This window comes from Vicia villosa, linkage group LG1 (assembly GCF_029867415.1).
Source record: "Vicia villosa cultivar HV-30 ecotype Madison, WI linkage group LG1, Vvil1.0, whole genome shotgun sequence".
NCBI classification, from domain to species: Eukaryota; Viridiplantae; Streptophyta; class Magnoliopsida; order Fabales; family Fabaceae; genus Vicia; species Vicia villosa.
Window position 1 is genome coordinate 1,217,112 of NC_081180.1, and position 66,787 is coordinate 1,283,898.

The 66,787-nt window shown below is 34.4% G+C and overlaps 4 protein-coding genes across 6 annotated transcripts in view; 1 reads left to right on the plus strand and 3 right to left on the minus strand.

Annotated features, from left to right (window-relative positions):
- The window catches only part of LOC131626126 (uncharacterized), a 7,509-nt gene extending 6,544 nt beyond the window's left edge, over nt 1-965 (minus strand). Inside the window, exons 1-4 of one of the 3 annotated variants that reach the window (XM_058896961.1) lie at nt 641-965; nt 471-548; nt 253-359; nt 10-176 (exon numbers count right to left, since the gene is read on the minus strand). In XM_058896961.1, coding sequence (XP_058752944.1) covers nt 10-176; nt 253-359; nt 471-548; nt 641-811 — 523 coding nt within the window. In that variant the 5' untranslated portion in view covers nt 812-965. The remainder of the gene's footprint in view (nt 1-9; nt 177-252; nt 360-470; nt 549-640) is intronic. The other 2 variants (XM_058896952.1, XM_058896968.1) reach the window with 2 other exon arrangements.
- A 36,588-nt stretch (nt 966-37,553) lies between these two features.
- Nucleotides 37,554-38,851, plus strand: LOC131599335 (uncharacterized). Its single transcript, XM_058871737.1, has 3 exons — nt 37,554-38,112; nt 38,213-38,371; nt 38,478-38,851. Exons 1-3 carry the CDS (start codon nt 37,813-37,815, stop codon nt 38,742-38,744), a joined length of 726 nt encoding a protein of 241 aa, XP_058727720.1. The 5' UTR covers nt 37,554-37,812; the 3' UTR covers nt 38,745-38,851.
- A 7,974-nt stretch (nt 38,852-46,825) lies between these two features.
- LOC131645227 (uncharacterized) lies at nt 46,826-47,314 on the minus strand. Its single transcript, XM_058915903.1, has 2 exons — nt 47,234-47,314; nt 46,826-47,118 (listed from the first exon to the last, which is right to left on the minus strand). Exons 1-2 carry the CDS (start codon nt 47,292-47,294, stop codon nt 46,826-46,828), a joined length of 354 nt encoding a protein of 117 aa, XP_058771886.1. The 5' UTR covers nt 47,295-47,314.
- Nucleotides 47,315-54,166: 6,852 nt separating this feature from the next.
- On the minus strand, nt 54,167-56,284 carry LOC131599349 (putative F-box protein At1g32420). The gene is made up of 2 exons (XM_058871742.1): nt 56,153-56,284; nt 54,167-55,609 (listed from the first exon to the last, which is right to left on the minus strand). The coding sequence occupies exon 2, from the start codon at nt 55,604-55,606 to the stop codon at nt 54,383-54,385; it is 1,224 nt and encodes a 407-aa protein (XP_058727725.1). The 5' UTR covers nt 55,607-55,609; nt 56,153-56,284; the 3' UTR covers nt 54,167-54,382.
- Nucleotides 56,285-66,787: the final 10,503 nt, after the last annotated feature.

Here is a 66,787-nt window from a genome sequence, read left to right on the forward strand (position 1 = left end):
AACAGACACCTGTAAGCATACTAAAGCTTATAAGCTCATCAATCAGCAATTGGCGAGCAATCTCAAGTTGCCCATTCATAAAATATTTCTTGAGCTTCATCCAATATCCACAGACATTATAGCCATCAACAAGCATCACAGGAGCAACATCATTTATTATAACCAGCTGGTTTGAACTGCAGTGCACCATAGCAATTTAGCAACAAAAAAAAAAGTTGTCAAAGATAGAGGCTTGTTTGTTAGGGTCACTACTCAGAAGCTCTTGAATCGTAGTCGTTGCGAATATGCGGCTTTTCAGCCTTCTTTTTACGGTAACTGGTGGAAGGTCTTGGAGGGCTAGTTTTTCGTTTTTGGTACTCCTGAATAATAGATAGAAATTGAGTAAATTGAATGGTTACATATGCAAAAAAAAAAAAAAAAAAAAAAAAAAAAAAAAAAACTGAAGAAATTGTAATGAGGTAGATAGATACCTTCAATGTTTTGAGAATTCGAAGGTTTTGCTTGGCGTTAGAAGTGATTCTGGGAGGAGTTCGTTGAGAATCGGAACCCTAATTAATGAGTAGTGAAGAAAGTGTATGAGAAACCCTAAAATTGATTGAAAATTGCAAATTATAAACAAGAATTAAGGGGAATGATGAACCTTAGCGTCATTATTCTGATGCTTCTTTTTGCTTTTGGAGGTTACTATGAAATTGAAACTGTGCTTGTGTCTGTGAACGGAGGAAGAGGATGAAGAAGAAGCATTGAAATTGGAATCACGGAGTTGAAAGGAATGGGGTGAAATTGTTGATGGGAGTAGTTTCAATTTCATGGCAGCACTAATAATAAGAATAAGTAGAATATAAGTGTTGTTACTTGTTCATATTTTTTCATTGATGATAATTTATTCTCCCTTTCTTCTCATGGTTTGGTTAAAGAGCTACTTCCTTCCATATGTGAATGAATAAATGTCTCTCTTCCTCATCCTACCAAACTAAATTTTAATAAAAAAAAAATTTTTTTTTTTGTGGTTCTGGCATTGGGAAGGGTTCATGTTATAAAGGCCTCAGAAGTTTGATGGGCTTATCAATTTTGAAGGGAACTTCTTGACAATTTTTTTATAGATTCTGGTGAAGAATTCCAGCTGAAAACCCCAAAATATCTCTAATTTCAGAGATGCATCCGAAGTCTTTTTTTTTAGATTTTTCAAGAATTCGGAGATGCATTTTCGAAAATAATCATTTTCACATTTTCAGGTGTTTTCGGAGATGCATCTGAAATATGCAGGAAGTTATTTTTTTGTTTACTAAACAATGGTTGGTCCCGTATTTAAAATTAAACGACAATGCTTAAGTAAACAGTGTTTGATATCAACTAAATATAACACGCATTTTGGAATAAAATACTAATATTATATATACAAAAAAATAATATACGTAAATGTCAAGATAATATAACCCGAATAACAAAAAATCAGAAATAGAAAATAAATAGGCAACTGCTACTGAGTATACCTAACCTCAACTCCCTGGGACCTCCTCTGCCTCGTATATGCCACTGCACCGACCGCGTCACCGACCATCCTCTCCACGATGGCAACTGCCTCTGGACTGTCGTGCTCAATGATACCTCATTCCAATGCATGATCATCCTTAGCCTGTTGGTTCTTTAAGATCTCCTCGTGTGCTGGCCTAGGAGCGTCGGGTGTCATCAGAGGATGTGACACGCAATATAACCATGTCACGTACCCCTCTACACAGTGACACTCCTGGGTGGCCGTCATACGCCAATACTCCTCCGGGACCAAATGATGCGCCCAATCCTCAAATATAGCAGTGAGCTCCACTCGGGTAACTGTGTCGGGAGCAGTCTCAAACGGTGACCTCGGTATCATCTACATACGTCCAAACTGCCTCATGCACCGTTCCGGCAAATATCTTACCATTGTGTTGGCCCCGCATGCCAACCATCTAGAGTATAACGCGATGCGGTCAAATGGGACGACAGCACGGTAGTCGGTGAACGACGTTCAACGTATATCATCGTGAGCAGTACGGTCGAGGTACCCGCGATATGTGCCCATTGCGGTATTCCCCCCTTTGGAGAATGTATTGGGCGGCGCTGGACAAAGCGTCAGTGTACGCAGGATCAATGGCGAAGCCGTGGATGCGGGGGAATTACAAGATGATCCATCCATGAAACACAAATACGATAATATGTTAAAAATAAATATGAACCATAAATAAATGTGAAATAATTAAAAAGAAACGTAACGTCAGGAGTGTGCAAGATCCAGTCAACTTCCAAGTCCTCCAATTGGAGGCTTCATTCAGCTTCTGGTATAGGTATACCCTAGTTCCATTGGTCAATGGTAGTCAGGTCCATAAAGTAGCGGAGATATGTCATGTCAACGTAGGTTGCATTTTTGTCCATGAAGAGTATAGTGCCTACCAAGAACATGAACCAACACTGCAGAGCGCAGGCACGATGATACTTTGTAAAAAGCCTGTCATCCTCTTGCTCGGACTCTGTCACCGCCACCAAGTGGCTCTCATATAGGTCTCTCAATCTGGAGAATCGGACATGTACCCCACTCGTTGTCCGGCACTCATAATCAGCATGTTTTGGTCCATATCCAGAAAGTCGACCATCTACTCAATCTCCTCGACCCTCTGTATCCGAAAATGGTGCACCAGCCTCCCTCTAATCGACAGGTGGAGCAGACAGTGAACATCGTGCAAGGTGATCGTCAACTCCCCAACAGGAAAGTGGAAAGAAGATGTCTCCTTGTGCCAGCGCTCTACGAAAGCCCCTGCATGTCGTGGCTAATAGTGGAATATTCGGCCATGCACAACCCGCCAAGCCCGCAACCAGTTACAGTATCATTAAACCACTGAGCCTCTGGTTTAAACAGATCAAAAATCTTCCGCGTGCAGTTCACGGATTTTATCGTCGTCCTTTCTTGTTACAACAATAACAAAAACAAAAAAGATTGTTAGTTAGACCGTTAGGAGAAAGTGGAATAAAAACCTAAATAAAATTCGGTTAAATAAAATACGGCTAAATAAAAACCTAAATAAAAAAATACCTCTCCCTCCCAGATACGTCGAGCGACGTGGTTGTGGTAGTAAATCAGAATGGAAGTGTCTGTGGACCCTCCTCCTCCCCGCTAGGACGGTTAGCATCAGGTATCTCCTCCTCCTCGTGTCTCACCTCCTCCTCGATCTCCTCCTTCTCCTCCTCACGTGTCACCTCATGAGAGGAAGACGCATAAGTCATCTGACTCCTAGATCTAGATGAGGAACCAGCAGGCGCCTCATCTGTTTGGACGGGTACTCAGCCCCGTCCCTTTGCCGATGCCAACTGTGAGGCCCGCTCACGTCGAGCCGATACGGTTTGGGTCTCTCTACCCTGTCTAAGTCGTGCGGGGTTTCCTGACATTTTCCTGAAAAATTGAAACCGGTCAGAAGGCGAAACAATCAAGAAAACAAAAAACAATTATGAGTTTATTTCGGAAGTGCATTTCCGAAACTAGTCAGGGAGGTGTTTTTGGAAGTGCACTTTCGAAACTACTTGCGAACTCCATTTTTGCAGGAAACCCACATATTGCCCTAAATGCATCAAAATCAAATTTTTCCTATCTAAACAACCTCAGTGACTTATAATAACTAAACGCTATAACATTTTACTAATTTCTAACAATCCTACTATGCATTTCAATCTTAGAGTTGAAGGATGTAAGACTTACAAATTGGAAGCTTTGAAAATTGGCTTTTGAAGTAGTCTTTGAAGGTTGTAGAGCAAGTTTAGAGAATCAACTTTGTGTAGTAGTAGGAAGAAATTGAGAGATTTTTGAAAGTTTTAAGTTTTTGGGTAAAATGAAAAAGGGGGAAGGTTGTTTTGTTTAAACTGCAAAACGCATGTATTTTCCGAAATGCATCTCCGAAATCACCTTTTCGGAAATGCATCTGCGAAAACACCTTATTTTTTAATAAAAAATGATTTCGGAGATGCATCTCCGAAATCACCCTTTTTTATGACTTCGGAGATGCACTTTCGAAATATAGGGGCATTTTTTAAATTTCGATGTGGTATGTATGAAGGTTGGGGGTGGATAAAGAAATTGTCAACTTCTTTGAGAATTTCTTAATGTATTTTGTGTGTTTTTATTGCACTTGGGGAAATTTCAAAAATATTCTTGCCACTGGTAACCCAAGGCATTTCGTGTCTCAGTAAGAATGGAACGTGTTAGGGCAATCACATCACTGTCACCTCTCTCAAATAGCTCTGACTTTATTCCTTCATATATAATTCGCATGATATTCTGACAGATCAACAACACATCAACGATATGGTCATCTCTAGCTTGCTCGTTCTATAGGATCTCCTCACGAGCAGGCCTAGGTGGACGTCCAAGTGTGTCTGGTGTCATGACAAGGTGTGACACATAATAGAACCAAGTCATGTTACCCTTGGGATAATGACATTGACTTAGGGCCGACATACTCTGATACTCCTCTAGTACTGGATTGCTCTCGTAATACACCAATATGTCATCAAGATGTTTGTGGACTATGCTGATAGGAGCAGCCGCAAAGGGGTCTCGAAATGATCTACACAAATTCAAACTGTCGCATGCATCGCTCCGACAGATACTTGTACATCAAATTACTCCCACATGCCAATTATCCGAATTAAAATGAAATGGGGTCAAAGGGAATAGTCTCCCGGTTGTCATACTTTAATTTTGTCTTTTGCTTTTTTCATATTATCTAACAATAAGCAATTTGAAATTCATCTGATACTATAATAAATGATCCCTAGGTTATGGTTCTATTTGTCAATTATCCATTTTTGTTTTTTATCACAAGCATGCATCCTCTCATATTTTTGCATACAATAAAGTTAAAGCCCAAGGAGATTTTGATTTGAGCCAGAAGACCAAGTTTAATTTTGTCTATGCATTTTCATTAATCTTTTACATATATGTTCATTTCATACCAAAATCCAATAAAAGGATGAACAAAGGTTTGTTTACCTTCATTAATCATTCATGTCATGCATCTGGTACAAGATGGATTCATTTTTATGTCACTTTGATTTTGAGCATCATTAACCATATATCATTGCTTTTGTTGTAATACAAACATTATTTAAGGTGAAGGTCACTTTCTATTTGGTTTGTAGCTCTTATTTTTGCTCATAATTTTATAATCAAATTACATTACCATTTGAAAATGGAGTGAGTAAAGCTTATATTAGAATTTGGAATAACACAAGTTTAAAGCATGTTGCCACCTTTGTTTAGTTGCCAACTTTTAATTCAATTTCAATTTAATCTTCATAAACCTTTAGTTATATCATGGTATCATTTCCTTTAAATAAAACTAACATATCCCAAAAGATAAAGCAAACAACTTTCTTTATTTTTGAGATTAATTAAGTTAATTTTCATTTAAGTTTTTTATTGCATTTAAATTGTTGATTGGCATTTTGCTACCGACTGTCATACTCTAATTTTGTCCAAATCTTTTACCATTAAATGGTTTTTTGTTCCATTCTATTTCGAATAAGCAAGATAGACAATTTAGTAAAGATTTGAATGTAAGGAGGTACAAGTGCAAGAGGTCATGAGTTAACATACAAGTCACATTGTTTAGAAAAGATTTAATTCAAATTGTTAAAAGTGGCAAAAATAAGTCTTAATCAAATTATTTCTGATTTAATTCTTTAATTCTTGATTATAATTAATTTGTTTACTTTTTCTATACAACTAACACTCTCATTCACCCTTACACAAGTACAAACAAACAATTTCTATCAATTTTATAAAAAATATTTGTCTCAACCAACAACTATTAACTGTCATACCCCAAATTTGTCCTACCGCTAATTTCTAACTGGCTTAGACTTTGTATTCATGTACATATCATCCATTAGGTCATCTAACTCATCAAGCATCATTAATCAATAACTTTGCATTGGATCAAGGGCCTTGAAAATTAAGGCTTCTACTTCTATACAGCTTGATTCATCTGATTAATCTTTGGGCATTATGACTTAGGGCTTGTTTCCCTGGTCGTTGGAATCAAGACTACTTAATCAGGGCTTTGAGTTTGTACGTACTTCATCAAGTCTTTTGTTACAATGGTCATACAGTAGTTCAATACTCTGATTCTCTCGGGTAGATTGCTTCTATTATGAGTGTTGGCTTGACATTGAAGGTCAGAGAATAAGTAGATTGAGGTTCTTAATGTGTTTGCTTGGAAAAGGGATATTATTGTACAATTGAGTCTCTTGACTTAGGCCTTGAAGGTCTTTATCTCAAGCACGAGTATGAGCATAATTAGAAAATTAATCTGGTTTAAGGCATGATCAGTTTCAAAATTGTTTGTTGTTTGTCATACAAATTAACATAGTTGGGGGATGGATTCGAGACATTGGTCCAAATGATTCCGTTATTTGTAATTTGTTCAAGGTGTGTCGAAGTACAAAAAAGCATACACCGTTCAAGGCACGATTTGAAGATATGGTTAAATAGTCATTCATCATTCAGAGACATCTCACTACAAAGACTTATTCAAAGCCATGTTCCAAAATCACTTCAATCCAAAATTATTCAATACCGAAAAATCATACAAAAAAGAGTACACCATTCAATACCCTCTTACAAAGTTCTTTCACACTACTTTCAATCATGTCCAAAAAACCCAAATTCTATTAAGGAACCATTACACTACACATTCCATTGAAAATTACAAAATTACAATAATCTAAACTTTCCATTCACAAAATAAATCATGTGAAAACTTTCATAAGCCGGTTCAATAAAATCCTGAAAAATGACCACATCATCATTCTTACAAAAAGAGAGAAAAACCACATGGAGAACTACTAATGCCTAAGTCTAAGCTGATGTCTCTTTTCTTCTTGATCCTTGGCCATGTTCCAATCTTCGTCATGCTTTCCAGAACCTGCTGTAGGAACTTCACATCTCAGAAACTACTCAATCCTTACGGAACTCGATCTTCAATCACCACTTCCAGCCTACTTCAAACTGGCAGCATTTAAATCAACCATTCCACAGCCATAACATCCATCCAAACACTTGAAAACCTGCATAATCAAGACAAACGCAGCAGTTCACGATCCAAAATTAGTTCAGAGCTGCGTAACTAATAAACAAAACCAAAGCAAGTCAGCCCCGCATACCTAGAACAACCCAGTTGCATTCAGTCCAGTCCATACAATACATACACAATCAGCAGTGATATTATCAGATTCCAAATGGATTCACAAATTTCAGCAAGTGCAAAATCAGGTTCATTCAAAGAAAAAACACATTAACCTCACCCTGCACTTTCGAATCCAAGCCAGCTCAATTCAAGTAAAACCTTATGCCCTGACTATTCTTTTTCACACCATTTAGTTATCCTCACTTAAGTTCTAATCATTTTTCTGTCAACTAACTTTTTCTAACTCCCTAAACCAAACTATAAAACAAAAACAGAATTTTCACCCTAACTAACTGACATTCAATCATAACTAACTCCAACTTCTTTCAAACTTCCCCTTAACCAACCCCAACTGTCAATAACCAACTCATAACAGAAAAGCCATCATGTTAACTACCAAAAAATCAGTTACAAATTATAACAGAATCACTAACTTCAACCTATAACTAACCAACCTAACTGAATATAACTAATTCTCCTAATCACCCATAACCGTCAAAACAGCTTTGTAACTAACACTCTCATATTCAAATCCCCACCATCCAATCACTAACTGAATCCCTCAAATCTAACGGCCCTCAATCCTCACTCTCTAACTGAATCTCAGAACCTCAATCTATATAAACAGAACATCACCTCCAATCTCAGGTTACACACGCCATTTTCCTCCACTCTCTCACCATTATCACACTCTTCATCACTCTCTCACTCATCTTTCACCTCCTTCAATCTCCACCATCTTCATCAATTCATCTTCAACCTTCTCCATCCTCATCTTCAATTCACGTCACCTTCAATCTCCCACCATCCCTGCAACACTCGGTTCAACTCTTTGCACACAATCCTCAATCATCATCCTCACAATCGCTCAATTCTCATTCCAAAATTCGTTCAACACGCAACAACAATAACACAGAATTTCAGAAAAAAAATCAAAGAAGAAGAAGAAGAGGGAAGCGGTCATATAAAAAGAAAAGAAGATAGAGAAGTGTCGAACACAGAAATTCAGAGATTCATACAAGAAAACTCACCTCTAATCGAATTCTCAGAGCCTTCATCTCCAATCGATCTTCTTCACAACATCAATCCAAAAACTCTCAGCTCTTCATCATCATCGATATTCATCATCTCTGCTCCAAACAAGTTCGTGAAACTCTGTCACCGCATCTTCATCGCTTCGACCTTCTTCATCTTCACAACCTCATGAACTTCATTCATCAATATTCACCATTCATTTTGTTCATCTTCCTCAACTAACTTCGAGAACGAGAGAGGCGATGAGATCGAAGGAGATGTGCGAATGGAGATAGTGAAACTTGAATCACGGTGTGAGTTTGAGGTCGAGACGGAAGATTGTATTGAAGATCTGAGAATCAAATGAGAAATTGAGGCAATAAGAATCTGAGTGAGAGGGAAAATGATGAGAGAACGCAGACGCAGGGAATCGGTGGGGATATGGCTCTACTCGCGGCAACGGAGAGAATAGTTTCACCCGAGAAGGACATCGCCGTCGCGGCCATGAGACTTAAGTTAAGATAAGTTCAAACGGTACACAATACTAACCCTAATCCCAATATAATTCTCCCTTTTTTATTTATTTTATATTTAATTGTTTTTTGAATAATAATAAAATCTGGATCAAATAACAAATTGAATCAGTAATGTCATGGGCCAAACGAAATACTGATCACACCCCCTCTCTAAGGGCCCATGCGTTTTTCAGAATGAACAACAATAACAAAACAAGCTTTTGGGCCTTCACCGAGCTGCTAGCTCTGCACTCCCTTCAGGCCCACACACCTCCTTTTTTCTGTAACAAAAAACAATCCCTTGGGTCAACAACCAGTGGGCCTACGCCCTTGCTCTTTACACCACTGTTTTCAATTAATACCCCCCTGTTTACATTTTTATTTTAGACTTTATTAGCTTCTTTTGCCAATTTTCTTTAGATGATAAACACCAATTTTCTTCCTTTTAATTTTAGACTTTTAATACAATTTTTTTTATACATAAAAATGTTCATAAAAATATTAGTTTTAGGCCAATTGTTTTAGTCTTTTACTTGATTGGTAATTCATTTTCTTCCATAAAAATCAATAAAAAATAATAGTACTTTTAATTCACTTTTGTGCTATATTTTGACTTGTTCTTTTTCATGCTACTTTCAATATTCTACTTAGTGCTTTAATATTCATGTTTCTTTTACTTCTAACCTTAGGTAGAAACCATGATAATATTAGGTAGAAATTCCCATTCATATTAGGCTAGTTTATTTAGGCTAGTTTCCTTTTTCTTTTACAACCTAAAACATCTAATAAAAATACTTGAATAAATTCCCCATAAAAAATACAAAGAAAATACCATAAAACATTAATAATCAAAGTGAAAATCTTAAAAAGGGAATGGAAGCTTGACCATCCCTTGCTTTAGGGAATGTTCGAGTGCTTGGATCTCCCTTGCTTTAGGGAACCATTCGAGCGTAAGTTCCCAACTTCTAAAAAACACAAACCAAAGAGTAACTCGAGTTTCCCTTGCTTTAGGGATTTCCTCGAAACACTCAAACTCTCTCTCTCTCTCCTTTCTTAAGGGCATTGTTATCTCCGCTCTATTGCATCCTAGGTCGATCCCTTATGCAAGAGCGCGAGCGTTAACTCCGCCCAACTAAAAAACACAAAAAACAAATCGAAAATCGTGAGCCGAACTACGGCGCTCTGATTCCTGAAAAGGATACGTAGGCATCAAGTCGCGGGGCTTGAACGAGCACATTTGTAAATATTCCTTCTTTTCCCCGTATTTCTTTTGCATTCATTCGCATATAGACATAGACATAGTACACACCCTTTAGATAGAAACAAACATAGGTGGATATCATCGAGTACGATGGGCGCGAGGGGTGCTAATACCTTCCCCTTGCGTAACCGACTTCCGTACCTTGATTCTCTGGTCGCAAGACCCTGTTCCTTCCTTTGCTAGGTTTTCTGATATTCCTTTCCCTTATGGGATAAATATATTGGTGGCGACTCTGTTCATTTTTTCGCGAGCGTGCGACAGCTGGCGACTCTGCTGGGGATGTTGTTAGACCTATTGCGGGTCCATTCCTAAGCAAGTCGATCCTAGCCTTTGTTTGTTTCTTTTATTGGGTGTCTATTTGTTTTTTATGTCTATATCTTGTATATATGTTTGCATGTTTATTTTCTGCCTGCATATCATGTTTACTTCTGTTTGCACATCATGCATATGGATTATATTTTGTGTTCCCTGGGGTCTTCTGTTCTGTTTTGCAGGTGGGGGGTTTGTGTGAGGTAAAAGGCCCACTACCCAGGCCAGTGACACATAGGATTAGCGTGGATGCTCATGTTGACTCCCGTGGCCCTTGCTACGATCGAGTTCAACAGGGGGTGCCACAACTGGGCGAGGTTCTTTCATGGAACACTGTGTCTGGCACCCTTGCTGCCTCAAACACTTTGTACCCCATGGGAACTGTAGACCCTAGTGACCATTAGGGACCACCTGTCCGTGTCTAGAATTCATACCCGTGAGAATGGGGTGGGACAGGAAACCTTGACTCCTACATACCATTGCTTCTTCAGAGTTGAGGTCGGACCTTTATTTGGTCTGTTCTCATGGTACTTGATATTCTGGTATTCTAAAAAGGCGTCGAACCTTTGATCCTATGACATCTGACCTACATCAATTATTCGGAGGATTGTGCAGTGGTTTCCAAGATTATTTGGACCTTGATCCCATGTTTTTGCATTGCATGACATCATTGCTTTATCCACTTCATTTGTGGGGGATCCTAAAGTCTATTTCCAAAAAAAAAGGAAAAAGAAAAAAAGAAATAGAAAATCAGAAAAAAGAAGAGAAAAATAGAAAAGAAAAAAAGAAAAGATACTATATGAAAAAAAGCTTTGATAAAAGAAGAACAAAAGTGTATGAAAAGACTTTAGGATCTCTCATAAATGAAACATGCATTCATACTATCATGCATCTCATGGTTCCCTCAGAAGCTTATGGGGCCCTTTCTACTCAAGTTCTGACTTTAGCAACAATGTTGACTTCTCACCGCTATGTGCTCGAAGGTCAACTATGGAACAACTCCGTGAGGTTTTTGACTGAGATGAGACCAGAAATGGGGAGTAACATGAATCAATGTATAGAGTCTCTTCAAGTTTTTCTCTTAGACACGAAGAGTTGAGACAAGTTCCTCAGAGGCCAAATGCAAATGTTAATCTCACCTCTAGAGAAGGTCTTATGTATCAGAATGTTTGAAGTAATGTTGAGATTCCTATTCTTGGTAAAGAGAATTCACATCATTGAAGTATGCAAGTTTCCAATTATTGAAATTGACAAAAGGTTCCACCTCTTGGAGAAAAGATTGAAAGCCATAAAAAGTCGTGACTCCACAAATTCAGATGTTGTTGGCTTGTGCCTAATGCCTGATATCAAGAAACGCAAGGATCATCCACTCTCACTCCTAATGATGGATATTGAAGCTAAAAAGGTAATCATCTCCTATACATGTGTGGAAATTGCTTGGGGCTCCCGATCGAGGGATAAGCAAGATCTGGTCTATCTTGAGCATTGCGCCATTTGCTTTGTTCGAATCCCTTAAAAGCATTACAAATTCCTGGGTGACTTTGTCAGAATCTCTTTCCATGTGGTAATTAAAAGTGTTCTACATAATGCTTCTCATTCTCAAGGTTCTGCTTCATATCTGAGTTGTCTCTTCTCAGAATTTCCTTCTCAGTGGCCTCCGCTTGTTAACAGAGACGAGAAGAATATGAGAGACAAATGGATGTGATTCTATTGCCTTGTGCCTGTTTGCTTCCCTGTTTGTTGGAATTCCAATTGGTTAAGATTCTAGTATTGGGTCTTCTTCACCACAAGTAGCTCTCTTGAGTTTGATGATCATACAAGATTCTTTCCATTTATGATGGTGATTACTACTCTAGCAACTATGCTTGGGGCTCCCGCACGAGGGATAAGCAAGACGTACTCTTATCTTGAGCATTGCATCACTCGCATTGCTCGAATCCCTAAAGCAAGGCAAAAGTTTACGACTCATGGGTGACTTCGTTGGAGTTCTCTTTTGGAGTAATCTGAAGTGTTTGGAAGGAACTGCAGAAAGTATTCGAGATCAACAAGTCCAGACGGAGTCAAGTCTCCTCAACAATGGCAGCCATTAAGTTCTTCATTGCATTCTCATTCGTAACATTTCATTGTTTGTTTAAGCACTGATTGCATGTAAAAACTTGTTAATTTCTGAATAAAAATCATAATGCATTGTTTATGTTTGTCTTGAAGTAATCCATTCGTTATCACTCATAAAATGTTTTTGGCATTACGATACCAACTTTACCAATCCCTTGCTCAGGCAAAAATCTGAGGGAGAATGATGAAAAATAAAAATGCAAAATCTCTAATCGTGTGTTTTTAAATAAAACCCAACTAAGGATGTACATGCATTGTTTAAAATCCCCAAACACCGGAGATATAAGGGAGATAGACCCTCGTCAACCCCTTTGAGCCTTGAAGGAGGAGTTTCTTTTCTAATCATAAAAAACCCTTATTTTAACCTTGGGTTAGGGTAGTGTTCATTTAACTTGATCGAGTGTTCAAAACTCACCAAAAGGGTATGCATCTAAGGATACAACAATGGTTATCCTCTAAAAGGTTGAGGAATGACAAAACCGCAATGATTATCCTCATTCCATCAAGAGATCAAGAGATGACGATACCACAATGGTAATCCTTCATCAAATCAAATGAGCAAGGCAGTCGCAATCACCTCCAACAAATCAAAGATAATGCGAGGTCACACGACTTGTTCAAAAAAAAAAAGGGCAAATAATGAAAATAACAAAAAATAAAATATGAAAAGAAAATGGCAAAAGAAAAAAGATGACGAAATTGCCAAGCAAGAACAAAGTCGTGTGATCATGAATCAGAAGAATAAAAGATGAGCGACCGCCATGTCCAAAGAACCTCATTGATTCCTCAACCATTTCAAAACTCCTTGAGGGATGAACACTCGTGTCGAGTTAACTGAACATAGGAATGGAGAACATCACGAAGGGGGTGGGTACAAATAATTTTAAGCCTAAAAATCCTTTGTTTTCTAAAAACCGTGAACCCGGCCAAATTACAACCCTTAAAAGTCCTAATTGAAGTAGGGTTTTGGTAAATCTCTCTTAAGTTCAACCAATCTGGGGCAGTTACGTCGAGATTTGGTAAATCTCTCCAAGGATCCTTTAGGGCAAATTCCTCCATAAGTCACGAAGCTTGGGGCACAATCTTCTGAGTTTTATTGTCTCTCCATGACCATAGGAGTTTATTTCTCCTAGAAATTTGGTCTCTACCCAAGCACAGGAGTTTATTTCTCCTGAGAGTTGTTCCATTTCTCCAACCTGGTGCCCTTATTCGGATCATCCCCAACATGGTGAATCGAGGGAATCTCCTCAAGCTGAAAATCCACCAAGCTGTCGCACATGGTGAGAAGTCAAAAGTTATTCTACGTTCTGGAAGGCAAACAACAAGAAGGTGTATCTTACAAGTCAAAGTCCAATATCTATTGGCACCGCCACATGGTCCTTAACACTAAAGGGATTCTCCCTGATGTCTACCTCACTAATGCCTTTATTTGGCATCCTGCATATAGTGTTCACTGCATATAACATTGCATCCTCAAAAGCGTAGCATATCCGTCAAAGCGGATCATTACGCCATAGAAAAATTCAAACATGCATACAAAGCATAAGCCAGATAATACAAATCAATGCTAAATCAGGCCAATGGCGCACCCCCACAAAATTTGTCCTTACAAACTCCAATTGATATCTGCTACTACATTACAAATCTCCCCAAGCCACGGTGCCGATACTTGGTATCCTCAATCTCCAGAAGAAGTCTCGTTTTTCTCTCCAGTATGGGTCGGATGCAATGTCTTTCTTCGTCAGAATCGTTGTCTCCGAGGTTATTGTTAGAACAAGATTTGTTTTGATCAATTATCTTAGTTTTGATGATAACAATAATATGAATTTTTCTTAAGATAATATGGTACTCTAATCCAATGCAATTTCCTTTTCAGGAAATATATAAAGAGTATGCATAATTCAGCGCTCAGAAGCTTTGTCTCAAAGGGTTCAGCATGCAACATCAGAACATGGTCTGGCAAGACATCAGAAGATGGTCGAAGCAGAATCAGAACATGGGTCTATGGAAGCATCAGAAGAACATGAGATCAGAAGCACTGAAGTTCTGATGGTATCACGCACAGAAGCACTTCAAGGTCAGAAGATCAGAAGATGCTTTGCACCAAGCTGTTTGACTCTGATGATATTCAAACGTTGTATTCACAAACATCAGATCAGAAGGAAGTACAAGTGGCAAGCTACGCTGACTGACAAAAGGAACGTTAAAAGCTATTAAAGGCAACGTCAGTAGACACAGCGTGAACAAGGCTCGAGGTAGTTGACAAAAGCGTATAACATTAAATGCGATGCTGTACGGAACACGCAAAGCATTAAATGCACTCAACGGTCATCTTCTCCAACGCCTATAAATATGAAGTTCTGATGAGAAGCAAGGTTAACGATTCTGAACAAAAAACAACTCATATTAACTTGCTGAAACTCTGTTCTACTCAAAGCTCAGAATCTTCATCTTCATCAAAGCTCACTACATTGCTGTTGTAATATATTAGTGAGATTAAGCTTAAACGTTAAGAGAAATATCACAGTTTGTGATTATAGCTTTTAAGAAGCAATTGTAATACTCTTAGAATTGATTACATTAAGTTGTAAGGAACTAGAGTGATCGTGTGGATCAGAATACTCTAGGAAGTCTTAGAGGGTATCTAAGCAGGTTGTAACTAGAGTGATCGTGTGGATCAGAATACTCTAGAAAGTCTTAGAGGGTATCTAAGCAGTTGTTCCTGGAGTGATCAGTGTGTGATCAGAAGACTCTGGAAGACTTAGTTGCTGACTAAGTGGAGAACCATTGTAATCCGTGCGATTAGTGGATTAAATCCTCAGTTGAGGTAAATCATCTCTGCGGGGGTGGACTGGAGTAGTTTAGTTAACAACGAACCAAGATAAAAATAACTGTGCAATTTATTTTTATCTGTCAAGTTTTTAAAACTACACTTATTCAAACCCCCCCTTTCTAAGTGTTTTTCTATCCTTCAGTTATTTCCCGTGTACCGTGTTTAGAAAAGATTCAGGAAGAGAAAAACGCTTCAGTAAAAGATGGCTGATGAAACTGCAAAGTCTACATCTACATCTGGCTCTGCTGAGCAACACAACGGTAACAATGGTTATACTAGACCGCCGGTATTTGATGGTGAAAACTTTGAATACTGGAAAGATAAACTGGAAAGTTACTTTCTTGGTCTTGATGGTGATCTATGGGATCTTCTGATGGATGGTTACAAACATCCAGTAAATGCCAGTGGCGTAAAGCTGACAAGGCAAGAAATGAATGATGATCAGAAGAAGCTTTTCAGGAATCATCATAAATGCAGAACTGTTTTGCTGAATGCTATCTCTCATGCTGAGTATGAGAAGATATCTAACAGGGAAACGGCCTATGACATATATGAGTCCTTGAAAATGACTCATGAAGGAAATGCTCAAGTCAAGGAGACTAAAGCTCTCGCTTTAATCCATAAGTATGAAGCCTTCAAGATGGAGGATGATGAAGACATTGAAAAGATGTTTTCAAGATTTCAAACTCTTACTGCTGGATTGAGAGTTCTTGACAAGGGATACACCAAGGCTGATCACGTAAAGAAGATCATCAGAAGCTTACCCAGAAGATGGGGTCCTATGGTAACTGCATTTAAGATTGCGAAGAATCTAAATGAAGTCTCTTTGGAAGAGCTGATCAGTGCCCTGAGGAGTCATGAAATTGAACTGGATGCAAACGAGCCTCAAAAGAAAGGTAAGTCTATTGCATTAAAATCCAATATCAAGAAATGCACTAACGCTTTTCAGGCTAGAGAAGAAGATCCTGAAGAATCAGAATCTGAAGAAGAAGATGAACTGTCCTTGATCTCCAGAAGGCTAAATCAACTCTGGAAGAACAAGCAAAGGAAGTTCAGAGGCGTCAGAAGTTCAAAGAAATTTGAACGTGGAGAATCTTCTGATGACAGAAGATTTGACAAGAAGAAGGTCATGTGCTATGAATGCAATGAGCCTGGACACTTCAAGAATGAATGCCCAAAACTTCAGAAGGAAAATCCCAAGAAGAAGTTTCATAAGAAGAAAGGTCTTATGGCAACCTGGGATGAGTCAGAAGATGATTCAGACTCTGAAGATGAGCAGGCTAACTGTGCGCTGATGGCGACAGAAGATGACGGATCAGAATCTACATCAGAATCAGATTCTGAAGAGGTATTTTCTGAACTTACTAGAGATGAGTTAGTTTCCGGTCTAACAAAACTTCTGGAATTCAAGTCTCAGATTAGTCTCAAATACAAAAAGCTGAAAAAGCTATTTGAATTTGAAACAAAGAAGCTTGAGTTGGAGAATTCTGAATTAAAAGAAAAACTTTTAAAATTATCCAATAATGTTGGATCTCCTTTTGATTCAGAAAAATCCACTCCTAGTCTAAATCATATTCTGAAAGAATATGATTTAAGTTTCAGGAAGTTCTTATCTAGAAGTATTGGCAGAAGTCAGCTAGCTTCTATGATATATGCTGTGTCTGGAAACAAAAGAGTTGGCATTGGTTTTGAGGGTGAAACCCCATACAAACTTGAACCTGTTGATGAAATGAAATTCACATACAAGCCATTGTATGATCAGTTCAAGTATGGCCACTCCCATGATATTAGGCACACTTCACATGCTCAAAGTTTTCACATAACACTCACCAAAAAGCATGTGACACAACCTAGGAAATATCATGAAACTCACATTAAAAATTATCATGCTGTTCCTCCTATTGCTTACAATGTTAAACCCAAGTTCAATCAGAACTTGAGAAAATCTAACAAGAAAGGACCCAAGAAGATGTGGGTACCAAAGAAAAAGACTAATTCTTTTGTAGATTCTCTTGGCGACAAAGAAGATAAAAGTCAACATGTCATGTCACCTGGACTCAAGTTGGTCTCAACACTTGAAGGGAAGAAGGACTGTCTTCCAAGTTCTGGTACTTAAATCTGTTGAAGAAACTATGTTCGTAGGAGATCAGAAAAGAAAGTTTATTAGTCTTGGAACCATCTGTTTTGTTTGTTTCTAAAGCAATGATGTTTCGTTCTTGATTATTCTGAATGCTCTAAATGCTACAGAATATACAATATTGAAACATTGATTGTGGACGAATCAATAAATATCTGGTTTGATGATAAACTTGTTTCTGATGAAACAAAGCAGCTTAAGAATTTCTGCAGATACAGTTTTGTCTTATCAGAAGCTGCAGAACAAAGAAGTGAATCTCCAGAAGCTGTGTATATCAGAAGTAATGGATCAGAAGATCATTCAGATTGATATCAGCACACTTCAGAAGAAGTGTTTCCAGAAGAGAAACTTGATCAATTCAGAAGCAGTGATCGGAATCAGAAGGCGTAAAGCCTATTGAATATTTCACACCTGTCATCCATTATCTAATGATGAACACGTGTCTCTACGGTCAGTACGAAGCGTGCAGTTGAAAAGACGCCGACCTAGGTAATTGTATTAAATCATTTCATTTACCACGATCTCTCTCCTCACGTCACTCGTCATTTAATGAAAATGATTTCTTTTGATTCTGAAACTATTCATTGTGTTTATTTATTCTTTTTCATTCTCTATTTTATATTCGTCTCCTTATATTCTTCTCAAATCATATCATACATCTTTTTCGCTCCCTTGTCTCTCTTTCTTCTTGCATTCTCTCGTTTGAAAAGTTCTTAGCCGTTTTCTAAAACCCTAATCAAAAACCCAGTTCTCTTCTCTTGTTCGTTTTTGTTCATTCTGCATCCATGGCTGCCTTCTCATCCCAAAATGTTGATACATCTGTTCCTCACCATCTCCAAGAAGAAACTTTGCAACTTACTCCTGTTGTTGCATGCTCTATTCCCAAGGACAAATTAGAAGTTCTATGTGAACTTATTGTTGATTTTGACAACCTTGAAGAACATGGATTTCATCTTAAAGAAGACATCATCTTTCAAGGATGGACCTCGTTGTTTGCTGAGTTCGTTGGCCCAGTTTATCCGGATCTTGTCAAGGAGTTCTGGGCACATGCTGTGGTTGCTCCAAAATCAATACTTTCTTTCGTCCATGGAAAGTTTGTTGTTATTACTGAAAACATCCTAAGAGTGATGTTTGATCTGAAAAACCCTGAAGGGGCTTTTGAAATTGATCAAAGGGCAGTTTGGGAAGATGTTATATCCACTCTCTATCCAAATGTCAAGAAAACAAAAATCGTCAAGGATTTGAGAGATGTCTACAAAATCTGGACAAAGATCATTCTTGGGTGTTTCTACCATAGGAAATGAACACATGCCTCGGATTTCATCAGTAATGAGCAAAAGTATATTCTTTATTGCATTGCCACTAGGAAGAAGGTTGATGCGATCTACATCATCTTCAACCACTTGTGGAAAGCAGTAAAGGATTCCAGAAACGCTTTCAGAGAAAAAGGTGGAACAATCATTCCTTTTGGAAGGATTATTTCAAATCTTTTGGTGCATTCAAAGATTGTTGAAAGTTTGGAATCTGAAGGTATTGTGAAAGACCTTGCTGTCACATCTGGGGCTTGTCTGAATGCATTCACTTTGAAGAAGATGAAAGTAATTAAGACTATCAGTAAGACTCCTCAACCTCTTACTGATACAAGAATCAGAAGAGCACCTGTTCTTGCTGAGTTTGAAACTTTCTTCAACTGTGAGGTACCTGTAGTCAAAACTAGGTATCTGTTATCACAAGAAGAAAATAAATATCTCAAAAATCAAGAGAAGGGTGCTCCAATGAAAATAAATAAGAAGAAGGAAGAAAGGACTAAAAGAAAGCATGATTATCCTTCTGCTGTCTCTAAGAAACAAGATGTTTCTAAAGAGGTCATTGCAAAGGTTGCTAAGTCTGTCTCTGATGAGTTTGAGAAGAAAGGGAAAGAAGCTGTTGAGAAGAAGAAAACAAGAAAAAGGAAGATGATTCTTCAAGAGTCTGATGAAGAAAATGTCTCTCAAGAGGCTGAGAATCAACCAGAAGTTCTGGCATATGTCAGAAGGAAAGAAATCTCTAGCGGCAAAGCAAAGATTATTGAAGAGCCGAAGAGTAAGAAGCAGAAGAAGACTGAGGATATGGCCAAAGCTTTTCTGAGAGGTTCCAAAGGTATATGCATTTCTGAACCTGATTCTGTTCCTGCTGTTCGTTCAGAAGTTGCACCAATAGAGGTTGTCCCTACACCTGAACCAGAAAAAGCCACATCAGAATCACCTGTCTTTGTCCATGTTCTTACACCTCCATCTTCTCCTATAACCATTCCTTCCTCTCCACCTACCATAAATCCTGTTCTGGATATACCACCCCTTCAAACTCTATTTCCATCTCAACCTTCTCCCAATGCCACCTTTGAACATACTCCCTCCACCTCCCAAAACAATCTTTGTGATTCTCCTCTTCCAGCCTCTGCATCACATGAGCAGCTGCTCCGTGATTGCAACTACACTCCCAAGCCTCGTCCAGAATCTGAAGTGGTAGTGTTAGATTCTGATACTGAAGCAGAATCTTTTTATAGGTTGGATAGAGAACCTCATCCGTACTTCACTTCCAACCCTGCCTTTTCAAAAACCCAAATAAAATTCCGCCCTGTATACCCTATTGGTGTAGTTTTTGAAAAGATAAAGAGGAAACTCAGAAGTATCTTTGATACTCTCAGAATTGCTGAAAGTTCTGGATTGAATGATGTTGCTATGCGGAACTTCTGGAGGATCTTTCGCAGAGAATCAGATGCTCTGTTTTTAGAACTTCAGGAAGCCTGTGTGGCTGCTGCCCCACGACCTCGTGGAATTCTGAGAAATTATGAAGACTTCTGGTTTGCTAGTCTCAAAGGAAGACATCTGTTGGAAGAGAAGCCCTTCTTGGATGAGATGGAACAATTAAGACTGGCTGCTGAAATGGAAGCAAATCCATGCAGGGATATTGTTATCTTTATTCCTGATTATCCTGTTCTGCTCGGAGACTTCAAGACTCTCTTTGACTATCTGAGGGAAAACCCTTCTGAGAAAGACCCAAGCTTGGTCATTCCAGAAGTTGTTGACCCACCAGAAGTTGAAGGTCCTTCTGCTCCCAGGAATCTAGCTGCCATTCTTCAGGCACTTGAGAATGGAGACTCGGAAATTCCTGCTGCAGAATATGGAAATGCTTCTATGCAAAAAGCAGATGCTGAAGATCATGTTGCTGAATCAGATCCTGTTGAGGAAATCCCTGCAAATGATCTATCCATGGAAGCTACAGATCAAGTTGCTATTCCTGTGGTTGAAAGCGGTGAAGCTTCTTCTGATGAATCTTCTCGTCTTGCAAGGACTCTGGAAGAAATTCAGAAGAGACAGGATGAGCAAAGCTCACTCAATGCTGAGTATAGAGCTTTCATGGTGAGGCAAGATGGACACAACAATGAGGTTCAAGAGATGCTGGCCAAGATCTTGTCAAGGCTAGGGCCATCTTAGATTGAGTCTGTGTTGTTTCTTTTTCGTTGCATCTGTTTTTGTGCATCTGATCTTACTTATCTTCATGTACTTCTGTACCTGCTGTTTGAACTTCAATGAAATCATCTTCTTCCTCAATGTGTTTCGTTTTTGTTTGTCTCTGAATCTTTTCTGTTTTTTGATGATATGACAAAAAGGGGGAGAAATAAATGATAAATGATTTGATTAATCTATCAGTTGCTGGGTAAAGCTCCCACACTTTTACTAACAAGAACTGCAAGTTCTATATGGTTTAAGTGTTTTGCAGGTATAAAGAAACTAACAAGAACTGCAAGTTCTATATGGTTTAAGTGTTTTGCAGGTATAAAGAAGTGAAGAAAATCTTCAAAGCAAACACAAGAAGCAAAACCATAAGAAGTGTTATTCTGTAAAAAGAATAAGCTCATGGAAACTGAAGCAAGCTGAGTGCTGTCAAGCTTCAGAAATCAGAAGCAAGAAAGAAGAAGAAATCAGAAGCACTGATAATAGAATTTGATCCATATTTGTCTATTTGCACTGACAAAATTCTATTTGCTCTGATACATTATTTTAGCCTATATGGCTCTGATACATATCATGTGTTCTAATATACATTTTATGTTCTGACTCGTTCATGCTGACTTTTGTCGTTTAGTTTTTGTTCTGTAACATTTCAGGATGTAGAGATGCTCTGATGATGCTCTGATACATTCAACAATGTTCTGATACAAATCTAGCATGAAGTGATGTTGGTAGAAATTCAAAGCTCTGAAGCTATCCGAGGGAAGCAGAAATCAGAAGCTGTGAATGTTCTAAAGATCCAGAAAACTCAAGTTCTGAAGCTGTCCTAAATGGAAGCAGAAATCAGAAGCTGTGAATGTTCTGAAGATCAAAGAAATTCAAGTTCTGAAGCTGTCCTAAATGGAAGCAGAAATCAGAAGCTGTGAATGTTCTGAAGATCAAAGAAATTCAAGTTCTGAAGCTGTCCTAGATGGAAGCAGGAATCAGAAGCTGTGAGTGTTCTAGGGATCTAAAGAAATTCTAGTTCTGAAGCTGTCCAATGGAAGCAGAAGTCAGAAGCTATGAATTCTCTGAAGACAGAAGCTTATGTGATCGTCTCTACCGAAATAATCAGGGAAGTCTTTTATTAAAGTTCTTCGAGTATTTATTTCAGGGGGAGATTATTTATCTCAGGGGGAGATTGTTAATCTCAGGGGGAGACATATTCATATGCTTATGCTATAGCTGTGTAATTTGTCTTTTGCCGTCTGCTCTTTCTGATCGCAAATTCATATCATTTATATATGTTTTTGTCATCATCAAAAAGGGGGAGATTGTTAGAACAAGATTTGTTCTGATCAATTATCTTAGTTTTGATGATAACAATAATATGAATTTTGCTTAAGATAATATGGTACTCTAATCCAATGCAATTTCCTTTTCAGGAAATATATAAAGAGTATGCATAATTCAGCGCTCAGAAGCTTTGTCTCAAAGGGTTCAGCATGCAACATCAGAACATGGTCTGGCAAGACATCAGAAGATGGTCGAAGCAGAATCAGAACATGGGTCTATGGAAGCATCAGAAGAACATGAGATCAGAAGCAATGAAGTTCTGATGGTATCACGCACAGAAGCACTTCAAGGTCAGAAGATCAGAAGATGCTTTGCACCAAGCTGTTTGACTCTGATGATATTCAAACGTTGTATTCACAAACATCAGATCAGAAGGAAGTACAAGTGGCAAGCTACGCTGACTGACAAAAGGAACGTTAAAAGCTATTAAAGGCAACGTCAGTAGACACAGCGTGAACAAGGCTCGAGGTAGTTGACAAAAGCGTATAACATTAAATGCGATGCTGTACGGAACACGCAAAGCATTAAATGCACTCAACGGTCATCTTCTCCAACGCCTATAAATATGAAGTTCTGATGAGAAGCAAGGTTAACGATTCTGAACAAAAAACAACTCATATTAACTTGCTGAAACTCTGTTCTACTCAAAGCTCAGAATCTTCATCTTCATCAAAGCTCACTACATTGCTGTTGTAATATATTAGTGAGATTAAGCTTAAACGTTAAGAGAAATATCACAGTTTGTGATTATAGCTTTTAAGAAGCAATTGTAATACTCTTAGAATTGATTACATTAAGTTGTAAGGAACTAGAGTGATCGTGTGGATCAGAATACTCTAGGAAGTCTTAGAGGGTATCTAAGCAGGTTGTAACTAGAGTGATCGTGTGGATCAGAATACTCTAGAAAGTCTTAGAGGGTATCTAAGCAGTTGTTCCTGGAGTGATCAGTGTGTGATCAGAAGACTCTGGAAGACTTAGTTGCTGACTAAGTGGAGAACCATTGTAATCCGTGCGATTAGTGGATTAAATCCTCAGTTGAGGTAAATCATCTATGCGGGGGTGGACTGGAGTAGTTTAGTTAACAACGAACCAGGATAAAAATAACTGTGCAATTTATTTTTATCTGTCAAGTTTTTAAAACTACACTTATTCAAACCCCCCCTTTCTAAGTGTTTTTCTATCCTTCAGTTATTTCCCGTGTGCCGCGCGAAGATTAGAGTGCGAATGAGGGTGGGCATTCAACCCATTTCATTTTTCAATCATTTGAATAATCATACTTGGTGTGTGGCAATTCGAACGATTGCCACTCTTGAAGAGCTACACCCCGCCTTCTGGCCTGAGGGATTAATGTAGTTCTTATGCTTCGTAAGCATCCATATTCCCGTAATCCCCAGTGGTTACTATCGCCTTCTTGTCGAGTCTAGTCGTCTCTAGTCTTGTCATGGTTATTTCCCGTGTGCCGCGCGAAAATTAGAGTGCGGATGAAGGTGGGCACTCAACCCATTTCATTTTTCAATCGTTTGAATAATCATACTTGGTGTGTGGCGATTCGAACGATTGCCACTCTTGAAGAGTTACACCCCGCCTTTGGCCTGAGGGATTAATGTAATTCTTATGCTTCGTCAGCATTAACATCCCCGTAATCCCCCGTGGTTACTGTCATCTTATTGCCGAGCCTAGTCGTCCCTAGTCTCCGTGATTCCTTCCCTCGTACGGGAAAATTTTTCAGATCCAACCCCCCGTGTTGCATATCCTTTGCCTTCCGTCCTGGCAAATCATTTCAAGACTAAATCCCAATCCCCAGTAAGTCCATCTACCAAGCTTCTCAAACACTCGTCTGTGTCATTCTTTCGATACTCGTTTGTATCTCCTTTTGATGCTCGTATGTGTCATTCTTTCGATACTCGTCTGTATCTCCTTTTGGTGCTCGTGTGTGTCATTCTTTCGATACTCGTCTGTATCCCCTTTTGATGCTCGTATATGTCATTCTTTCGATACTCGTCTGTATCCCCTTTTGATGCTCGTATGTTTCATTCTTTCGATACTCGTCTGTATCTCCTTTTGATGCTCGTCTGTGTCGTCTGTATCTCCTTTTGATGCTCGTATGTGTCATTCTTTCGATACTCGTCTGTATCTCTCCTTTTGATGCTCGTATGTTTCATTCTTTCGATACTCGTCTGTATCTCCTTTTGATGCTCGTCTGTGTCGTCTGTATCTCCTTTTGATGCTCGTATGTGTCATTCTTTAGATACTCGTCCGTATCTCCTTTTGATGCTCGTTTGTGTCATTCTTTCGATACTCGTCTGTATCTCCTTCTGATGCTCGTCTGTGTCATTCTTTCGATACTCGTCTGTATCTCTCTTTGATGCTCGTATGTGTCACTCTTCCGATACTCGTCTGTATCCCCTTTAAAACACTTGTCTATATTACCTTCCCACCAGACGTACTTCTGCTCCGATCACTTCCATGTGGAAAACATTTCCTTTGAGAACCTTGTATTGGCACCTTGGGCTACGTTACAAGCTCTCACCATTCATCCATTGACTCGCTGTAAATATTTCCATCAGAAAAACAAAATTCTCTTTCCCCAGCAGATATCAAAACAAAAATAAAAGAATAAAGACCACTCCATCTCCTCAGGACAAATTTCATGTCTTCGGTATTTAATCTTCTTCTACTTCGAATGTTCGAAAGGCCGGCGCCAATCTCACCTTCGAGTATAAGACGATTAAATAGGGGCAGCTGTCATACCCCAAATTTGTCCTACCGCTAATTTCTAACTGGCTTAGACTTTGTATTCATGTACATATCATCCATTAGGTCATCTAACTCATCAAGCATCATTAATCAATAACTTTGCATTGGATCAAGGGCCTTGAAAATTAAGGCTTCTACTTCTATACAGCTTGATTCATCTGATTAATCTTTGGGCATTATGACTTAGGGTTTGTTTCCCTGGTCGTTGGAATCAAGACTACTTAATCAGGGCTTTGAGTTTGTACGTACTTCATCAAGTCTTTTGTTACAATGGTCATACAGTAGTTCAATACTCTGATTCTCTCGGGTAGATTGCTTCTATTATGAGTGTTGGCTTGACATTGAAGGTCAGAGAATAAGTAGATTGAGGTTCTTAATGTGTTTGCTTGGAGAAGGGATATTATTGTACAATTGAGTCTCTTGACTTAGGCCTTGAAGGTCTTTATCTCAAGCACGAGTATGAGCATAATTAGAAAATTAATCTGGTTTAAGGCATGATCAGTTTCAAAATTGTTTGTTGTTTGTCATACAAATTAACATAGTTGGGGGATGGATTCGAGACATTGGTCCAAATGATTCCGTTATTTGTAATTTGTTCAATGTGGGTCGAAGTACAAAAAAGCATACACCGTTCAAGGCACGATTTAAAGATATGGTTAAATAGTCATTCATCATTCAGAGACATCTCACTACAAAGACTTATTCAAAGCCATGTTCCAAAATCACTCCAATCCAAAATTATTCAATACCGAAAAATCACACAAAAAAGAGTACACCATTCAATACCCTCTTACAAAGTTCTTTCACACTACTTTCAATCATGTCCAAAAAACCCAAATTCTATTAAGGAACCATTACACTACACATTCCATTGAAAATTACAAAATTACAATAATCTAAACTTTCCATTCACAAAATAAATCATGTGAAAACTTTCATAAGCCGGTTCAATAAAATCCTGAAAAATGACCACATCATCATTCTTACAAAAAGAGAGAAAAACCACATGGAGAACTACTAATGCCTAAGTCTAAGCTGATGTCTCTTTTCTTCTTGATCCTTGGCCATGTTCCAATCTTCGTCATGCTTTCCAGAACCTGCTGTAGGAACTTCACATCTCAGAAACTACTCAATCCTTACGGAACTCGATCTTCAATCACCACTTCCAGCCTACTTCAAACTGGCAGCATTTAAATCAACCATTCCACAGCCATAACATCCATCCAAACACTTGAAAACCTGCATAATCAAGACACACGCAGCAGTTCACGATCCAAAATTAGTTCAGAGCTGCGTAACTAATAAACAAAACCAAAGCAAGTCAGCCCCGCATACCTAGAACAACCCAGTTGCATTCAGTCCAGTCCATACAATACATACACAATCAACAGTGATATTATCAGATTCCAAATGGATTCACAAATTTCAGCAAGTGCAAAATCAGGTTCATTCAAAGAAAAAACACATTAACCTCACCCTGCACTTTCGAATCCAAGCCAGCTCAATTCAAGTAAAACCTTATGCCCTGACTATTCTTTTTCACACCATTTAGTTATCCTCACTTAAGTTCTAATCATTTTTCTGTCAACTAACTTTTTCTAACTCCCTAAACCAAACTATAAAACAAAAACAGAATTTTCACCCTAACTAACTGACATTCAATCATAACTAACTCCAACTTCTTTCAAACTTCCCCTTAACCAACCCCAACTGTCAATAACCAACTCATAACAGAAAAGCCATCATGTTAACTACCAAAAAATCAGTTACAAATTATAACAGAATCACTAACTTCAACCTATAACTAACCAACCTAACTGAATATAACTAATTCTCCTAATCACCCATAACTGTCAAAACAGCTTTGTAACTAACACTCTCATATTCAAATCCCCACCATCCAATCACTAACTGAATCCCTCAAATCTAACGGCCCTCAATCCTCACTCTCTAACTGAATCTCAGAACCTCAATCTACATAAACAGAACATCACCTCCAATCTCAGGTTACACACGCCATTTTCCTCCACTCTCTCATCATTATCACACTCTTCATCACTCTCTCACTCATCTTTCACCTCCTTCAATCTCCACCATCTTCATCAATTCATCTTCAACCTTCTCCATCCTCATCTTCAATTCACGTCACCTTCAATCTCCCACCATCCCTGCAACACTCGGTTCAACTCTTTGCACACAATCCTCAATCATCATCCTCACAATCGCTCAATTCTCATTCCAAAATTCGTTCAACACGCAACAACAATAACACAGAATTTCAGAAAAAAAATCAAAGAAGAAGAAGAAGAGGGAAGCGGTCATATAAAAAGAAAAGAAGATAGAGAAGTGTCGAACACAGAAATTCAGAGATTCATACAAGAAAACTCACCTCTAATCGAATTCTCAGAGCCTTCATCTCCAATCGATCTTCTTCACAACATCAATCCAAAAACTCTCAGCTCTTCATCATCATCGATATTCATCATCTCTGCTCCAAACAAGTTCGTGAAACTCTGTCACCGCATCTTCATCGCTTCGACCTTCTTCATCTTCACAACCTCATGAACTTCATTCATCAATATTCACCATTCATTTTGTTCATCTTCCTCAACTAACTTCGAGAACGAGAGCGCGAGCGTTAACTCCGCCCAACTAAAAAACACAAAAAACAAACCGAAAATCGTGAGCCGAACTACGGCGCTCTGATTCCTGAAAAGGATACGTAGGCATCAAGTCGCGGGGCTTGAACGAGCACATTTGTAAATATTCCTTCTTTTCCCCGTATTTCTTTTGCATTCATTCGCATATAGACATAGACATAGTACACACCCTTTAGATAGAAACAAACATAGGTGGATACCATCGAGTACGATGGGCGCGAGGGGTGCTAATACCTTCCCCTTGCGTAACCGACTTCCGTACCTTGATTCTCTGGTCGCAAGACCCTGTTCCTTCCTTTGCTAGGTTTTCTGATATTCCTTTCCCTTATGGGATAAATATATTGGTGGCGACTCTGTTCATTTTTTCGCGAGCGTGCGACATTAACCATCCTCCTTAAACATATTTTCCACATCTATCAACAATTTACATTCATCCTCACCTCCTGTGCCAATTTTTTTCTTAGAATCCTACATACAATTTTACATTAAAATCTAAAGTTTTCTCTTAAGACTCTTTTTTGGGTCTCTTAATTTTAATTTACCTTAGTTTATTTTTTAATACCGTATAATGATACTAATCTGACGGTTTTCTCTTTAAATTTACTCAATATTATTATTATAATTTCTATTTGATTTATTTGTTCACCAATGTATAATTTCTAACAATTTTCACCATATAACTCTTAATTTCTCACACTACAAGAAAGTACTACTTTCTACACATCTGTTCACCGTACAAAAAATTCTTTTGAATTTTATAGAAAATATTAGTATGATTCTTGTTCCTGGTACATAACGTTCATAATACACAAGACATACACAAATTCACTTTCACATCATTCAACAAATCTTTCCACCATTTGTATCCTGGTGCCAGTCATAATTCCTAAATCCGTATAGGTATTCTTGTTTCCATCATTATCCGTAAACCCGCTTGGTTTCCTTATGTTTATCTTTATCCTAAGCTCGCGTTACATTGCATCTCCATAAAAAAACTTTTAGCATACCTTAAAATTATAAAAAAAAATATTGCATACCCATGCATTTTCATACATCCGCATACATGCACTTGTATAAGAATTATATTCTTCCCACCTTTGCTGTTATCCAACTGTTATCCAGTTATCAGGTTTCCCGGTACTTACAAGTAAACTCAAAGCAAGTCTAAAAAAGCTATCGAAGAACTCAAGAAAGGCCAAGAGCCCCCGAAAGAAAAGACGCAAACTCAAATACCAGATCTAGCAATTGACTTTTGAAGGAAGGATTCCGCTGATGAAAGGTCACTCTACTTTGACAAGTACAAAAACATCAAGAAGCCTCTACTAAAAGTTAGTGGAAATTGTAATCTCTTTGTCGCTAAGTTTTATCTGTTGTAATTGTGTACCTTTTGATTAATAATTCAATAAAATGAGCATGCACGTTTTTGAAATTAGTCCATTTGTATCCACTCTTTCATTCACCATCATTTTCCATAAATATCTACACTTTGTCCATTTCACTTTTTAATCATTAACAAACTGACGTAAATGAAATAACCAAATTTGTTGACGTATGCTTTTAATAGTAAGATTTGGCTAACGATGTAAGGCATTATTTCACTTCCTAAATACTGGAGAAATAAGGAGTTAATTCGTAGTCAACCCCTTCGAGCATGAAGTCGTTGTTCTTTCTATTATTCGAAAAAACCTTAATCATAACCAGGGGACGATTAGTCTTTCAATCAATTCAATGATGCATTCTAATCTCAAGAGAATCGGTTCTTCTAATCACCTCGGCAAGATGTTTAAGCACATCCTCCACCTTGCATACATCTGAAATTCTGGTAGGTCAGACTTCAAATGATATGTCTAAACATCTGATACAACATTTAGCGCAACAAGGTATAAACATAGCAGACTGAAAACAATAATAAACAACACTAGAATTGTTAACCCAATTCAGTGACAAACACACCTACTCTAGGGGCAACCAAGCCAGGAATGAAGTTCACTATCAGCAACATCAATTTGAAGCTAAACAATCACAGTTTACAACTTCTCACTTAATCACTAGCCAATGATCCTTCTACCTAGATCCCCTCTAGATATGGAATATCTCCATCTCACTTCCTAACACCGCGGTGATGTTGTACAGTTCTCTAGTCCCAAGAGTTGTAGCAACGACTTAATCACTCTCCTAATATTGATTACATTATTTATCATACTAAACTTGAAGTTAATTTAAAGCTTCCTTCAAGAGCATTACACCTCTTACCTACAGGCTTCGAGGTTCATATGGTAATATTCCCACAACCCGGAAGGTTTACCTCGACAAACCCTAATGATTACATCTTGAAGTACTCGGTTGTCCTATTAAACTTAGGTTACAATGCTTCTATTTATAACCTATTCCCAACTGGATTTGGGCTTCTAATCGCAGCATATTTGCTGTTACAAATCAATAAAATCTTTTGCTAAAAAATAGGTCTTCAATCAAATCTTTCTAAATTGTCTCCAATTATAGAAAGTCTTTATTCTTCAATATTCTTCTTGATTCTGTGGACCTCTTAAATAGATCACGCCATATATGATCTGCACAATATTCAAGAATATTCTGCACTCTTTTGTAGTAGTTAAATTGTAACTGACTTAACTAAAACTCTTCACTTCAGCTTAGGCATGATGTCGTGACATCCCATGTGACATGTTGTTCCAGATGTTGAAGTAGTTCAACATAATATATTCTAGCATTCTAGTGGGACTCTTTGTTGTACCTGTTCTTCTTGGCATGTTTTTACACTACACTATTGTTGTTATTATTTGTTTTATAAAAATTAAGCCAATCCTAAAATATAGGAACTAACAACATCATCTAACATCGAGGAAGCAACAAAAATAAAGCTCAAAATAACTACATGGCAATCACAACCTTCACGAATCAAAAGCAAAATCTTAAGAATTGTTCCCAAAAAAGCTCGCTAAGTCAAAACAAAAAGAAGTCAAACATCTATAAAAAGTTGACTTAGGCAAAAGTTAGGGCGTCCCGGTGGACCGCACATTTAGAATTCAAAAGAATCGGTCCATATAAAAATAGGGATTCAAAACAAAAATGAAAAGAAAAATGGAAACAAACTTGCAACTCCCATCTCAAGAATTTTAGATGTGCTTGAACCATTACATTTTCCTCCATCATCATTGTTACCAAAATTCTCTTACAGACTGAATGCGATTGTTGAGTTAATTGAACTTAGGACTGGAGATCATCAATAAGAATAGGATGGGTTAAATTCAAAATTCGAGCCTTACATCCTTTATTTTGCAAACCGTGAACTAGACCATTTGATTTTTGGATATGTACATTAAAGTTTGAACTTGAATTTGATTCTTGAATTTGGAATGAGCCGTGGTGCGCATGAATTTAGTATTTTCTTTTGAATATTTGATCCCTTGAACCTTGAGAGGTGATGACCTTGAATCAACTTCAATAAACTCGAGAATTTTTGAAAGTGGTGTGAAGTAGATTAAGGAATATGATCATAAAGATATCCTTGATATGAAACCCCCCATACAAATGAACCTCAGTCGATGACCTCTAACAAGTTCAATCTAGCACATTGATGAAGAAGAGCTTAAGATATTGAGATTTAACAACACTTAGCTCATAGCATTCTTAACACAACAGATGATAATCGTAATCCAACCGCCCTTAATAATCTTGATGAAGATGACTTTGCATTTTGGTGCAGAAGAAATCCATAATAACCAATGTATCAGAACCTCAACTCCACCAATCATGATTGATGAAGGAACCATTCACAACAAGCTTGAATTAATATTAGAGCCTTGAAGTAATGAAGAAACCCTAACTCTTCAAGAACCTTGATCCCATGCTAAATCATTGGTTAAATGAATGTATGATATGATGATGACCTATGTGTGATGCAATTGACATGAGAAGCCTAAGCCAGTTAGAATTGAGATGGTAGGACAAATTTGGGGTATGACAGTAAGCAGCCTTGCAAAGTGTGACCAGCCTCACATACCCCCAATTACTCTATCTTGTTCACTTTGTTGACCTATTTTTATCAACATTCGTCCATGTTCACAACACTCGTTTGTGTTAACAACACTCATTCGTGTTGACCTTTATTTTTTCAACACTCGACCATGTTGATGTCTTTCAGACACCCATCCGTGTTGTTTCTCTTTTACCAACACTCGTTCGTGTTGACCTATTGTCCAACACTCATCTGTGTTGATCTCTTTTACAAACATGCGTCCGTGTTGGCATATTTTCCAACACTCGTCTGTGTTGACCTCTTTTACCAACACTTATTCGTGTTGACAACAGTCGTCTATGTTGACCTCTTTCTTAACACTCTTCTGTGTTGAAAACACTCGTCTGTGTTGAGCTCTTTCCCAACATTCGTCCGTGTTGATATATTTTACCTACACTCGTCTGTGTTGACAACACTCGTCCGTGTTGACCTCTATTTTCAACACTCGTCCATGTTGACTATTACTTTTCAACACTTGTTTGTGTTGTTTATCTTTTACCAACACTCGTCCGTGTTGACAATGCTCATCCGTGTTGACTTCTATTTTATAACACTCGTCCGTGTTGACAATTACTTTCCAACACGCGTTTGTGTTGACTATCACTTTCCAATACCCATCTGTGTCGAATTTGCCTTTCTTCATCGAGTCTTTTACAAATCTTTACATTATCTGGTCCATCCTACTTTGTAAGTCCATTGGTGGAGGCAATTCCTTTCTTATTTACCTTATAAGTCCTTTTGATAAGGTAAAATAGGCCCATCCTACCTTGTAAGTCCATTGGTTGAGGCAATCCCTTTCCTATTTACCTCATAAGTCCCTTGGTTAAGGTAAAATAGGTTTATCTTGTCTCGTAAGTCCCTTGGCTGAGACAAACCATTTCCATTTACCTTATAAATCCCTCGGTTGAGGTAAACTTTATTCATTCCGCCTTATAAGTCATGTGGCTGAGGTAAACTATTTCACCTAGTAAATTCCTTGGTATAGACAATCTTTTTCATGTTGCCAAGTTAATCCCTTGGTTTAGGCACCTTTCTACTCTTAATTAATACACCACTTTTACAAATCTATTATTTGGTCTGTTTGGAAATAGCTATTATTACCTTTAGAGCCCGTTTGTTTTGGTTTTTTTAAAAATGATTTGTACAGTGTTACAAAATTGTGTAAAAAAAATTTACAAAGAAACTTTTCATAAAAGTTTCAAATTAAAATTTTGTTTAAATAGTTATTCTTAAAATGTTATTTTAGGTATTTCATCTTTTTATTGATTTTTTTTTTTGGATATCAAAATTTCAAAAAATCACTTAAGTTTGAAGCTATTTCAAATAGATTTTCATAAAAATTATTTTTGAAATATCACTTTTTGAAAAAAAAAAGTGTGATATCAACTATGTTTTGGTCTTCAATAAAGTGTGACATTTTTCTATATATTCAATTATTATTTTTTCACAGATACCATACATTTTTCTATTAAAAAATATAAATCTGAAACAAATGCACGTCCCGTACCAGAACTCGTACGAACGTACATGTTTGTTACTAGTTGAATATCAAAAATAATGTTTCAATTTAAAAAAATTAAAATAAAAAATTTATAATATTTTAAAAAACTGTTTTGTAAAATCTATTTTAAAAAATATAAAAAAATACCTATTTTTTTAAAATTGAAACAAACGGACCCTAGTCCATTATTTTTTATATGTTCAAAACACTTCAAACTCTCTATAACACTTGTCTTTTCTCCAAAAACTTCTCTATAACTCATTGAGACATTATAATTCGATGAAAGGAGTACTTTTTCACCGTTTCAAGTTAGTGAAATTTGACTATACTTTCGGTTTCTGGGTTTAAAGCAAGATGTGCAAAAGTTATCTCCTTTTTCCTAATGAGTATTATTCTTAGGTGGATCATGTTAATGAGAGTTATCTTATCATATCCCATTGCATTATGAACGATTTAACTTAAAATTCTTCACTTTCTCCTTTCTTTCTGTTTTTGCTTTGTTGGATTTGTTTATGGTAATGATTGGTTTGGTGAAAAGAAATCTTATGATATGCTTTATCATAAATAAACATTGTTTAAAAAAATTTATTGGAAAAATGTGTGCCATGTCGGTAATAGGACACCTGGAAGCCCAAATTTATATAAAATCATCTCAAAAATCATGCAAGTTGAATTTTCAATATGCTATTATTAATATTTTTTCAATATGCTATTATTAATACTATTTTTATAAATAATAATTGTTCAGATTTAAGTATGTTATACTATTATTGTACTTGTACATCTGTACTTTTAATGGTCGACTAATAGAGGGACCAAAATAAATAATTAATCATCTATTGTTTTTCTTTTATTAAATATAAATTTAAATAAACTCCCTATTAAATTGGATATTAGAAAAAAAATCACATGAAATTATTCTCACAACTGCAATGCTACTTTTATACTAAAAAAATACTCCAATACTTAAACCAAATATGGAGATTAATGTTTTTGTTTTTAAAATTTTTTAAACAAAAATTGTTATTATAAAAATTATTATTTAAAATTATTATTTAAAATTATTTTATGACACAATATAAAATTGTGTTATTAATTAATTTTATTATTGAATTAAGCACAAAAATGTAGCTTGTTAACCACTTATTGTTTTATAATTTATTGATATTTTTTATATTTTATTAACCAATAAAAAATATAACATTAATTATTTTAAAATGTTAAATTATAAAATATCTTAACCAATATTTCCACTCTATTAAAATGTTTGGACAATAAATAACAAAATTATGATCTATATTAACAAACTTATTACACTCAATTAGTCAATTTCCTCAGTTGCTTTATACTTAACACAAGTTGAACGTTGGTTTCGGGACAAATGTCACAGATGTAGAGTAATGCCAAAAGACGATTTTTTTAATTAAAAATAACCATGTATTAAAAAAATATTACGCAAATAACCATGTTTCGGAAAATGACGTAAATAGCCAGGTTTCAGAAATGACTTAAGTGCATTAGCCATGTGAGATGGCGCCCCCTTGTAGCATTTATAGGTAGGCGCCATGTGAGATGGCTCCTGCGTGCATCTGTTCTGCACTAAGCCATCTCAGATGGCGCCTCAGTGCAATTCTTTTTTTTAGTTTTTTTTAATAAATGACAATGTAGAAATGAGACAACGATTTTCATTAATATAAAATGATTACATCATAGAAATAAAGTTACATAGAATTTAATAGTCGTTCGAATTTAAAAAATGACTATTGCAAGATCGCCTAGTTCGTTGGTGCACTCTAGGACCTTCTTGTTGTGGTTGGGTCGAGGGCCTCGTGAAATCAATGCGTCCAGCGTCTATGTAATCCGTCAGATCAAAATCTTCCAAAGTACCGCTTGCAAATAATCGTTGACCCAAGTTGTCAAAGTTTGGTCGCATCGGTGGGGGGTGGGGTCGATGCGAACTCGATAACATTGCTCATCCGAAAAAGTGGGATAAGTTGAAATTGGATTTTGTGGAGTTTGGTACATATATGTTTGTTGGCTAGTACGGTGTTATGGTTGACTGTATGTGGGGTCGGTTGGGGAATATTGTTCATGTATGCCCATGTCTGGGCTATAGTGAGATGATGAAGGGCCTACATCGGCAAAAGTATTGTGTTTGTTCTTGGTATTGTGGTTGTGTGTGGGGCATGTGGGTGTACTGATTTTGATATTGGCTTTTGGGTTGGGTGCTTGTGGATCTCCGTCACCGTTGTGTTTGATGGGAGGTTGTTGCGTGTTGGGTGCGATTGCGGAAAGTTTCAAGCATTTCGTATGCCTTGCTCCCATGTCATTGCAGCATGTGCCCATTATCACTTAGATGCATTAACACTTCTGTCTCCCATTTACAAGTCCGGGACCTTTCTCCACGTATAGAAAAATGACTTTGCAGTGGTAGCAAAAGAGGATTATTGGCCTGCGTACGAGGGGGAAATTGTTTGGCACCACGACCAAATGCGGAGAAATAAAAAGGGTCGTCCCAAAAGCAAGCGTATCACATTGAAATGGACGAGCTTGACAAGTTAGAAAGAGAGTGTGGTTTATGTCGTCAATTAGGACACAATAAAAAAATTGTCTCACTCGTGCTAGTGGTTCAACGAATTGAAATTTGTATGCAACAACACGATAAAATATCTAAGAAATTACAAGCACCAAAACAATGTCATCAGAACCGTGCATCATCATCATTACGTCTCTGTCTCTTTCAACTTCCTCCAACCAAGTGCGAGACGTTCCAGTTGTAAGTGAGGTGGCGGTTCTTCTTCTCTGGATTCTTCTAATTTCTTCGTCCGTTGGGATGTCCTCGTCTAACCAGCATTTCAACTCTCTCTTAAAGCGCTCCTTGGAATGGATGTTCCAAAATTTTATTTTAATCGGCGATTTGACGACCGAGAAAAATACATACTCATCTCTTGTGAAAGTCTCAGAAGCCATGTTGATAAAATTTGGAAGGAAATTAGAAGATCTAGTGAGAAAGTGTGAAGAATGATGGAGAAAGAGGGGTTATTATTTATAGAAAATACATATACAAGGAGGAGGCATATGAGATGACACCTCCTCCTAAAAAGTGAATGGAGGCGCCATATGACATGACTTGGTAGTACTGAATGTGCCATGTCAGATGGCGCCTAGGGCTAAATAAAAGAGAACAAGTCATCTCAGATGGCGCCTTGGTCTAAAAGGTTTATGAAACCTGATTATTTGCGTAATTTTTTCTGAAACATGATTATTTGTGTAATTTTTTTTAATACATGATTATTTTAAAAAAAAATCCAAAACACATTAATATGTATTAACTAAATTTTTACACACAATTAATCAAAATTATTTTAAAGGGAAAAAAATAAAGAAAAATTAAAATTGTAAATGTTCCTGTTCGTATTTGTGTACAATAAAATAGAATATAGGTGTAAGAATTTGTAAAATAACATTTTTCTTCGCACAATATGCTATAGTAAGTTGTCTGAACAAACTTTAAAGACACTAAAAATCTATACAAAAGTATATTACTCGTAACTTTCTTGATCTTCACACTAGTTGCAAAAGCAAACTAGTTTTTCACTTAAGAAAAACTAATCATTACTACTTTAATTGAAAATTTGATAAATGGAAAGCAATAATGAATATATATACTAAATTTAGATGGTTTGATAAAATTCCTTGCCCTCATCATCATACTTGTAACAATCATTTTAAATGTCATTTATATATTTCCAAAACAATAATAACAACAAGCACTCCATAATCCACATACTTCCACCATGTGAAATTCAACAGAACTCTGATCACAGCATGCATGTAGTAGTATAATTATTAGTAACAGAATAAATAAAATACCAAAAACTGTACAAAAATACAGTACATTGTATATGTATAATGATGAAATAGAATGGGAAGTTAGTTCTTGGTACTACAAACCTAACGTTACGTTAAGGACAATCTCAATCAAATAAATACACATCACAGGGACCAGTTCTTCTTGCCTTGCTGTTACCATAGCACATGACTGGGACCTCACATTCCAAATCACTTCCAATTTTTTCGATACCAATATTAAAGAATAATGCTACTTTTATTTTTATAAGTATATAACCATACTTTATACGGTTCAAATATTCAATATAGTACACTTAAATTAGCAAGAATATATACTAACTTTATGCATATTGTGGTAGTTGAAAATTCCAATCTTTTGGCCTAATTACACATTATGGTAGTTGAACCTCTAATTTTATTCTCTACACAAACATTGCTAAGTACTATTATTATTAAGTGTATTTATTTCTTTTATTTTTCTTCTCCAACACTCCATGTGCATGAAATTTTCAACCCTTTATCTCACTGCTTTTCTGGCTGGAATAAAAGTATCTATCTTTAATTTTATCTCAAGAGAGAGAGAAGCCTATTGTTCTAATCATGTAAGGTTCTTCTGGCATTGCATGTGCAGCACTTCATTTTTCTTTTGTTTTTTCTCTTCTCTTTTAAACTAAGCATCATCACATGACATTGCCACTTTTTGTGTATATATATGTCTTTCACTTATCAATAGTTTTAAACCTTAATGTCTTAAAGAAAACAAATCAATAGAAGTCACAATGAGCAGAACTAGAACTGTACCTTGCAGCCGGTCCTGGTCAATTAGCGAGGACTCGCTTAGAAGGTATGTGCAGTTTGCGAGTGAAAGCTGCATACAAGAGTTATTAGCAGCTTCCGACACGAACAGATCAGGAAACAATGGCAACAATGATGGATGGAAAGTGGTGACTCTTGACAATGGCGTTGAGATATCGAAACGCATGTCAGGTTCATTTCACACTTTTCGTAGCCGTTGGGTGCTTAGATCCGTCTCTCCTCAACAGTTCATCACAGTGGCTAACGCCATCGATGCTGCAAAGGTACCGACTAAATACCGTTTTCTCTCGTGTAATGTAATCATACAACAAATATAAAGTACTTTCTGTTTTCTTATGTTTTTCTTATGTTGTGATCTTCTAGCAATGGGATTCTGATTTGGTGGAAGCAAAGTACATAAAAGAAATCGAAGAGAATCTAAGCATAATTCGTCTTAGGTTTGGAGATAACTCAAAGCCTCTCTTCAGGAATAGAGAGTTCATCGTCTATGAGCGACGCGAAACAATGGAAGACGGCACTGTGGTTAGTTAGTTAGTTAGTTAGTTAATGCGAATAATTTCAAAAACCAAAATCTTAACTTAAAATGAAATCATTGAACAAAATTAATGTAACCTGGTTACTTTTGTAGGTTGTAGCAGTAGCTTCACTGCCAAAGGAAATAGCTGCAGGGTTACATCCAAAGCAAAATAATGCAATAAGAGGATTATTGCTACAATCAGGTTGGGTAGTGGAGAAGCTTCAAGATAATTCATGTGCTGTTACTTATGTTGTTCAGTTAGATCCTGCAGGGTGGTTGCCTAAGTGTTTTGTCAATAGATTTAACACTAAACTTGTTATGATCATTGAAAACCTTAGAAAATTAGCACAAGCATGTCCAAGTGAAGCTGAAAAGTGAACACTTTGTAAAGTTGCAAAGGGCGAGGGAATCAGTGTAATCAAGCTTGCACATTGATATCATTTACTTATATATTTATAGATAATAAATGGATTAATTGAGGGAAATATCAATTTTAGTATTGCGATACGACGAAGCTGAAAGCCTTTGGTCTCTGTTTCTTTGATGTGGCGTGTCTTAAAAAAAATAGCATATCAAGAAAAGTAGAAAAACAATGTGACAGGAATTATAATTTAGGGACCAATATGAACTTAAGATTATTTATAGTTAAAGAATTAAAATGAATATTTTTCCAATAAAAAATATAAAATAAAAAAATCAAATATTTTTGTTGAGTAATCTAAATTTAAAATTGTAAGTTTAAAATTTGTTAATTAATTATTTTGTATAAATACAATGTTAAAAAATATGTATATCTTATAATAAAAAATAACAAAATATAATTAGATCAAAGATTGGTGTACTAGAAAGAAAATCTTCTAAAAAAAATAGAGGACAATAGTAATTGATAAAAAAAAAAAAGTGTAACTAAGTCCCTTTATTAATTAAATTTTTGCATTAATAGAGTGGGCGAGTGGATGGTTGTACTTAAAAAGTAAAAGTTAGACCATCTCCAATTGTACAATCCATTTTGGAGTTTTTTATGGGTCCTACCAGCCTTATCATCTCAAAATAATTTATTTAATATTTATTTTATTAGTGTAATTTAAATGAGTCTCACAAATTTTACCTCATAAATTAATTTGATTGAGTACCACAATTTTTTACTAGTTGCATTACAATGCAACTCTACTATGACATACCACCATTGGAGATGCTCTTAAAGAGAATGAAAAAATTGCAATCCAAAGATTGGTGTGGTGGAAACAATATTTTCAATAAATAAATAAATAAAATAACAATTTATAAAAGTGTCTAACTAAACTAATTAAATATTTGCAATAACCTGATGACTAAGTGCATGTAGTTGAGAATATATATATATATATATATATATATATATATATATATATATATATATATATATATATATATATATATATATATATATATATATATATATATATATATATATATATATATATATATATATACACCATCATAATATTTATGATAAAATATATTGGTGATAATATCTGTATTTTAGATAGTATAATTTTAAACTTCAAGAATTCTAGGTATCATGAGCAAAAGATAAAATTAAACAAATACAAGAGCATGCTTTAAGATTTTAAAGTAATAAATATTATAATATTAACCAATTATAATTTCTAGATATTTAAGATAAAAAAATTAAAAATATATGAGAATATTATCCACTAGCTTTTTTTTTTTTAAAATTCTGCCGGCGCATCGCGCGTGTCATCTTCTAGTTGAATATATAAATTTTGATTATTGATTAATGCTTCTTTTGTTTTTTGTTGTTGTGATGCTAGTTTTGGTGATCATTTATATAATATTTAATAATTGTCATTTTTTTCACCATCAATTTAATCAAGTTTGAGGTTAATTCTGATATCAAGTGGTTCCAATCTTCTTTCAATCGCAGTTGGAGAGGATCTAACCTTCTAAGTCCAACGTGAATCACCTTTGGACCAACTAATATTGGTGTGTATATGATGGTGATAATGGTGAAAAAATATTACAGGGGATAAACAAAAACTTACTCGCGTTGCAGGAGATAAAATATTTTTAACCTTAATATATATTATCATTTTGACCATCAATTAAATTATAATATGACCAATATTGTATAGGTAAATAGATAAAATTATCATTTTTTATTTATTCTTTTCCTTAATAAAATAAAATACTATAAATATTATTGGACATGTATTTTTTTTGGAAATCCTATTTTACCTTATAAATGATTTTTTTTTCTTTTCATTTTGACACAATAACCTCACCGATTTGGTGACCGATCCAATTTTATGCTTATTCAACATCATGAAATTAAACATCCATTTTTTATGTCTTAAATGAACGAAAATAATGATATCTAAACATATTCATAAGGAGTATTAAAATATCTTTACAACGCTTCTGACTGCGCTCTGTTTTGAGTTGTATAACTCAAGATATGTTGATTTCATTGGAAACACAATGTGGTTCAGTCTGCTGACTTTTGCTTAGCGAAACATAGTTCGCTAAGCGAAACTTGACAGTAGCAGACTACAAATATAGCATTCTACAATCCCTTTTTCATCCCAAAACAAACCCAGACATGTATCAACAATATGTTGTGTTACGACCGGCTTTTAATTTTAAGTTAAAAACCTAAATTACAGAGTCGCCACATATATTTATTCTATCCTAAGGATAAGGGAAAATATGGGTGAAAACCTAATTAAGAGATATTTCTAGGTAAGTTGAGAAATTAGGATTAAGGAAAGATGTTAGGCACCCTTAATCCTTCCTTAAGTTGAGAAATTAGGATTAAGGGAAGATGTTACCCTTAATCCTTCCTTAAGGTTTATAAAAATTATAGTAATAGTAGGGTAGAGAATAAAATCTCAAACCTCAGAGTCAACGTAGTTCGAAAGATTTGTTGGTGTTTTTTATGGGATTATACACATTTATTTGTATTTGATTTGTTGTGGTGCTTTAGTAAATCGTAGTTCGCAATTTTATGTGTTTTAATAATTAGTGTTTTAGTTGAATTAGAATAATTGTATTTTGAATTTTAATCGTGTTTTAGGATATTTGGTCGGTACGACATGGAGAGTCGACCAACTCAAAGACATAGTGAAATTGTCGTTCACTCGTCGTATTATTCGAGAAAATAATTAGAATTAAATTAATTATTTAATTAATTAGAAAGCAAGGGTCGGGTGTATGAGTGAATGGGATAGTGCTGTTAGAATAAGATATGGGCTTAAGACTCATTTCAAAACTAAATTCAAATAATTTAAACTTAATTAATTTAATCATAACAAATAAAAAACTAATTAAAAAAACTAAGTTACAGTAAAAGGAGGTGTCCCTCCTGTAACACGTCTACTAGACATGGCAATAAAACCCAGACCCACGGGTATCCACCCGAACCCGCCCCGAAGTTGACGGGGAAAACCCGCTTTGTCTGGGTTTGGATTAGAAAACACGGGGATGAGTCGGGTAATGGGGACACTAGTACCCACCCCAACCCGTCCCTGAACCCGCCCCGTTTATTTCAATATGTACATTATTATTTATATTTCATAATTTATATTATTAAATATGTGGCTAATGTTTTAATAATTTGATTTGTATTTATTATTTTAAATATTTGAAATATATGTATGAAATTTTTTGAGATTGTTTTATTTTGTTATTTATAATGTAATTTTATTTTTTGAAAAAGTAAATATTTTTATTAAAAAAATTGATTTTACAAAATACAGGGTCGCGGGGCGGGGATACCCGAATCCAACCCGAACCGTTAAAGACGGGTTTGGGTTTTAATTCTCCATCCCCATTTGAGTTTGGGGCGGATAACGGAGATTGATTACGGATTCGAGTTTGGGTTTGGGGAGGTAAAAACCCGACCCGCCCCGTTGCCATGCCTAATTTCTACCACTAATTTTGTGAGAAGAAATGATGATGACAAAAAAGAAACATAATAAAACTTTGACTTTTCAAACATTTTCCAACCAGTATAGTGATGACAAGTGGAGATGCAATTGTATAATAATAAAATAATTAAAGAATTAAGAAGCAAAGTGATAGTGAAAAATACTTGCATGAACACAAATATAACAAGTGCTTCTCAGTGATAGTTATATGTGGTATCAAATCAAAACATGAACCACACACCACTCTTTTCTTCCGGTGAACATAAGAGACCTTCATCTTTCTTTTGTTTCTCAAACCAAAACAAATGCTTAAAACTCCAATAAAAACAAATGCCAAGAACTTAGATCAAAGAAAAAATAAACAAAAAGGATAACAGACGATCAATCGAAACAAACCGTGACGCCTTGCGTTGGTGGTTGGTGGCTCTCGTCAGTGGGCGGCGTCGGTTCAAATCGAAGGATGCCGGAGCTGCAGCGACGGTCGGCCGTGTTGCTTGTTGTTGCGGCTGTGCTTGGTGAGGTTTAAATGGTTGGGTTTTGGGTTTTGATTGTTACAGGTATGATTTTGTGTTGTGAAGGCATGGTTCATGATAAACTTATGATGTTAATGAACATTCTTCATTTTTTTTTTTTTTGTGTAAAAAAGGGTTGGTGTGTATATGATGGTGATAATGGTGATGTTAGGGAATCATATGTTTACTGATAATGGTGACTGTTATTTATACCCATTAAAGTCTAAAAGAACATTTTTTTCTAAACTTAAGGGTAATTGCTTTTTAATTGCTTGCTCTTCTTCAAAATCAAATTCAAAACTCTTTCCCCACTCTTTTTTTCAAATCAAATTCAAAAAGACTACGCTTATTTACAAGCTAAAGTTCTTCCTCAAATTTTGTACTATTCACACACGACACTTCAAACATTTTGAAAACAAAGTGAGCTAAGAAATTAAGAGCCCATGGATAACCATGGATACAAAGGGTGCTTTACACCTTCCCTTTGTATAACTTACCCCCCGAACGCAAAATCTTTTCAAAAGGTCTTTTTCTGTTCTTTTAGCCTTTCCCAAAAATTGGATAAAATAAAAGTCGGTGGCGACTCTTTCTCACCGCAACATTGTTTGCTCAAATCTAAAAACTCTGTTCACCGTATTACACTTAGATGAGTTCATAATTAATTCTGGATGTTTGCGTCATTGTCTGGTGAGTGTTAGGATCCTCCATTTTTGTTCTCTCAAAGGAGAAGTGTGTAGGTGTGATTCATTCTTGAACTTCTGTTGCTTGTGGAATTTCTGACATAAAATGTGTATATAGGATTAACATCTTGATCATGGTACTTTGATTAAAATTGGTAAGGATTGATCTTTGTGTACTTTTGGAATTTGAACCATTCAATTGTTCTTGTTTTTGCTTGTTTGATTCATTGTTGATATTTGTGTTCCTGGTAATTTATCATTGTTTTTTTTAGGACAAACAAGAGTTTAAGTTGGGGAGAGTTGTTAGGTGTCAAATTGTGTTTATTTCTAGTTTAGTGTGTGGCACCTTTCGACCGATTTTATCAAGTATTCGTATAATTCCTTTTAGTTTTATATAATTATTTGTAGTTTTATAATTTCAGCTTTTATTTCATGTTAATATGTTTTTTAGTTATGATTTTGCAGGTCTTGGCAATTTTTGGAAGCTTTGAGCTTCATTTGGCCAAGATTGAAGTGTGGCTGGCAGAGCTTTGCGTGCGTCGGACAGTATTAGGGAGCGTCGCGCCCTGTCTTATATATTTTAGAGGCTTCCAGCAGAGAAAAGCGCGCGTTGCGCGCTTGGGCGGTTTGATCTGCAAGTGACTTGGCGCGAAGCGCGCTGGAGGGCGCGACGCGCCCTGGACAGAAAAGAGAAATGCTATTTAAGGATCAAATCAGATATTTTGTGGAGGATTCCAACTTTTGAGAGCTCAAGACACCATTGTTTACTGTAGCAACTAATAAAGTGAAGATTCAAAGCTTTGATCGTCGATTAATCGCCGTTGATGCTTGTTATTCTCCATCCTTTCCTTGTTGAGCAAGCTACCATGTCAAGGGATAGCTAAATCTCTTTTGTATCAAGATAAGATGTAATCTTCCTATAATTTTGTATGTTTTTCTTGTGAATATTATGTATGAACAAGTGATGATCAATATAGATGGTTTAGTTTGTTTATTAAAGCTTTTCTATGGTATAAATGTTTGAGACATCAATGTCTGTACCTTGACCTAATTTCATCATCTATCAAACTATAAATTGCAGACATGGATTTAACGTTTGATATTTACTTTGTATCGGTTTATAAAATGTTATTTGTATTGTTTAAGCGGTGGAGAAATAAGCGGTTAAACAATACGGTAAATCTAGCTATATCGTTGCGGACACAAACGGTATAGACGTCGATACGTAATTATATTGATCGTTAACAAGTTCATATATATATATATATATATATATATATATATATATATATATATATATATATATATATATATATATATATATATATATATATATATGGGACGACTCAAGTGAGAACACTTGGTTATTATGAGAAATGAGAACAATGAATCACGACCATTAAATTTTGATTTTGTTGATTTTAATGGACTAGATTGATTTTTATTTCTATTTTGATTTAAAATAAATATTAAGGATCATAGAAATAGAAACCAATACAAAGTTAGGTATCGAATCTTGATACATTCTCTTAAACTTAGAACTTCCTTAAATTTTACTCTTTGCTACTAAATCTTTGAATGATCTTAAACCAAACCCAAAGTAACTTTAACTCAAAAACAACATAAACTATAGAACGGCAGTGATATCGCAATAATCCTTGTGGAAACGATAATCTAAAAGTACTCCAAAATACTTTCAACAAATATACAGTTGCATTCAATACATATTTTCTCTATTATTATACCTGAGTTCCATCATGTTCTCCTTCTTGTTAATGTAATAAAGCATTTTGAAGTGTCGAGATTTTGCAATTTTGCAATTTCTCTATTATTATTATACCAATTTTGCAATGGCAAGTAACCAAAACTCGATCATGGATGTTAAACAGAATTTTGAAGTGTCGAGATTTGATTCAGAATTGTGAAGCTTGGAACATGGCAAGTCAGTGTGGTATTTTTAAGGCTGCCAACGTTTATAAAGAGTTAAGGGGTGAGAGAGTGGATTTACCATGGAAGAAGATGTTCTTCCAAAACCGTGCTAGACCGAGATCAAAATTCATTCTTTGGCTAATCCTGAAAGGGAGACTACCCACGAAGGAAAGGCTGGAAAGATTTGGATTCATTACTGACTTAACTTGCTGTTTTTGTGATCAAACCGAAACCTTGGACCATCTGTTTTTTTACTGCAGGTGGACAAACATGATATGTAAAGAGATGTTGGATTGGAATGGCTATGATAGAAGCATTCGACAATGGCCACAGGAACATAATTGGTTGATTCAAGAAATGGGGAAGAAAGGTTGACGGAGGGAGATTCTCAAAGTAACATTGACGGAGACGGTTTATCAAATCTGATTGTGTAGAAATGAGGCTGTCTTCAATAACATCCTGCAAAGAATTGACATTACTAAAGCCATACAGGAAAGAATTGTGCAGAGATGCCTTCCACATAGAAAATTAAATCCTCATGTTACTGGAAGTGCTGCGAGACTTAGTTAGATGATGATGTTTATGTGTTATTGCTTTGTCCGTCTTGTAGCCTGGATCTCCAGATCGGCGTGTACTTAACTGTTTTTTTGGATTGATAATAATAAAAGTCTATTTACTCCACAAAAAAAAATATTTTTGATAAAATATATATTGGTGATAATATTTGTATTTTAGATTGTATAATTGTAAACTTCAGGAATTCTATTTATCATGAGCAAAAGATAAAGTTAAATAAATAGAAGAGTATGCTTTAAGATTTTAAAGTCATAAATATTAATCAATTATAATTTCTAGATATTTAAGATAAAAAAATTAAAAATATATGAGAATATTATTCACTAGCTTTTTATTAAATTATTTCCGCACATCGCGCATGTCATCGTCTAGTTGAATATATAAATTTTGATTAATGTTTCTTTTATTTTTGTTGTTGTGATGCTAGTTTTGGTGATCACTTATATAATATTCAACAATTGTCATTTTTTTCCACCAATTTAATCAAGTTTGAGGTTAGTTCTGATATCAAGTGGTTCCAATCTTCTTTCAATTGCAGTTGGGGAGGATCAAACCTTCCAAGTCCAACCTTCTTTCGATCGCAGTTGGGGAGGATCAAACCTTTCAAGTCCAACGTGAATCACCTTTGGACCAAGTAAAAATTGTGATTTTATGTTTCATTAGTTAGCATATTGGTTAAGAATGAATTGGATATAGAATCAATGTAAATTATTAGTGAATAATACATTAATGAGAACGATAATAAGAAAAAAAATAAAAAGAAGCAATTCTTATTAATGTGAAAATCAATCAACAAACACTTTTTTTATTAATAAAATATATTCTTATAAACCCTAATGACATGTAATTTCAGAAGATTTTGGAATAAATGAAAACCTAGTATCTGAAACATAGGTGAAAGTGATAACTTGTGCCAAAAAAAGTGGTTTTCCATGGATGAGAAGACAATCTTGACCTTGAGTTAAGAGATTTGGATCAACGGGTTGACTGGGCTTAAATCCAACACAACTGAACTTAATTTTTGATTGCATGCAAGAACAATTGTTGGTGACCCTAACGGTGTACCCCGTCTCTGTTTTGGTTTCTGAAACTTGAATGTTACTCAAAGAACAAGTTTGCCCATAAGCTGCAATATCAACCATGAATTAAACATTAAAATAATTAAAATAATAAATCAAATAATTAAGAAAAACTCTAACCGAAGATATTATTCATGCTAGAAAATATGAAAGGTACCATACCTTGAAAAGCTAGAGCAAGGAAGATAGTAGTGATGGAGAGAATATTGAGAATAGAAGCCATTTGAGATTTGAGTGTAAATATGTAAATTAGTGTCTGTGGGATAGAAAAGTGTGCATTGTCAGACTATTTATACTAGCAAGTGGAACAAAAAAAATTACTCCCAAATCCTTATTTTATTAGTTTTTTAAAATCGGATCGGTCATCGAATGGGTGAGTGTATTTGGTCAAAATAAAAAAGAATAAAAATTATTTATAAGGTAAAACAGGATTTTTAAAAATAAACCTATAGGTTTGATATCCTGAATTTTATCAATAAGATAATTAATTAAAGTATTTAAAATAATAGATAATACATATAATTTTGTAAAAGTATATATGATATACTATTTTTTTTTTGGAAATCCCATTTTACCTTATAAATAATTTGAAATTAAAAAAAATAATAAAAATTGGATCACTAGAATGTTTTTAATAATTGAAAATTCTTTTACTTTTTGTTAAGTTTATTATTATAATTTTTTAAAATTAAAATTAATATAAAAAATGTCATGTTAAATGTATAATAATTTTGCCTTAGAATTTGATGTGGAAATATTTTAATTTTAATATATAGGGTTAAATATGCTTTACAATTACAATGTATAATGTCAGCGAGTTTTGATTTAATCCTATAATATTATTACTTTTATTCCTCCACTATAATGTAAAAATTATTTTGTTTTGTCCTTGAAGCTTACAATTTAAACACTTAATTTGGGAGAGGGGATAAGCCAAAACTTGTTCACATTACAAGTGTAAATTTTACAATTAGGAGATAAATCGACATAGTCTTTACATTACAAGGACAATAAAAAAAATATTACAGGGGATAAACAAAAACTTACTAGCGTTGCCGGAGATAAAATATTTTTAACCCTAATATATATTATCATTTTGACTCAATTAAATTATAATATGACCAATATTGTATAGGTAAATAGATAAAATTATCATTTTTATTTATTCTTTTTCTTAATAAAATAAAATACTATAAATATTATCAGACCGGTATTTTTTTTTGGAAATCCTATTTTACCTTATAAATGATTTTTTTTTCTTTTCATTTTGACACAATAACCTCACCGATTTGGTGACCGATCCAATTTTATGCTTATTCAACATCATGAAATTAAACATCCATTTTTCATGTCCTAAATGAACGAAAATAATGATATCTAAACATATTCATAAGGAGTATTAAAATATCTTTACAACGCTTCTGACTGTGCTCTGTTTTGCGTTGTATAACTCAAGATATGTTGATTTCAGTGAAAACACAATATGGTTCAGTCTGCTGACTTTTGCTTAGCGAAACTTGACAATAGCAGACTACAAATATAGCATTCTACAATTCCTTTTTCATCCCAAAACAAACCCAGACATGTATCAACAATATAATGTGTTACGACCGACTTTTAATTTTAAGTTAATAACCTAAATTACAGAGTCGCCACCTATATTTATTCTATCCTAAGGATAAGGGAAAATATGGGAAAAAAACCTAATTAAGAGATATTTTTAAGTAAGTTGAGAAATTTGGATTAAGGGAAGATGTTAGACACCCTTAGTAATTTTATATTTAGAGAAATTGGGATTAAGGGAAGATGTTAGACCCTCTTAATCCTTCCTTAAGTTGAGAAATTAGGATTAAGGGAAGATGTTAATTTATTTGAATTGTTGTGGTGCTTTAGTAAATTGTTGTTCACAATTTTATGTGTTTTAATAATTAGTGTTTTAGTTGAATTAGAATAATTGTATTTTGAATTTTAATCATGTTTTAGGATATTTGGTCGGTACGACATAGAGAGTCGACCAACTCAAAGACGTAGTGAAATTGTCATTCACTCGTAGTATTATTCGGGAAAATGTTAGAATTAAATTAATTATTTAATTAATTAGAAAGCAAAATGAGAGGGGCGGGTGTATGAGTGAATGGGATAGTGCTGTTAGAATAAGACATGGGCTTAAGACCCATTTCAAAACTAGATTCAAATTATTTAAACTTAATTAATTTATTCATCAAATTAATAAAAACTAAGTTATTATTAAACAAATAAAAAAAGTAATTAAAAAAACTAAGTTACAGTAAAAGGAGGTGTCCCTCCTGTAACACGTTTCTACCACTAATTTTGTGAGAAGAAATGATGATGACAAAAAAGAAACATAATAAAACTTTGACTTTTCAAACATTTTCCAACCAGTATAGTGATGACAAGTGGAGATGCAATTGTATAATAATAAAATAATTAAAGAATTAAGAAGCAAAGTGATAGTTAAATTAAATGTGGTATCAAATCAAAACATGAACCACACACCACTCTTTTCTTCCGGTGAAAATAACAGACATTCATCTTTCTTTTTTTTCTCAAACCAAAACAAATGCTTAAAACTCCAATCAAAACAAATGCCAAGAACTTAGATCAAAGAAAAAATAAACAAAAAGGATAACAGACGATCAATCGAAACAAACCGTGACGCCTTGCGTTGGTGGTTGGTGGTTAGATGGAAAAATATGTTTAAGGTGTGGAAGTGTTGTTCCTCCCCTTTCTCTCTCCCCCCTTAGTAAATGGAATATGTCTTTCTTTTATAATGAGAGATTAGGTTTTTTTTTGGCAAAGAAAGAGAATATATTAACCAAAAAAAGATTACAAGGGAGATTAGGTTAAATAGAAAAGGAATTAAATCAAGTATTTTAATATTAAGAGTAATAAAATTAAATTAATGGTTTGATTATTATAATAAAATCTTGAATCAAAAATATTCATTGTGTGAATATTTATTTTTCGATTTGTTTTTTAGAATAACAATTCAACTTTTAAAAACTTTTTTTTTATTTTTGAGATATAAAAATGCATAAAATTATGATTTAAATGAAAAAAAAATATTTTAAAAAAACAAGATAAATAAATTAAAAAAGAAAAATTAATATTTAAACAAATAAAAAGTTATTTTGTGATTTTTTTTTTTGTAATATTGTAAACAATGCAAAAATAGAAAATAAAAACAAACAATAAAAATAACATTAAGAATAGGTTTGAACTCAAGACCTTGAACAATAGTAAATCTTTAAATATGTTTCCTTGCCAATTGTGTTATTCAATTTATTTGAAATAAAGTTGCACTATAAAACAGGTGAAGTGTCAAGCAAAAATTTGTTTATTTAAAAAATACAAATAATTTAAATTAAACTATTACATATATATTTAAATAAAAATTACTGTTAAAATGTTAATAAAATTGAATAAAACTTATAAAACCAAAGTTAAAAATAATTTAAATGTTAGAAATAAGGCGGACAAATTTTGGAGTATGACATAATGCATATAAAATATTCATAAGAACATATTTTTCATAATTTAATCAAGCATGCTACAAATTAATCACAATCTAAGCCTCAACATCGTGAAATTTTCCACTAATGCCTACCCAAGTTCCTAACTATGGAACTTACCTTATGATATGGACTTGAAGAAGTTGATAATTATAATAAGAAGGTATATATGGTATACTATGTTTGTTTTTTTTTGGAAATCCTATTTTACCTTATAAATGATTTGAAATTTGAAAAATAATAAAAATTGGATCACTAGAATGTTTTTCATAATTGAAAATTCTTTTTTTTTTAAGTTTATTATTATAATTTTTAAAGATTAAAAATATTATAAAAAAAATCATGTTAAATGTATAATAATTTTGACTTAGAATTTGATGTCGGAATATTTTAATTTTAATATATAGGGTTAAATATGCTTTACAATGTATAATGTGAGCGAGTTTTAGTTTATTCCTATAATATTATTATTTTTATTCCTCCACTATAATTTAAAGATTATTTTGTTTTGTCCTCTAAGCTTACAATTTGAACACTTAATTTGGGGGAGGGGGTAAGCAAAAACTCGTTCACATTACAAGTGTAAATTTTACACTAAGAGGAGAAATCAACATAATCTTTAAATTACAAGGTGTTGACACAACATTTTCGACTAGGGAAAAAAGCCAACAGGTTGTAAGATACTCCTATGAGAAAAAAGTGACTGGTAATAAGATTATATCATTCAGATGAAAGACTTCGACGGGAGGGTAGCCTGACGATGAATGATGTTGATGGCATAAGGAGTCTTTCGATAAGCGTTTTTGATATGGCGCCAAAAGGATATTTAAATTGTTCACTGGCGCGGAAATAGGGAAAGTCGAGGGGCTTTTTTCCGCTTAAAACCCATCATGGGATAAGGTAACCGCCGACGGTTACATTTTAGGATTTCTATTTAAAGCAAATTTATGCATTTGTACAAAGGTCGCACTTCTCCACATTAAAAGCAAAACACTAAAGTATTTGCATCTTAAAAGAGAAACGAGTTATTAAGCTTGACAATGTATGAATGCTTCCACCTTTTAATTCAAAGCAATTTACAGTTTTCAATTTAACTTATTGCCTTTGCCCTTTTATTTTACTTCTTTTATTTTCTTTTGCTTGTAAGCATTTTCTTCTTGCAATTGTACCTTTACTTTTGCCCTTTTTTTCAATACCATACGAATGCTCAAAAAATAATACTATAGTCTGAGATTTTGTAGCCGACCCCGCAAGTAATCTTTGATAAGAGGTTAGAGATTGTTTCACGCGGAAACAAATTGACACACCCGGTGGGACATGTCTTGTGTTAGTTTTCTTGAGTCGGTTTCAATTCATGTATGAAACTGAGAAGTGGGAGAAAAATGGTTGATCCCAAGAATACGAATCCAAATGGGGAACTGTCCCCAGGATGAAATACTGGTGCATCGCAAGCACCAGGCGTCGTTATAACGTCGATGGCTCCTTCTTCAGCACAAAGTGCACCGATAGCAATGAGTCAACCAGAGACTCCAAGGCCAAGTATGGCCAATACTTCTGGGCAATATATGCCTAGTTTTACAACACCCATGTTTGGTGTAGATAGACAGTATGGAATGCCAACGTCAATGATGATGGGATTACAAAGCATTAATTTTAGAGAATATAATTTATATAACTAATTTTTCTGTAAAACACAAAAAAAATAATAATAATTCTTTTAACTAAAAATACAAAAAAAAATATTTAATTCATTTTGTTTAAGTTAGATAATTAGATTTAATTAATTTAATTTTCTAAGATTTTATTAAAAATATATAAAAACACAAAAATATAGATTAGTTAGTTTCAATATGTTAATTAACTTTGTAAACATATTTAATTTTTTGAATAAATTAACGTTCACCACATTTTTGAATAAATTATTGGTCGGCTTGACGCCTTACCAAGTAACTATTCAAATCAACACAATAAAATTCATTCAACACATCGAACTTTGGTTCTCGCTCAACGCGACAACCAAACACTGCCATCAACTAAAATGAATTTCTTCGCCTAGAGCGATCAGATTCAAATAAGGATCAATTACTTATCAACCAACATGAATTTCTTCGCCTAGAGTGGTCAAATTCAAATAAAGAAGATCAACTCTTCTTCAACCAATCACAACTAATCAAAATAGTTAACCAATTGAATTATTTTTATTACTAATATAATCAAACTCAAGACTCTTTTTAACAAAGGATTGTCAAAATTGTTTTCAAATCAAATTCTAAACTATGTCTACCATCACTCAATTTTCAAACCCATACAAAGTTTAAAATCAATTCGAAAGCAATTATACACAATCTTATAAAAATAACCAACCAAATATATATGAACTACTATACTCTAACTTCCTCATTGCACTATAGGATACGTAGACATAGGGTTTCGAAACCATAGCGAGTACAATAATAAATAAAAAAACTTTTTCTTGGTAAATAAATATAAATTAAATAATAAAGGCATAATGTACAAAAATTAGTAAACGCCTCGAACCTAAACCTAACACCTTCCCTTTATTTAATTAACTCGCGAATTTAGAATCTATGAATATTTAGGGTTATCCATTATATTCTCTTCCCTTAAGATAAAAATTAGTGGTGGCGACTCTCAAAAAATTTTAGTCGGTTGCTACACAAGCATTAGGTGTATGGTCACTTATAACACAATAAAAACATGTAGGAACAAAGTTGCTTTGATATCTTGGAACATGAGATTTCTTTTTAACACGTTTTTTCCTTTTTGGATAATGATGACACCCTTTGGTTTGTTCAATTTCTCTTTGGATGATTGACCACTAGCCTTAACAAAAATAGTTTTGTTAGACTTGGTTTGGAAAACTTAGAATAATCAATGCCACTTTTATCATTTGAATACCTTTACAGAACAATAAAACACACGAGGCATCTGACCGAAATCGAATTGAGATGAAATGAGTAATTAATTCTCTTTGTCAAACCAAAACGAATTGGAAGTGGAGCCAACCGAAAAAACTATATACTACTACCTTTTATTATGCGGGCCCAGGCAGGTCTTTCTTTGAGAATTCAAAATCTATGGAGAGGCATTTAAATGTGGAACTGCTCATGGAAATTGAATTGCTTGGGATACAAGTTACTTTAAAATGTAATTGGCATTTGGAATAATAAATGGTTGCAGCAGTACATCAAAAAGGATCAGACACTATATAGACAATGGAAGCCAAATGCAACTGGTTTATTATACCGAAGGTTTGCTCAAAATGTTTCTGTTTGGCAGGTTTGACAAATTGGAATGCTTCTGTACAATTCTTATGACACAACATTGCTGAGCTATTTTGCATGATCAGTTTAGTAGTTTCAACAAGAAATATAGCCACAGCAATCATAAAACACTCTTTACTCCTTCCTTATCAAACAAATTAAAAATAAACTCATCAAGAGAAGCTATTCGAGGGAACCGCTTTAAGCAGTTCATGTAGTCAGTCATATGACAATCGAAACATCGAATTTTTAATAACCAAAACTATGCAAAGATGAAATACTATTAACAACTAGTTACCAGAAGTATTAATTGGAACTTGGAAACATTGCTCATATCAATTTTGTCTACATACTAAAGTGGCTAGTAAACCAATATAACTGCAGCTAAATAATTTCCATAGCAAGGAAAGGGAGGGAAGGAACTTCTAAGCAGCCAAGTTCCTACATACATATATCTACTATAAGATCTCAAAGCATTTAGTAATAATCAGATACTAAGCATCATTTAGTGAAACCAGGGTCAAGGAATGAGGAAATACTGTACAAGGCGACATGGATTGTGGATTGAGTTGTAAAAACGAACACGCATGAGTTGTCTTGCCACTCTTCATGTCATAGATATAAAGCTCCGAGGACACTTTGATCAGCGATTTCCCATCTTGGAAACCAAGAGGGCTCATCCAAGGATTTGTATCCATAATCACTCTCTCCGACACTCTCTTCTTTAAATTCACAAGGCGGCGTGGATGTTCTAGTTCAAAATCCTCCAAACTCTTGTAATGCTTGAGTTTCCATTTAAACTCAAAATAATCTTCAAGAGAATCAAGATACCAGACATGAAGACCTTTTTCTGATACCTGAACATAATGAAGTTTTCCTTCATGCTCTCCAATACAAGCTTCAGGGACAGACCTAAACTCCGACGCCGGAACAGGTACAGAAATCAACAAACACAGCTCCTTTTCAACGTTAAAGGTGATGATTTTATCACCCTCTGTCAACCAGTGTAAGACACCTCCTATGTACACAGCTTTGTTTTTAATCAAACCATGATTACAATCACACGTTTCTTCCAATTTCCTCCAAGTCTTTGTTTCTGATGAGTACAACTCAAATGTAAAGAAGAACGATCCCTCTTCCGATTCCGACTCCAATTCCTCTCCCTCCTCCCACACTTCCTGATGGTTGATCTTCTCAAAGCGTTTCACTCTTACCAATTTGAATTTGGATGGCTCAAAATCAAAAACAAGTGCAATACTATCAGTTACGTCACATCGAATAGGGCACTTCAATTGAATCCATTCTCTGATAGAAGGATTGCAGAGGTACACTGTTGGATCGGGAGATGGAAAACGGCTACGACAGCATACAATTCCCTTACATGACGCCAGAACAACAACTTGTTCAGGAAGAAAACTGAAAACCTTCTGGTGAACTACCGGAGCCTCATTTTTGGACTGAACCGGAATATAGCTGACAGTTTTAACATCTTGTCTGCTTAACATATAGCCATCTTGAACAATGAAACCATCCAAAACAAGATCTGCATTCTGAAGCTGAGATTTGATAAATGAACGATTTGAAATGATTGTTTGCCATCGTCTAGAAATGCACTTCATACCAAGCAACGGCTTCGCCGGAATCCGTGACAGAATGTCAAAGATAATGTCACTGTTGAGACACTCCTCACTCTCATTTCCAAGCTTAATCATCTTCATTTTCTGAAAAAAAATTTTAAAAAAATCAAATAAGAAATCAAAAGTTTGAAATAGTGATTGAGTAACAATAACAAATGAATCAATTTATTATCCTAAGAACTAAAAGAAAATGAAAGATCCATGAATAAATCAACCCTTGCTAACGAAGGAAAGTGAAAAAAAAAATTAAAATAAACAATCATCAATGACATGCAAAAAGTGAAGAACAAAATAACACATGGAATGGAAACCAAAAACCTAACTACATTTTGATAGACGCTGTATTCTATTGTTGATACAACACAAAATAGAAATCAAGAGAAAAATAAATAAAAAAGTGTATACACCGGAAAAGAACACATACATGCATTTAAAAAAAAATAAAAGAGAGTAGTGATGGTTTTTGAAATTAGAAGAATGAAACAGTGAATGAATCTGAAGAATGAAAGAAGAAAACACAGAGAGAGTTGAAAGGGAAAAACAAGAGATCTTGATGATGATAATGTTGATACAAAAATAGTAATAATGAAGAGGATGAAAAAAATGAAGAGAATGAAGAAAATGAACCTATTGATTGTTGAATGAAGAAAGTGTGTTGAAGAAGGAATGAGAAGAAATGAAAATGGTAGTGGAATGTGAAAAGTTTTGAGAGAGATGAAAGGTAGTACAGAGAGAGTGAGTGGTGTTGGAAGTTTGTTTTGTAACAAACTCACATTTCATTTCCTTGCAAAGCGCGAGTGGCAATTTCTCAATTTCATCCTTGCTGGCATTTTTTTTCAAATAATAGAAACAACAGACACGTTTTGCGGTAAATGGAAAACAATATTAAGAGTTTTTTTCTTCTCTGTGTCCAACTCTTTCTCTATCTTTCGCCATCTATAATCAATTATTATATTCATCTACAAAATTTACTTTTTTATTTTTTTATATTTAATATTTAATTAATACTCTTGTTAGCAAAATAAAAGAATGATAAACAGCTTAGATGAAAGTGTGTTTGATTTTTCAAATGATACTTAAAATTGACCATAACTAAAATAGAGTTGAATGTAGAAAATTATATTTTAATGCTTTAAAGAGAAAATGGGTGATGCACCGATAGTGTAAAAAAGTTTTACACTGTCAACCAATCACGACCATGAATCAGGATAAATCAGACTGTAATTTAAAAAAAATTATATGACATGGCAAAACGATTTATTTTTATTGGATGACAGTATAAAACTTTTTTACACAGTCAGTGTACTATCTTTAACCTCTACTTTAAAATAGGATTTGAAAAATAATATCAATTTAAAAATTAATTATAAAAGTTTAAAATTAGAATTAATTATTAAAAATAAATAAATCATCTTTTAACTTTTACTCTGCTGTATGTCTGTATTAGAAATATCAAAATTATTTATTACTTTAGTATCTATTGTGATTATATTTTTATAAGGTTTATTAAAATTAATAATTTAAACTTCTTAAACTTTATATATAGTATAAGTTGTGCTTTTTGAGATACATGTTAAAAAAATTATAAATAGAAAATTTAATTAAATATATAAATTTATTTTGAAAAATATGTATTAATTTGATTAAAAATTATAATTATTTTTTAATTTATTTTTTAATATAAATTTTTATTTATAATTATTAACATGAGACACAAATTAGCATCATTCAAAAGGAAAATACTTATATAGACACAACCATAACACCTGTACTTACACACAACCCATCACATTTTTTTTATTAATTAAAAAATAAAAAATAAATATCAAGATATCAAGATGAATGGCATAACAAGTTTGACATACCAAAACACAAATCACTCCGCATTAAATTTATTTTAAAAAATTAACTTTATAAAAATTAATTAGTTTGTCACCATATACAAATGTATCATCCATCCCAACCTTAATATTGGAAATGAGCAGATGAAATAATAAAGAAATAAAAGTCAATTGAGAAACTATGTAGGTCAATCACAGCATGTTGATTTTCTACTTTAGAAACAAATAATACGTTCTTGCCGTAAATGGAAAAGAATATTAAGAGTTTTTTTTTCTTCTCCGTGTCCAAGTCTTTCTCTAACTTTCACAATCTGTATTCAATTATATTCATCTAGAAAATTTAGTTTTTAATATTTTTTTTCTATTTTTTATATTTAATATTTAATCAATACTGTTAGTAAAATAAATAAAAAATGATAAATAGCTTAGATGAAATGAAAGTGTGTTTGATTTTTCAAATAACACGAGTTGATTCTATAAAATTGACAGTAATTAAAATAATGTGGAATGTAAAAAGTTATATTTAAATACATTAAAAATTTAAAATATGAGTTGAAAAATAAATATAATAGAAAAATCTCTTCAAATTATTAAACCTATGTTGGTTTCACACTTAAACTATTTATTGATTTTGATTGATATCTGTATTTGTTTTATCTTCAAAATTTATTTTAACTTGCAGTTAGTATCTTTTGAATTTAAATGTAACTTTATATAAAGAATTATTATTTAACTCAATTTTTTGTATATCACTTTTACATATATGTACACTACACAAACATAAATTACTTCACACTAATTTTAAAAAAAATCAAATTTATAAAATTTCATTCATTTAAAATTACTATGTCACCAGATAAACAAATGCATATTAAATTCTTAAATATAGTATTTTGTATCATCCCAACATTAAGAAAAAATGGATGATGAACTAAAGTGTAAAAAAGTTTTTTTTTTCAATTAATAAGGGCTATGTATTATGTCAAATCAATCTGTAAATTTTTTAGTTAATTGTCTAATATGATAGATTAAAGGAGTATGATTTTATCATCTTCTGTCAACCAATGTAAGACACCGCCTATGCATACACCTTTGTTTTTAATCAAATCATGATTACAATCACATGTCTCTTCCGATTTCCTTAATTTTTTGTTTTAGAAGAATACAATTCAAATGTAAAGAAGAAGGACCCCTCTTCCGATTCTGACTCCAGTTCCTCTCCCTCCTCCCACACTACCTGATGGTTGATCTTCTCAAAGCGTTTTACCCTCACCAATTTGAATTTGGATGGCTCCAAATCAAAAACACGTGCTATACTATCGGTTACATCAAATCGAATAGGGCACTTCAATTGAATCCATTCTCTGATTGAAGGATTGCAGAGGTACACTGTTGGATTCGGAGATGGAAAACGGCTACAGCAGCATACAATTCCCTTACACGACGCGAGAACAACAATTTGTTCAGAAAGAAAATTGGCTTAAATGCACTTTTGACCCCCTATTTTCATTTTAATGAACTTTTAATCCCCCATTTTCAAAATTCCTTATTTTGATCCCCAAACATTCAGTTTTTTGGCAATTTTAGAGCCCCTCTCCAAAAATGCATATGTGGCAGTGAGAATTGCTGAGTTGGCTAAAATTACATATGCCACGTAATTTCATTAATTTAATTTATAAATTTAAATACAAAACATATTCTGAAAATGCTAAATATCTTTTTATAAAAGACAAAGATTTATAAAACAGAACCTAATTTCGTGACCTAATTTCATCTCTTTTTATAAAACACAAAGAATTAACGACATATCAATTCGCTTCCTCTTGTTCGTGACCTAATTTCATCGTTCTCCAGCATAGCTTCATACGAGCATCGCATCGTTCTCTTCCTCTTCCGCTTCACAAATTCGTGACCTAATTTCATCGTTTCATCTTTCATCGCCCTCTTCCAGAACGAGCAACATGAGCAAGATTCCACCCATTCGCCCATCATCGGTATGCAAAGAGGATGTTCGGTATTGTATGAGGTATGTTCTCTTAACTCGTTATTTTTCATCACATTGTTCAGTTGTCTAAGTATGCTGAATGTAAATCCTTTTTTGTTCAGACCATCTCAAAACAACTACATTAAGATAAGGTTTCATCATAGGGGCAAGTTTGTAGAGAGTCCATGTAAATGGTATGTTGATGGTTTAGTGACTGAATTGGATTGGACATGGGATACGGACTACATGTCGTACATGGATTTTGAAAATTTGATTAAGGCTGAGGGATATTGTAATATCAAATGTATGTGGTACTGGAACCCTAAGTTTAGCTTTAGTCGTGGCCTTAGACCCTTAAACTGCGATAAAGATGTGCTTAAGTTTGTTGATGATATTAAGGGTTTTCAATTGGTGGATGTATATTTTGAGCACACAATAGAAGTGACTCCTGTTGTCGAGGATTATGTTGATGGCTGTCCAAAGTATGCTGATGATGAAGCTGAATCTGATGTTGAAGTTGAAAAGGAGAATGTTGATGATGAAGTTGAAAAGGAGAATGTTGATTCTGAAGTTGAAAAGGAGCATGTTGATACTGAAGTTGAAAAGGAACATGTTCATGCTGAAGTTGAGGATGATGATGAAGAGTATGTTGCAACTGAGAGTGAGATGAGTAGTTATAGTCATGACTTGAATGAGTGTGTTCCTGAAAGTGAGGATGAAGGACAAGATGTGGAATTGGACTGGACAACTATCATTCAAGGTGATGAGGATAATGCCAAGGATATATATTCTGAGGAGGATTATGATTCTGATGTATTGCACACACCTAATGAGAGTGACAATGATGATGAAATAGAAAAGTTTCCTTCTTTTAAGAGTGATTCCTCAAAGTTTGAGCTAGGTATGGTGTTTAGTAACAAAGAAAAGATTCATGAGGCTTTGGCAGAATATGCTTTGAAGATGAACAAAAATGTTCATGTCAAGAAAAATGATGGAAAGAAGATGGTGATGAAATGTATGGAAGGATGCACTTTTCACATGAGGATTAGTAAAAGGGTTGGCAACCAATTTTGGCAAGTTGTAAGTTTGGTTGATGAACACAACTGTTCAAGAACTCCAAATAACAGGCAAGCAAAGACTACATATCTGGCTAAGCAGTTTGGCCACATTCTTAGACACAACCCTGATATGAAGCCAGCAGGATTGATAGCTCAAGCTATTGATAGATGGGGTGTGAAATTGTCACGTGATCAGGCATACAGGGCTAAGAGAAAGGCTATGGATTTGTTACAAGGTGCTTCTATGGACCAATTCAACCATCTGAGAAGTTATGCACAAGAGTTACTAAAATCTAACCCTCGTAGCACTTGTGTGATTAGATGTTCTCCTTCAACTGAAGGCCCTGTTTTTGAAAGGATTTATGTATGTCTGGAGGCTTGCAAGTATGGTTTTGCAATGTACTGTAGGCCATTGATAGGGTTGGATGCGTGTTTCTTGAAAGGTGATTTTGGAGGGCAATTGATGGCTGCTGTTGGGAGGGATGGAAACAATAGGATTTTTCCTATTGCTTATGCTGTTGTGGAAGCAGAAACAAAAGATGCATGGGATTGGTTCATCAAACTTCTATTGGAAGATTTGGAAGCCATAAACAAAAGAGCTTATGCTTTTATTTCTGACCAACAAAAGGTATGGATCTTGATTGTTTCATGGTGACATGCTATATATTGATTCTCATCTAATAATTGTCTTGTTTTTATAATAGGGTTTGGTACCAGCAATTCAAGCTGTGAGTGATCATGTAGAACAACGCCTTTGTGCAAAGCACTTATATGGGAATTGGAAGAAGAAAAATCCAGGGCTTGAATTCAAAGAGGTTAGGTCGTCCCAAGAAAATGAGAAACAAGTCTAACGATGAACCAAAGAATCCACAGGTCCTACCTAGAAAATTTGCAACTGTTACTTGTCATAAGTGTGGCGCAATGGGGCACAATAAAAGAAGCTGTAAGGGAAAGAGGGCTGCTGAAAGAGCCATTCCAAAAGGAGGAAATAGCGAAGGTGGACAAGGGAAGCAGAGTAAAACAAACCAAGTTGAGATTGGAAACTCATCACAAGCACCTCCATCTACACAACCATCTCAGGAGTAGTGTTATGTAATTAGTGTGGTCATCTATTGTAATGAACAAGTATATTTTGGTTATCTAGTGTGGTCATCTATTGTAATGAACAAGTATATTTTGGTTATCTAGTGTGGTCATCTATTGTAATGAACAAGTATATTTTGGTTATCTAGTTTGGTTGTAATGAACAGGTATATTTTGGTTATCTAGTTTGGTTATCTATTGTAATGAACAAGTATATTTTGGTTATCTATTTTGGTTGTAATGAACAAGTATGTTTAATGAACAAGGTGTTCTGTTATGGTATTATTGATTGTCTATTCTGTTATGGCATTGGTTGTGTTCTTTAATGAACAAGCATTGTCTATTCTGTTATGGCATTGATGTGTTCTGTAATGGCATTGTGTATTCTGTTATGGCATTGTGTATTCTGTTATGGCATTGATTGTCTAATAGCCAGGTTCAGCCACTTGAAGTATGTCTAGTTAAGTTGCTTCTGTTTTGCATGTCTATATTTGAATGTCTATATATGCAAGTGTAATGATAATATTATCCTCCAGCAATCCAATTATTTGAACTACACGCAAGTACACACACTACTGAAAAATCAAGGCCCTTCAAAAACATTCAGGGTAAAATAGTGCATTAGTTTCAATATGCAAGAAAGTAGAAACAATGTAAAAGGTAATCTGCCAGCCTGCCAGGGAGATCCACGACATTATAGGCTGCTGCAAGCTCTACTTGTTGTTCATCTTCCAATAATCTATCAAAAGCACAAACCCCATATTCTATTGCTGTCTCAGAACCAGACTACATTAGTGATATAAGGGGTTCTATGCATTCTGAGGCAACTGGGCTTGCTCTGATTTTACTATTAGCAAAAAGAATATAGCAGAGATGTGCAGCATGGCTCTTCAGTTCCAAAGAAGAAGCAGAAGACAATACTTTACATAAACTATGAGCCTGCAGTAAAAACAGTTGATACAAAGAGCCTGCAGTATTAAACTATGAGCACATTATCAAATAGGCTCTCTTGTAAAATAAATTGCCCTAAAAACAGTGATACAAATTGTGCAACAAACTGATCTCATTGATAACCATAATAGTACAACTTGTCTCATAATTAATCAAAAGTGTTACAATTGGAAATTGAGACTGATACATCAAACTTGTCTCATTTAACATCAAACTAGTTCATTACAAATCCTAACACTAGTCCCACTACTAACACGACAATGGACGCAATCGAAAGCTTCAAATACATTATCCTCATGTTCAAATTCCGGATCTTCTTGCTCATTTCATCTTCTTGGATCTTGGCTGCATCAATTTTGAGATTTGCAATTTTCAGTTTCTGTTTCAATGTTGAAATCATCTCTTTTGCTCTAGGGCCCAGCTCTTCATCATACCAAACAAAATGATTACATCTCTTGTACCCCTGAATCTACAGAAATTTACAGATGCAATTTAGGATGGAATTTAGGGTTATTCTCACAACTAAAAATTACAGAATAGGAGATGCTTACCTTGTACATCCCACACCCGTAAAAACGACGTCCTGGGTTAGAATCAGTCCAAGAAGTCATTAAAGGTGCATCAAGACCACACCTACATTCGCCATGGACGGAAGGGGATTTTGTTCGACTACTTGCTTCAGAAAAATGAGACATGGACATGGCTGGAAAACGAAAAGGAATACGTTTGGGTTTTATAACAACGAAAACGAAAAGGAAAAATGCATAGGGGTACAAGATATGGTATACTGGAAAATGAAGATCTTAGGTCAAGGATTTAACGAACAAGATGAAGAAAGGTGGACAAGTTTCTGATTTATAAAAAAAGAATTAATATTATTTAGTTTGTTCAGAAATTGTTTTGTATTTAAAACCTATAAATTAAATAAATGATTATGTTTTGTATTTAAATTTTTAAATTAAATTAATGAAATTACGTGGCATATATAATTTTAGCCAACTCAGCAATTCTCACTGCCACATATGCATTTTTGGAGAGGGGCTCTAAAATTGCCAAAAAACTGAATGTTTGGGGATCAAAATAAGGAATTTTGAAAATGGGGGATCAAAAGTTCATTAAAATGAAAATAGGGGGGTCAAAAGTGCATTTAAGCCAAGAAAATTAAAAACCTTCTGGTGAACTACTCGAACCTCCTCGTTTTTGGATTCAACTGGAATGTAGCTGACAGTTTTGACATCCTGTCTGCTTAACATATAGCCATCTTGAACAATGAAACCTTCCAAAACAAGATCTACATTCTGAAGCTGAGATTTGATGAATGAACGATTTGAAATGATTGTTTGCCATTGTCTAGAAATGCACTTCATACCAAGCTTAATCAGATACTAAGCATCATGTCACTATTGATAGAATATCAAACATTATGTCACTATTGAGACACTCCTCACTCTCATTTCCAAGCTTAATCATCTTCATTTTCTGAAGAAAAAAAATCAAATAAGAAATCAGAAGTTTGAATAAGTGATTGAGTAACTATAACAAATGAATCAATTTATTATTCTATAAATTAAAAGAAAATCAATGATCCATGAATAAATCAACCCTTGCTAACGAAGAAAAGTGCAAAAAACAATAAAATAAACAATAAATAATCACGTGCAAAAACTGAAGAACAAGGAAAATTTTCTTATATCTCATTTTTTTATTAATTAAAGAATTAAAATAAAATTGTCTATCTCCTCCATTAAACCAACCACCTCCGTGATAGCAATTAAAAACAAAATTAAATTTTTAACAATTGTCAATTTTCTCACTTTTTATTGGTTGTGCCTAAAAATATGAATTTAAATACGTATCGATACAAGTATTTCTCGAAGAACAAAATAACACATCGAAATCAAAATCCTAACTACATTTTCATTGACGTTCTGTTCTATTGTTGATACAGCACAAAAAAAAAATTGCGAGAAAAAAAATCTATACACTGGAACAGAACTCATACATGCATTTAAAAAAACAATAGAAGAGAGTAGTGATTGTTTTTGAAATTAGAAGAATGAAACAGTGAATTAGTCGGAAGAAAAAGAAAACACATAGAGAGAGTTGAAAGGGAAAAACAAGAGAACATGATGATCATTTATAATAGCATTTGCATTGTTGATACAAAAATAGTAATAACGAAGAGAATGAAGAAAATAAACTTGTTGAATGAACAAAAAAAGTGTGTTGAAGAAGGAACGAGAAGAAATGGAAATGAAAGTGGAATGTGAAAAAGTGTGAGAGAGTGAGAGAGATGAAAGGTAGTACAGAGTTAGTGGTGTTGCAAGTTTGTTTTGCAATTGCAACAAACTTTTGTTTCCTTGCACAGACACACACTACAATACTGCGAGCGCGAGTATGACAAATTCTGAATTCATCCTTGCTGGCATTATTTTTTTCAAAAAATAGAAACAAATAATACATTCTTTCAGAAAATGGAAAATAACATTAAGAGTTTTTTTCTTCTCCCTGTCCAACTCTTTCTCTAACTTTCACAACTATATTCATCTACAAAATTTAGTTTTTTAAACTTTTTCTACTTTCTATATTTAAGATTTAATTAATGCTTTTGTTAAAAATATCTAAAATGATAAATAGCTTAGATGAAGCTGGGTTTGATTTTAAAATCCATCTAAAAATTAATTATAAAAGTTTAAAATTATACTTAATTATGAAAATTAAATAAATCATCTTTAACCTTTACTCTACCGTATTACTTTATCCTATATTTATTCAGTGTAGGTCTGATTATATTTTTTTTATAAGATATATTAAAATTAACAGTTTAAAGTTCTTAAATCTATATAAAATATAGCTACTGAGATAGGTGACATAACATGTTTGATTATGCGGAATCTATAGGGAGATATAAAGAATACATTTGTCATAAAAAAATATATAATATGTGTATTATTGTTCTTTATTACGTACATGATATAGTTTTCTTTAAAGGAGTAATAATAGTGGCACTAGGATTATCAATAGAAGAGGGGGAGAGAGTGAGAAGATGATAGTTTTGTCGTTTGGCTTGCACAAGTAATAAAAAAACCATTGGTGGGTGAGAACGCTAATTTTATGTTGTAATTATAGCAATCCGCTTTAAAAAAATTTAAAAAAAACCGACACTCTTAATTTATTTTAAAAGAAAAAAAATACTTTAAAGTTTGAGGTTTATGTGTAAGTAATTAATTTAGACAAAGAGAAGGTGTTAGTTTAACTCCCTTGTATTTAAGAAGATCCATTTAATTTTTAAACTTTTTTAATAAAGAAAACATAAAAGGGTTTGGCCTCATATAATATGAATTTTAGTCATTGGTCAAAAAGGGAAAAACTCTAAGGATTTGAAAAATTAGATTATAATTGTGAAAATTAAAACCAAAGTGTAGCAACAACAAAATACAAGGGGAAAAGGGAAGGCCTCGTGTATTATTATTGGTAAAAAATGAACATTTCAAAAAAAGGATGCCTCATATGAAATCATGAGCAATTTTTGCATGGACACGACCCTAAATCCACATTCTTAGGTACAACCAGTAAGAAAGAGTCTTTTTTAAATTTATTTTAATTTTAATTTTGTTTTTAATTGGATTCATGGGGTGGTTGAGATTATGAAGGAGAGAGAAAAATCAGTATTTATTTTTTTAATTAATTAAAATTTTGTGATTGGTTGTGTGTAAAACAATTTCTTAGGTATGTGTCCACCTAAGAATTTGGCCAATAATTTGAACTCGTGACCTCTTACTTGCAAACTCTATACCTTACCAATTGTGTTATGTTATTTATTTGAAATAAAAAGTCAATTGAACGTATATAAGGGTGAGCAAGTATTTGTTATCTATAATATAAGAAAATTAGTTGTGATGAAAAACACCAAAATAACCTTTTGCATTTGCCCTCCACCTCATCAATTTAGGGGCATTTTGTGTCCAAAAAAAATACTTTTTCTAACCATTTTGTACTTTTAGTTGGAACTCAATCATAGTTAATTTGAATTGTGTACAAACTTTCAAAAGGTCTAGCTACATAGTTCATTTGGGACAAAAATGAAACTGCAAAAAGTACATTCTTAAACTTTCCCTCCCCCCAAAACCATAATTTTCTGCCAAACTCTCTCACTTCCCCAACAGTCTCACGCGACCTCTCTTCTCTCTCATCAGAACCACCTCTCTTTTGCATTTTTCATTCTTCAACTCAACCTTCAGCTTTCTTCTTCTTGCGACGATGAAGAATATTGTTGATGATGAAGATTGATGAAGACGATGATGAATGTTAGGCGATTTGGTGGTGATGATGTTGCTCAGTTTAC

Excerpts from the sequence above, each read along its gene's own strand:
- LOC131599335 (XM_058871737.1), top strand. The coding sequence starts at position 37,813 with ATGAGCAGAACTAGAACTGTACCTTGCAGCCGGTCCTGGTCAATTAGC. Across the intron at positions 38,113-38,212 it reads ACGCCATCGATGCTGCAAAG|CAATGGGATTCTGATTTGGT; the intron begins GTACCGACTAAA and ends GTGATCTTCTAG. Across the intron at positions 38,372-38,477 it reads CAATGGAAGACGGCACTGTG|GTTGTAGCAGTAGCTTCACT; the intron begins GTTAGTTAGTTA and ends TTACTTTTGTAG.
- LOC131645227 (XM_058915903.1), bottom strand. The coding sequence starts at position 47,294 with ATGGCTTCTATTCTCAATATTCTCTCCATCACTACTATCTTCCTTGCT. Across the intron at positions 47,119-47,233 it reads CCTTGCTCTAGCTTTTCAAG|CTTATGGGCAAACTTGTTCT; the intron begins GTATGGTACCTT and ends TTGATATTGCAG.
- LOC131599349 (XM_058871742.1), bottom strand. The coding sequence starts at position 55,606 with ATGAAGATGATTAAGCTTGGAAATGAGAGTGAGGAGTGTCTCAACAGT.